This window comes from Mustela erminea, chromosome X (genome assembly GCF_009829155.1).
Source record: "Mustela erminea isolate mMusErm1 chromosome X, mMusErm1.Pri, whole genome shotgun sequence".
NCBI classification, from domain to species: Eukaryota; Metazoa; Chordata; class Mammalia; order Carnivora; family Mustelidae; genus Mustela; species Mustela erminea.
In genome coordinates, this window is record NC_045635.1 from 29764055 (window position 1) to 29836143 (window position 72089).

The 72089-nt window shown below is 35.6% G+C and overlaps 1 pseudogene; it reads left to right on the top strand.

Annotated features, from left to right (window-relative positions):
* The first annotated feature begins 26016 nt into the window (after positions 1–26016).
* On the top strand, positions 26017–26593 carry LOC116583341 (annotated as a pseudogene).
* Positions 26594–72089: the final 45496 nt, after the last annotated feature.

A 72089-nucleotide genomic window follows, 5' to 3' on the forward strand; every position in this document is an offset into this window, starting at 1 on the left:
ACATCCTCCTCTGCGAAGAATGTCAAAGAATTATTGGCCATTTTTTTTAAACCATGACAGTGAGCAATGGAGAAAGTGTTTTAAGATAAACTTAGGCCAGCAGAAAGGCAAGTGATGGGGAGAATACTGCAAATCTAAAATTATACTTTGTGATTGCTAGACTCAGATACACTGAAGTACTTAAATGGAGATATGAAGTATGCAGTTGGATATATGTGACTAGAGCTCAAAAGAAATGTTTAATCAAAAGAAAGCTCTAATCAGGAGATATGAGTGACTAGTTACAGAAAGATTATTAAAATGTAATTACTTGTTAAGAATACGTCACTATTTTTAGGGTCACTCAATGTATATTAATTTAGTTTCTTTCTAAAAATGTGATATAAATTTATATCTCACCAGAATAATGACAGAACACAAGATACAAATACCTTGATTTTAGTTCGGTCCAGGGTAAACATTCACAGTCCTTAAAATCAGCCATCTTGGGATTGTTGTTCAACAATCAGTCCCTTTTGTCAGTGTCCAAATTGAGCTTTCTAGTCCCTATATAAGGTTCAAAATTCCTTTTCCAATAATGTTCCCATAATACAGCAGCATATTTAATCATATCAAGTTTCATGTGTCCTTCATATCCTAGAGATTTCTAAACTTCATATATAGATTAAACCTTATTTTCATTGTATCTCAAATAGAAAGGATTAAATAGGACAACAGTTATTTAAGGAACCAGGGATGAAAGGTTATTGAAAAGCCATCGTGAGCCTCATCTAGTAGAAGGAGAATGTGTTAGAAGCAACACTAAATATTTAAAGACATCAAAATGTAGTTGTGAGCTCAAAAAATGTTCTCAATTTGAATTAATACAAATAGGTCTCCTAAGTGATCCTACAGATCCACAGTTCCCAAATGTGAGTGATTTGGCCCCACTGGTATATTGGCATTGTTTGGAGACATTTTTAGTTGTCACAAATGGGTGGGAAGAGGACTGTTAATGGCATTAATTGGGTAGTAGGAAGGAATGCTGCTAAATGTTCTACAGTGTACAAGACAGTCCCTAGCAACAAACAATTAACCAATTCAAAATATCAATAGTTTTGAGGTTTTAAGATCCAGCTAAATGTTAACTCTAGAGTCTAAACTTCTATGAATTATGCTCAGAACCCAGTGGGTCTCCCTTAACAAATGTTTAAGAGTGTTGATCTACAATGAGAAGGAAAACATAAAGGGAAATTTACAAAGTCATCAACTTCAAATTAGCAATGGAAGGTAACCAGAAACCCATAGAATTGATGAGGGAAAGCAGATTTAGAAATGTGAAATGAGACAGACTTATTAATGGCCAGGAAATAGAAGTGGTACTTGAAGAAAACTATTATAGGGATATATAATATATACAATAAAGAAAGCATCAGATCAGAGGAGACAGGAGGACAAGGATAATGAATGACTGTAATAGTGAATTAAAGAGGCCTCTGAAAGGGGAAGGACAGCACTGATGCATTAAGCATTAGACATAAATTGGGACAAATAAAAGAGAAGACTCCAGTTTGGTACTATAGCATGTCTTTGTACAAAACTACATCTTTGTTTTAGCATATGAAAAAGAAAATTATTTATTAATCTTTATTTTATATAGTATAAATAATTCTGTTCAAAGAATTGACAATGGACAGCATTATGGAGACAGCTGTAATTCACAAATTAAAAGAAGGGACCTTTGGCTTTCAATGCAATTTTTCAATTGTCTCAGTATACTTGCATTGATAAACACATACATGCATATTCCATATCGTCTTATTAACCAGGGAAATAGGAATAATACAAATGCCATAACTAGGGAAATAATTCTGAGATACATATCAACATGATTGAAACGTGCTGTACTATGTAAATGCTAAAGAATCATTTGTAATTTAAACTAGACATAATACTAGAAAGGAAATGGCACACTGGTAGATTCTCATCAAAGCAATGCTTTTGCTGCACTAAAAATACTGAGATTTGGTAAGAGGCAGGCATGAAATAACCAAAATACTAACAAAAATGAACCAGAAAGCTTGCTGGGTCATTACTTAAGCTTACCAACATATTTTGAAAAATCAAAAGGTGACTCAGACAATGACAAACTTTATAATTTTTGATAAAAGTCATAGTAAACCTCAAAATTTCATGAAGTTTTCATAATGAATTCTCTTCTTTAAACAAATACAGATTAATTTTAGTTTAAGATTTAGGCAGGAGTACTTTTTATTTTGTGAGTTTAGAAACCTGTGCTTTGTGTTAGCTACATACGTAGTCTCACTAAGCATAGGTAATTTTTCTATCATCAATATTCTTTTAAATGAAAATAATCAAGTGAGCTATAGTATACAGATAGTTATAAAAATGGGGAAATCATGGAAACTAAGGCCCCACCAAAACTACTTCTATACTATCTAGTTGAAGCAGCAATAACTATAACCAACTTCTACATTTTTACATGTTACACACAAAATTATAATTCCAGCTTTGTATACTTATGCCATTAGTCACATATATCATTTAGAGACACTAAATTGCTCAGCATAACTATCTTCCTATCACTTAAATTCAAATTATCTAAAATCTAGCCCTTAACTCTCATGGCAGGACATGGGTGGACAAAAGAGGGGGGAGACAGGAAGAAAAAGAGACAGAGATTCTATTATAGACTCCATCACTATTCTGTTTACTCAGAATTAAAACAAAATTCTTTTTTTTTCTTATATGTGGACATGTTTTATAAATTTGAAAGTCTCTAAATATCTTTTATATAGATATAATACACACTGACAAGGGCCTCATTAGTTTTCCTTTTAATATCTCTTGAATTTATTGTTCCATTATCTCTTTCTCTACCCAATTAGGGTATATAACATATCAGCCTAAATTAATACAACCTCCCAATTGGTTTTCCTGCCTCCAGGCTCCTCCCAGCCATTTCATCTTGCACACTGATTAAAAAGTAATCTTCATGAAAAACCTAAAAAACATAGTTGAAAATTCTTTACCTGATAGTCAAAAGCCCTCCTTAGTCTGGACTTAATCTAGATTTCCAGCCTCATCCTCCATTATAATCTTTCAAGATGCTTGCTGGCTAAGGGATCCCAAAAAATACCACTGCTCATTTTCAGCTTCCTCCTGAAATGATCCTTTTCCTCTTCATATAAACAAATCTTACTCATCATTGAAAGCCTTGCAAAAGTCTATTTCCTCTTTATGCCAACTCAAATAAAACACATTACCAGTCAGAGGTCATTTAATATTCACTTGGAGAAGTAATTTAGTCACCTTGACTAACTGAATTTATAATGTTGGCTTGAAAATTCACGAGAAATGTGTAACTGATGTGCTGGGATTAGAATTAATATTTTAAATGGATATGGTTAACCATTAAGTATTCTAGAACATTACAGTAAGTTCTATATATACATATTTAATAAAAAGTAACCAGAAAATGATATATTTCAAAGCAGATTACACATAGAATTCTATATTGATTATGGCAAATGTTAAACTTGCCATCAAAGACATTGAAAATTGCCAGGAACTTAGGAAGATGGTGGAATAGGAGGACCTTGAGTTCGCCCATCCCATGTTTAAACTAGGTATCAACCATACCCAAGTCAGTATCTCAGAGAACAATCCAAAGACTGGCAGAACAAACTCTACAACTAAATATAGAGAAGAAGCTGCATCTGGAAGTTTAGGAAGGTCAAAAAGGCAGAGGGAGGCTCCCCCAGGAGGGAGGGAGTTGTGTGCATGGAGAGGGCAGAGAAATGGGCCCTAGCACCACAGAGCACACATACGGAAGATTAATCCCCATAAAATTTCACTTTAAAACCAGATAGGCTAAATTCCATAAGTTTTTAAAAACCAGTGGTATTGGGGGCCTGGAGCTTCAAAAGTTGGCTGACTTAGCACTGGATGAACCTGAGAGCCATTGGAAGCTAGGTCACCTCCCCTTAAAAGACAGGAAACTATGTAGAGAGGCAACATAAAAAAGGCAGCTTGTACAATACTGGGGTAAATAGTAGACAGATTTTTTCATACTGATTTCAGAGGATGTTGAGGGACTCCTTTGAAAACAAGGCTAGCAGGCCACATTTTCCTCGCCACCTCTCAGCATAAACACAGAACTACCTGCTACAGGCAGGACTGCATAGACACTTGTAGCCTTGACTCAAGGCTACATGTGTCCCACCCAGCCACTCAGGGCAGAGCTGCTGCAGCACATAGGACACACCAACTCCCCTGGGCCCAAATGTGCACCTAGACCACCTTTGCATGCCAAGTCCAACACAATCCAGCCACACCAAAACATACATGGTGCCAAGCCTCACACCCCCAGCTACAGCACTGAAGGGGATCCAGCATAGGACTAATGTCCCAAAGCAAATTTTACTAATACTGCCAACCTGCTCCCAGTTCCCTAATGGGTACAACACCCCTAGAGCTGGCTTATCTGGGTCCCACTACCACCACAGAGGGCAATCATAGGCCCCCATCAAGTAAGAGAGTCACTGTAGATGACTGTACTGAAGGGAAAGGTGACTCAGACACAACAGCACAGCATAAAAAACACACACAGGGTATTCTCCTGAAGTGCCAGATTTTGGTGAACAGGGGACATTGTACTGCAGGGTTCTCCAGGACCTCTTTTTCATAAAGTCACTACTTTCAAGACCAGAAGACATAGCTGACTTTCTTAACACAGAGAAGAATATAACATGAAGAGACAGAAAAATTTATCCCAAATGAAAGAAGAGTACAAGGACATAGCCAAACATCTAAGCAAAAAAATATTAATAACATGCCTGATAGAGAATTCAAAGCAATGATCATAAGGATACTCACAGGGCTTGGGAAAAGAGAGGAAGACATGGGTGAGACCCTTAACACAGAGATAAGGAACAACATAGAGATTAAGGGCTCGGTAAACAAAATGAGAAACAAAACACACTTCCTGGAATGAATAGGAGGATGGAAGAGGCAGAGGAACAAATTAGTATCCTACAATGCAGAGTAATGGAAAGTAATCAAGCTTAACAAGAGAAAGAAAAATTAATGATTCAAACTGAGAATAAACCTAGGGATATCACTCACTCTATCAAAGGTTTTAACATTTGTATTACAGGAGTCCCAGAAGAAGAGAAAAGATGACAGAAAGTTTATTGAGGAAATCATAGCTGAAGACTTCCCTAATTTGGGGATGGAAACATATATCCAGATCTAGGAGGTCCAGAGAACGCCCATCAAAATCAAGAAAAGCTGATCCACAACAAGACATACTGTACTAAAACTTGCAAAAATATAGTGATTAAAAAAAAATCTTGAAAGAAGCAAGACAAAAGAGGGCAGTAACACACAAGGAAAACTCATAAGACTAGCAAAAATCTTTTTAAAAAAAGATTTTTCAGCATAAACTCAGCAAGCCAGAAGAGAGTGGCACGATATACTCAAAGTCCTGAGTGGGAAAAATCTATAGCCAAGAATACTCTATTCAGCAAGGCTATCATTCAGAATAGAACAGATAGTTTCCCAGACCAAAAAATAAATAAAGAAAGAAAGAAAGAAAAGAAAAGAAAAAAATTTTGAAGAAGTTCATGATCACTAAAACAGCTCTGCAAGAAATTTTAAAGGGGACTAATTGAGTGAAAAGGAGAAACCAAAACTAACAGTATAAAGGTAGTAAACACAAAAGCAATAAAAACAGTATTTCTGTAAAAAAAAAACAGTCATGAAACTCTCATAAAAGCATATAAAATATAATAAGATATGCCTAAATGTGGGAAAGGGAGGAAAGGATGGGTTCAAACTTAAAGATTATCAACTTAAAGTAGACTGCTAGTGCAAAAGAGGTTGTACATAAACCTAATGGTAACCATATATTAAAACCACTAATAAACATGCAAAGAGTAAAGGGAAAGAAATCTAAATATATCACTAAAGAAAATCAGCAAAACTTGAAAGACAAAAAGATCAGAGAAAATCTTCAGAAACAACCACAAAACAAGTAATAAAATGACAACAAATACATATTATCAATAATTACTCTGAATATAATAGAATAAATGAACCAAACAAAAGACAAAGGATGAAAGAATGGATAAAAAAAATACCAGACCCATATGCTGCCTAAAAGGGACTCATTTTAGACCTAAACACCCATGCAGATTGAAAGTGAGGGGATGGAGAAACATCATGACAATGGATTTGAAAAGAAAGCCACAGTATCAGTAATTGTTTTGGACAAGCTAGACCTTAAACCAAATGCTGAAAAAGAGACAAAGACATTATATCACAACAAAGGAGACAATCCAACAAGAAGATATAACAATTATAAATATTTATGCAGCCAACACAGAAATACCCCAAAACAATAAATGGTTAATAACAAATATAAACAGGGTGCCTGGGTGGCTCAGTTGGTTAAGCGACTGCCTTCGGCTCAGGTCATGATCCTGGAGTACCAGGATCAAGTCCCAGATTGGGCTCCCTGCTTGGCAGGGAGTCTGCTTCTCCCACTGACCTCTCTCCTCTCATCCTCTCTCTCTCATTCTCTCTCCCTCTTTCTCTCTCTCTCAAATAATAGATAAATAAAATCTTTTAAAAAAATAAGAAACATAAACAAACTAATTGAAAATAATACAATAATAATAGGGGACCTTAACACCCAATTGTATCAATGGAGAGATTTTCTAAACAGAAATTACAGGGAAAGAATGGCTTTGAATGACACATTAAACTGGAAGGATTTAACAGATATATTCAGAGCATTCCATCCTAAAACAGTATAATACACATTCTGTTCAAGTGCATGCAGAACATTCTCTAGAATAGGTCACATATTAGCCCACAAAACCAGCCACAACAAATTCAAGAAGACAGAAGTAAAACCATGCATCTTTTCCTGAACACAATGGTATGAAGCTAGAAGTCAACCACAAGAAAAAAATCAGGAAGGACTATAAACATATCAATGTTAAATAACATACTACTAAAGAATGCATGGGTCAAACTGGAAACCAAAAAATAAATTATAAAAAACATGGACACAAATGAAAATGAAAACACAATGGCCCAAAACCTTTGGGATGCAGCAAAAGCAGTTTGAAGAGGGGATTTTATGGAAATACAGGCCTAACTCAAGAAGCAAGAAAAATCTCAAATAAAGAACTTAACCTTACACCTAAAGGAGCCAGAAAAACAAAACCAAGCAAAACAAAACCCAAAGCCAGAAAAAGGAAGCAAATAAAAAATATTAGAGAAGTAAATAAAATAGAAACTAAAAACAAAACAAAACAAAAAACCAATAGAACAGATTGATGAAATCAGGAGCTGGTTCTTTGAAAAAAAAGAATCAATAAAATTGATAAACTGCTCACCACACTTAACAAAAAGAATAGAGAAAGAATGCAAATAAAATCGCAACCAAGAAAGGAGAAATCACAAACAATACCACAGAAATACAAATAATTGTAAGCGAATATTATGAAAAACTATATGCCAAAAAGTTGGACAACCTAAAAGTAATGGATAAGTTCCTAGAACCATATAAATTACCTGGATGAAATAGAAATTTTAGGCAGACTGATAATAAGCAAAAAACAATTTGAAATTTGAAACAGTAATCAAAAACAAAAGCCAAGGAGCAGAAGATATTACAGGTGAATTCTACCAAGCACTTAAACAAGACTTAATACCTATTATTCTATGCCAAAAAAAAAATAGAAAAGGAAGGAAAATTTCCAAATACATTCTACACACACAAGACATTAAAAAAAATCCTTCACAAGTATTGGGATTTACTCCTGGGCTACAAGGGTGCTTCAGTATTTGCAAATGAATCAATGTGATACATCATAACAATAAGAGTAAGGTAAGAACCTTATGATCATGTCAATAGATGCAGGAAAAATCATTTGACAAACCAAAACATCCTTTCATGATAAAAAGCCTCAACAAAGTAGGGTTAGAGTTAACATACTTCAAAATAATAAAGGCCATATATGAAAAATGCAAAGCTCACATCATCCTAAAGGGGAAAAACTGAGAGTCTTATCCCTAAGGTTAGGCACAAGACAATGCTGTCCACACACACCACTTTTAGTCAACACAGTACTAGAAATGTTAACCATAGTAATCAGACAACAAAAATAAATAAAAGGCATTCAAATTGGCAAGAAATAAGTCAAACTTACACTATTTACAGATGACATGGTATATATATAGAGAGAGAAAAGCCAAAGGTTTCTACCAAAAAAACTGCTAGAACTGAAAAACAAATTAGGTAATGAGTCAAAGTAGACATACACACATACATACATACATACATACAAAGTAAACATATATAAACCTGTTTGCCTTTCTATACACCAATAATAATGCATCAGAAAGAGAAATTAAGGAATGTATCTCATTTATAACTGCAGCAATAACAATAAGATACCTAAGAACAGACTTAACCAATGATGTGAAAGATCTGTACTCTGAAAGTTATAAAACACTAATGAAAGAAAGTGAACAGGAAAGAAATGGAAAGACATTCCATGCTCATGGATTAGAAGAAAAATTTTGTTAAAATGTCTATACTAATGAAGATGTGGTCCATATACACTATGGAGTACTATGCCTCCATCAGAAAGGATGAATAACCAACTTTTGTAGCAACATGGACGGGACTGGAAGAGATTATGCTGAATGAAATAAGTCAAGCAGAGACATTCAATTATCATATGGTTTCACTTATTTGTGGAGCATAACAAATAGCATGGAGGACATGGAGAGTTAGAGAGGAGAAGGGAGTTGAGGGAAATTGGAAGGGGAGGTGAACCATGAGAGACTATGGACTCTGAAAAACAATCTGTGGGGTTTGAAGTGGCGGGGGAGGGGTGGGAGGTTGGGGTACCAGGTGGTGGGTATTATAGAGGGCACAGATTGCATGGAGCACTGGGTGTGGTGCAAAAATAATGAATACTGTTATGCTAAAAATAAATAAATTTCTTAAAAGTCTATAATAATCAAAGCAATCTATACATTTAATGCAACCCCTACCAAAATATCAACAGTATTTTTCACAGAGCTAAAACAATCAATCCTAAAATCTGTATAGAACCAAAGAAGACCCCAAATAGCCAAAGCAACTTTGAAAAAGAAAAACAAAGCTGGAGACCTCAAAATTTTGGACTTCAAGGCATATTACAAAACTAGCAATCAAAAGAGTATGCTACTGGCACAGAAACAGACACTTAGAACAGAACAGAATAGAAAACCCAGAAAAGAATCCACAGCTATATGGCCAATTAATGTCTACAAAGCAGAGAATAATATCCAGTGGGGGAAAATGATAGTGGCATTGGGAAACTGGACAGCAACATTCAAAACAATAAAACTGAATCATTTTCTTATACCATACACAAAAGTAAATTCAAAATGGACCTAAATGGAAGACAAGAATCCATAAAACCCTAGAGGAGAACACAGGCGGTAACCTCTTTGACACTGTCTGTAGCAAGTACTTACTAGATACTTCTTCAGAGAACAGGTAGACAAAAGCAAAAATAAACTATTGGGACTTCAAAATAAAAATCTTCTGCACAGTGAAGGAGACAATTAACAAAACTAAATGGCACCCTACAGAATGGGAGAAGATATCTGCAAATGACATATATGATAGAGAGTCAATATTCAAAATATATCAAGAATTTACCAATCACCTTACACCAGTTAGAATGGCCAAAATTAACAAAACAAGAAACAACATATGTTGGAGAGGATGTGGAGAAAGTGGGAATCCCTCCTACTGTTGGTGGGAATGCAAGTTGGTGCAGCCACTTTGGAGAACAGTGTGGAGATTCCTCAAGACATTAAAAACAGAACTTCCCTATGACCGTGCAATTGCACTCCTGGGTATTTACCTCAAAGATACAGATGTCGTGAAAAGAAAGGCCATCTGTACCCCAATGTTTATAGCAGCAATGGCCACGGTCGCCAAACTATGGAAAGAACCAAGATGCCCTTCAACGGACGAATGGATAAGGAAGATGTGGTCCATATACACTATGGAGTATTATGCCTCCATCAGAAAGGATGAATACCCAACTTTTGTAGCAACATGGATGGGACTGGAAGAGATTATGCTGAGTGAAATAAGTCAAGCAGAGAGAGTCGATTATCATATGGTTTCACTTATTTGTGGAGCATAACAAATATCATGGAGGACAAGGGGTGTTAAAGAGGAGAAGGGAGTTGGGGGAAATTGGAAGGGGAGGTGAATCATGAGAGACTATGGACTCTGAAAAACAATCTGAGGGGTTTGAAGTGGCGGGGATGTGGGAGGTTGGGGTACCAGGTGGTGGGTATTATAGAGGGCATGGACTGCATGGAGCACTGGGTGTGGTGAAAAAAATAATGAATACTGTTTTTATGAAAATAAATAAATTGAAAATTAAAAAAAAAAGAACTTACCAAACTCAACACCCAAAAAGCAAATAATCTAATTTAAAAATGGGCAGAAGACATGGAAAAACATTTTTCCAAAGACATACAGATTGCAAACAGACACATGAAAAGATGCTCATCATTACTTAAACCAGGCACATGCAAATCAACACTACAATGAGGTATCACCTCACACCTGTCAGAATAGCTAAAATCAACAACACAAGAAGCAACAGTTGTTGGCAGAGGAGAGTTGGGTAAGGGAATTGATTAAGTAGGTGACAGCCATTAAGAATAAGAGTGCTGTGATGATCACTGGGTGTTGTATGTTAAGTGTGGAGTTACTAAATCCTACACTGAAACTAAAAAGAAAAAAAAATCTTCTGCAAAGTGAAGTAAACAATCAACAAAATGAAAAGGCAATCTACAGAATGGGAGAATGGTATTTGGAAATGGCCTATCTGATAAAAAAATTAGTATCCAAAATATATAGAAATTAAACATGTTAATAGCCAAAAACAAACAAACAAAGAACAAATAATCCAATTAAAACTGGGAAGAAGACATGAACAGACATTTCTCCAAAGAAGACATCCAGGTGGCTAACAGACACACAAAAATATGTTCATCATCCTTACCATCAGGGAAATACAAATCAAAACTACAAAGAAAAATCCCCTCACACCTCTCACAATGGCTAAAATCAACAATACAAGAAACAGCAGGTGTTCATAAGAATGTTGAAAAAAAGGAACACTAGTGCACTGTCAGTGGGAATGCAAACTGGTGGAATATAATATGGAGCCTCTTCAACAAGTTAAAAATAGAACTACCCTACAATCCAGTAATCACACTACTAGGCCTTAACCCAAATAATACAAAAACACTAATTCAAAGGGATACATACACCCCAATGTCTATAGAAGCATTATTTATAGTAGACAAGATATTGAAGCAGCAGCCCAAGTATCCATCAATTGATGAATGGATAAAAAAGTGGGATATTATTCAGCCATAAAAAGGAATGAAAATCTTGCCACTACAAAAACATGGATGGAGCAAGACAGCATGCTAAGCACAATGAATCAGTCAGAGAAAAATACCATATGATTTTACTCATAGTTGGAATTTAAGAAATAAAACAAATGATCAAAGGGAAAAGAGAGAAATCATGAAACATACTGTGAACTATAGAGAACAAACTGATGGTTAACAGAGAGGGGTGTGTGGAATTTGGGTTAAATAGGGGATTAAGGAGTTCACTTGCCATGGTTAGCACTAGGTGAGGTACAGAATAGTTGAATCACTATACTGTACACCTTAAACTAATAAAACACTGTAAAATATAAAGAAACTCTACAAAAGAAAAAGAAATTTGCCAAATGTATCAAAACTAAAATGTCAAGTTATTTAGTGAATAGAACAAAACTTACACATGACTGCTTTGTAAATACATTCATTTCATTATTCAGTTTCGAGTTTGATTTTTGTCTATAGCATCAGTTGTGAAACTAAATCCTGCTATATAAGTCCATCCTTCTTATAATTTTATACTATTTTCCATAGGTCAATGCTAACATAAATACCTTGAAGAACAAGAAGTAAGACATTTTTAGTTTTTGTGGGGCCAATATTTAGCTTGAATGAAGAAATAATAACAGGGTAGATTTAATATTCCTCAAAACTTTCCACTTATTAATGAAAAGATCTTTTATATGTTCAACATTAACCATGGTCCAAATTCCTTCTAGTAAGTACACAGGAAATATCCTGGATGTTAGAATTTGTGGATAAAAAGGGTAGCATAGTGTAATATCACTACAGAATAATTCTTTTTCTCAACAATATCCCTAAGTCACTATTTTGGGGAACATTATCCTGCCTACATCCTATCTTGCCATGAATAATAAACTTTCATTATGTTAAGCCATATAATATTGGTATTTTTTGATAACCTCCTGACTTATTATAGCAGGGATACAGACAGTGTCACGCAACCAGGACTTTATCTTACATCTCTAGAACCTCCTGATCACCACCTGGTCATCATGCATACAACCAGCAACTACTCTTTCCCTAGACCTAAATAATGTGATATTCCAGAAGAAAAGCACATGGTATCATGGTGAGGGGTGAAGAAGTCATACCTGAAAGAGAAGAGTTTAGGGAATTATGGAGTATCCTGAATGAATAATTTTATACTCATACTTTTATGCAGGAGAAATAGAATCATGGATACACTTCCATCTATAGCATAGCAGTGTTTCTTCATGTTACTCATTTGGGCCACTGCTTACAGTCCCTGGATGCCTTGGCTGATCATGCACAACTACATAACAACAATAGTTCACATTTATTGAAGTAGGCAGGGTTCCAAGCAATTTTTAAATTATCTAATCTCTACAAATACAACTACAATATATGTAAATTGTTTTTGTCTCATCCCAAAATTAAAAATGAAGCAACAAAGTAATTTTCCCAATGTCATAAAACTATAAAAAGATAGTGTTGACCACATCTTCCTTATCCATTAGTCCGTTGAAGGGCATCTTGGTTCTTTCCACAGTTTGGTGACCATGGCCATTGCTGCTATAAACATTGGGGTACAGATGGCCCTTCTTTTCACTACATCTGTATCTTTTTGATAAACACCCAGTAGTGCAATGGCAGGGTCATAGAGAAGCTCTATTTTTAATTTCTTGAGGAATCTCCACACTGTTCTCCAAAGAGGCTGCACCAACTTGCATTCCCACCAACAGAGGAAGAGGGTTCCCCTTTCTCCACATCCCCTCCAACACATGTTGTTTCCTGTCTTGCTAATTTTGGCCATTCTAACTGGTGTAAGGTCCATATACACTATGGAGTATTATGCCTCCATCAGAAAGGATGAATATCCAACTTTTGTAGCAACATGGACGGGACTGGAAGAGATTATGCTGAGTGAAATAAGTCAAGCAGAGAGAGTCAATTATCATATGGTTTCACTTATTTGTGGAGCATAACAAATAGCATGGAGGACATGGGAAGATAGAGAGGAGAAGGGAGTTGGGGGAAATTGGAAGGGGAGGTGAACCATGAGAGACTATGGACTCTGAAAAACAATCTAAGGGTTTTGAAGGGGCGGGGGGTGGGAGGTCGGGGTACCAGGTGGTGGGTATTATAGAGGGCACGGATTGCATGAAGCACTGGGTGTGGTGCAAAAACAATGAATACTGTTATGCTGAAAATAAAAAATAAATTTTAAAAAAGATAGTGCTGAAATTCAAATCTAGACCCTAGAATCTATGCCCATAACTATTCAAATATTTTCAGTAACGATTCTTGCTAGGGAATAACAGTCAAATGTCTATTTTACCAAGATACAAGTCTTGATAAAAACACTTACAGTGTTTATTGGAAGTTTGGAGGAGCAACCTGACTAAAAAATATATAGCAAAATATGACCTCTGTTTCATTTATAGAGATTAAAATCCAATTTTTAGAAAATGTTCCTTATTCCTCTTTAAAAAAAAATTTTTGACATAAAAAATCTGTACATAACATCTATACAACTTGACAAGTTTGGAGATTTCTCTCTCCTTTGGAAAAGCTTCTATATATATTAAATCAGAGTGTAGTACACTTATAAAGTCATCAAAATATTCATTTATGTGAATAAAGTATATGTTAATGCTAATAAGATTTAATATAAACATTTATTTTAAAAAAACCTATGTAGGACATCCCATCCAATAGTAGCAGACTACATATTCTTCTCAAGCATGCACAGAATAGTGTCCAGTACAAATCAGATGGTAGGCCACATAACAAGTGTTGGCAACTATCTTTTCTGACCACTGTGGTATGAAACTAGAAATCAACAAGAGGAAAGATGAAAAAAGTCACAAATATGTGGAAATTAAATAACATATTCCTGAAAACTCAATGGGTCAAAGAAACAAACAAAAGAGGAAAAAAAACTATCTTGAAACAAATGAAAAAAAAACAGCATCATGGCTGCATAAGTTACCATTTCAAATTAATTTCAAGAACACATTATAATGATTATACATTATGACAAAGTGGGATTTATCCTCAATATATGCAACTAAATAACATGGTACATTAATAGAATGAAAGCTAAAAATCACATGATCATCAGAAAAAGCATCTGACAAAATGCAACCACCATTCAAGATAAAAAACAAAATGCAACCACCATTCAAGATAAAAAACAAAATGCAACCACCATTCAAGATAAAAAACAAAACAAAACAAAACAAAAAGAATCCTCAACAGACTGAATATAAAAGGAGCATACCTCAATAAAGGTCATATCTGACAAACCCACAGCTAACATTGAATTTATTTTAATTAACATATAATGTATTATTTGTTTCAGGTGTACAAGTCTGTGAATCATCAGTCTTACACAATTCACAGTGTTCACCATAGCTCATACCCTCCCCAGTGTCCATCATCCAGCCCCCTCATCCTTCCCACCCCCACCCCTCCAGTAGCCCTGTTTCCTGAGATTAAAACTCTCTTCCGGCTTGTCTCCCTGACCAGTCCCATCTTATTTCATTTTTCCCTCCCTTCCCCTATGAACCGCCACCCTACCTTTCAAATTCCTCATATCAGGGAGATCATACGACAATTGTCTTTCTCTGATTGATTTATTTTGCTCAGAAAAATACCCTCTAGTTCCATCCATGTCATTGCAAATTACAAGATTTGGTGTATTTTGATGGCTGCACAGTATTCCATTGTATATATATACCACATCTTTTTAACCATTCATCTATTATGGACATCTAGGTTCTTCCATAGTTTGGCTATTGTGAACATTGCTGCTATAAACATTGGGGTGCACTTGGCCCTTTGGATCACTACATTTGTATCTTTAGGGTAAATACCCAGTAGAACAATGGCTAGGTCACAGGGTAGCTTTATTTTCAACTTTTTAAGCAACCTCCATACTGTTTTCCAGAGCCCACAGCTAAAATTATACCCAACAGTGAAAAGCTTTTCCTCTAAGGTCAGAAATAAGACAAGAATGCCCACTCTCACCCTCTAATTCAACATAGTACTAGAAGTCCTAACTAGAGCAATTAAGCAAGGCAAAGAAGTAAAGTCATCAAAATTAGAAAGGAAAAAGTAAAACTGTCATTATTTGCAGATGAAATGATTTTATATATAGGAAATCCCAAAAGCTCAACCAGAAACAACTAATCAACAAATTCAGAAAAGTTGCTGGGTATAAAATAAACATATGGAAATCAGTTGCATTTCTATACACTAATAATGAGGCATCTGAAATAGGAATAAAGAAAACTATCCCATTCCCATAGCATGAAAAATAATTTTGTGATGAGCACCAGGTGTTGTATGGAAGTGTTGAATCACTATATTGTACACCTGAAACTAGTATTACACTGTATGTTAGCTAAATGGAATTTAAATACAAACTTAAAAAAAAAACAATAAAATACATAGGGATACATTTAACCAGGAAGTGAAAGATCTACAATGAAAACTACCAGACTTTATTGAAAGAAATCAATCATAGTAGACAAAAACTAATGGAGACATCATATTCATGGATCAGAAAACAGTATTATTAAAATGTCCATACTGGGGATGCCCGGGTGGCTCAGTTGGTTAATCATTTGCCTTCATCTCAGGTTAGGACCCTAGAATCTTGGGATCGAGCCCCAGATCAGGTTCCTTGCTCAGTGGGGAGCCTGCTTCTCCCTCTCCCTCTGCCTCCCACTCTGTCTGCTCTCTCTTTGTCAAATAAATAAATAAATTTTTTTAAATGTCCAGACTAATCCTAGTCATCTACAGATTCAACCCAATCCCTACCAAAATTCCAGTGGCATTCTTCACAGAAATAGAAAAAAACAATCCTAAAATGTGTATGCAACCACAAAAAAATCCAAGATAGTTAAAGCAATGTTAATAAAGAAGAGTAAGGTTAGAGGCATCATACTTCCCAATTTCAAATTATACTATGAAGCCATAGTAATTAAAAGAGTATGGTACTAAAATAAAAATAGATATATCAATCAATTTACAGAATAGAGTCCAGAATTAAGTCTTTGCATATATGGCCAACCAATACTCAATAAAACATTCAATGGAGAAAGGATAGTCGCTTCAACAAATGGCGTTGGGAAAACCAGATAAGCACATGCATGAAAATGAAATTGAAATGATATCTTTCTCCACTCCTGAAAATTAACTCAAAGTGGATCAAAGACTTACACATAACACCTGATATCAGAAAACTCCCAGAAGAAGACATAGGGAGGAAGCTCCTCAACATTAATTTTGGCAATGACTTTTTGGATATGCCAAACAAAAGCATCACCAACAAAAATAAAAATCAAGAAGTAGGACTAGGTCAAGCTTAAAAGTGTCTTCTTAAAAAAAAGAAATAATTTAAATGAAAAGGCAACACATTTTGTAATCAGAGAAAATTTTTTCAAACTATATGTCAGGTAAAGGGTTAATATCCAAATAGATAACGAACCCATACAATTCAATAATTAAAAAAAAAATCTAGGGGCATCTGGTGGCTCAGGGGGTTAGGCCTCTGCCTTCGGGTCATGATCTCAGGGTCCTGGGATCGACCCCCGCATCAGGCTCTCTGCTCAGCAGGGAGTCTGCTTCCCCCTCTCTCTCTCTCTGCCTGCCTCTCTGCCTACTTGTGATCTCTCTGTCAAATAAATAAATAAATAAATAAATAAATCTTTTTAAAAAATTAAAAATAGAGGGGCACATGGGTGGCTCAGTGGTTAAAGCCTCTGCCATCAGCTCAGGTCATGATCCCAGGGTCCTGGGATCGAGCCCCACATCGGGCTCTCTGCAAAGCAGGGGGCCTGCTTCCTCCTCTCTCTCCGCCTACTTGTGATCTCTGTCTGTCAAATAAATAAATAAAAATCTTAAAATAAAAAAATTAAAAATAGAAATACCAGCAATCCCATTTCTGTGTATATATCCAAAGGAAGTAAAAACAGGATATCGAAGAGGTATCTGTACTCCCATGTTTATTGCAGCATGATTCACAATAGCCAAGATATTGAAACAAAATAAATGTCCATGAGTGGATGAATAAAGAAGACATGAATATATATGTATAATGGAATATTATTCAGCCATAAGAAAGAAAGAAATCCTGCCATTTATAAAAACATAGATGTACCTTGAAGGCATTATGCTAAGTGAAATAAGCCAGAGAGGGAAAAAATAATATTGTATGATATCACTTTTATTTGGAATCTTAAAAAGCTGAACTTACTAGAGTTGAATTTTGGTTACAAGGGCCTGGTGTTGGGGGAAATGGAGAGATGTTGGTCAAAAAGTATAAAATTCCTTTTAGAAGATTCATACTTTCTGAGAATATAATGCAGAGCACTGTGATTATAGTTAACAATATTGCATTATACACTTGAAAGTTGCTAAGAGAATATATATAAATGTTCTCACCACAATAAAGAAATGATAATTATACAGAGTGATAGAGGAGTTACATTTCCCTTCTGTGGCAATCTTTCTACTATATATGCGTATCAATAGAATAAGTGGAGGTCTGTTCTGAAGGAGTCTAAGACAAAAACATCTCAAATCTCCTGAGTGTACTGTCTTCCTAAAAGAAATAGCCTCACCCTGAAAGAAATCTGCCAACAGAAGGATCCAGTTCACCTCTTATACTGTTAGTAGGAAGGTAAACTGGGGCAGTGGCAGCCAGGTGATGGGTATTATGGAGGGCACATGTTGCATGGAGCACTGGGTATGGTGCATAAACAATGAATTCTGGAACACTGAAAAGAAATAAAAGAAAAAAAAACCTCTTTAGAGGAAAGGAATAGGAAAACTTCTAATAGTTTTTAATTAAGTGAGTAAATAAAAAATTGATAAAAATATAATTATACATAAATACAAATAAATATTTTGCTTATCAACATAAAAATAAAATATAATGGAAACGAATGCTAATGTATCACAAATAAATGCACTTATTTCAGGTTTGCAAGGATGGACATTGCAATTTTTTTATAATTTACTTTTATAATTAAATACATTAATCTCTTACCAAAGATTGTGAAAAGGCATTTTACAAAATTCCCACCATTATCTTACTACTTGGCAGAAACAGAGGTCTTACATCTTGTAATTAAATAAGAAAAACAAATTAAAATTTTAAGAATTAGAAAGACAAAGGTGAAATAATCTTTACATATATTATTATATATGTAGAACACAAAACAACACAATGAAAACTGCTATAAACAACAAAAATCAGTAAAATTTAAGGTATATACAAAACAGCCATTTATAAATTATAATAGCAATAAAATATAAAATATAACTTTAGACAGAGTAATAATAAAATTCTTTGTAATTAACATGGAATGTGTTAAACTTATATGAAAAAATCTTTAAAACACTCTTGAAGGACATAAAATTTAGACTGTAACAAATTGAAATACCAATCATGTTCTTGGACAGAAATATGAAGCATAATACAGTCATCCATTCCCCCTAAGTTATAAATCCTACTCAATTACAATAAAAATATTTCTATGAAAGTAAACATGTTCCTTTGAAAATACATATAGAAAAATGAAGAATTTGGAATAATAAGAAAATTCTGAAAGAATATTACAATGTGGAGGAGGGGGCTAAACTTATCAAATCCCAAAACCAATTGTAATGCCTCATAATCAAATTATAATTACATCACTAAGATTTTGGTATATGTAATTGGGTCCATTTATAGTTAAATGTAGATAGTTTTCAGGCCCCACCCTTCCCCTTTCAACTTTTGTTGCACGTTTGTACTGATTTTTTTTTTTTAATTCCATCTACTCCCTTCCCAAACACCTGCAGAAAGTTCAAAAAATGCAAACCTCAGGAATCTTCACCCTGGTACCACCCTCTAATCACAAAAACAGAACTAAACAAAAAACAGCAACAAAAATAAAACAGGCTCACTCACCCCTCCCTTTCAGAATACCTCCATATGCAAGTAATAAACTTTTTCAAATTCTTTTGGGGTCTAGGTGACATCATCAGTCTTACTATCCAAACCAATTTGGAACAGGTGGGGGTCCCATCCTACTTCCTTAAGGCAAGCAAGCATAGTAAGTATATGTAGATAAACAAACAATTTTAAAAAATGGAACAGCTTTATTGAGATATAATTCATATACTGCATAATTCACCTATCAAAAGAGTACAATTTTATAATTTTAGTATATTCACCAAGTTGTGTAACCATCATCACACCAATTTAATAATACTTCAAAAAGAAATCTCATACCACCTATTAGCAATGACTCTTCATTCTCCTCTAACCCCCCTAGCCTTAGAAATCCAGTAATCCACTTTCTGTCCCTATAGATTTATCTATTCTGGATATTTCATATAAATAGAATCATATAATAGGTAGTCTTTTGTGACTATCTTGTTTCATTTAGCATAATATTTTCAAGGCTCATCCTTGTTGTAGTATATACCAGTAGTTCATTCTTTTTATCTCCAAATAAGATTCTATTTTATGGATATACCAACATTTGTTTATCCATTCATCAGTTGATATACATTTGGGTTGTTTATGCCTTTTGGCTATTTTAAGTATTGCTGATATGAACATGTGGGTACAAGGTCTTTTTGTGAACCTATGTTTCCAAATCTCTATAAATGGAATTGCTAGGTTATATAGTAACTCCACGTTTAACCTTTTAAGGTTTTGCCAGCTTGTTCCAGGGTTTGTACCATTTTATTTTCCTAACAGCACTGTATGAGCTCCAACTCTTCCATATCCTTGCCAATACTTGTCGTTTAGATTATATCTGTCCTAGTTAGAAATGAAATGGTATCTCACTGGGGAGGGGGGTTGGGAGAAGGGGGTGGGGTTATGGACACTGGGGAGGGTATGTACTTTGGTGAGTGCTGTGAAGTGTGTAAACCTGGTGATTCACAGACCTGTACCCCTGGGGATAAAAAAATATATATATATGTTTATTTTAAAAAAAGAAAAAGAAATGAAATGGTATCTCACTGTATATTTGATTTCCATTTCTCTGATGGCTAATGATATTCAGCACCTTTTCATGAGCTAATTGGATATTAGTAGATCTTCTCTGAAGAAATGTCTATTGAAGCCTTTAGCTTTCTTTTTAAAGCAGATTGTTTGTCGTTTTTATTATCGGGTTGTAACAGTTCTTCATATAATCTAGATGTAAGTCCATTATCAGATATATGATTTGCAGATATTTTCCCCATTCTGTGAGTTGTCTTTTCACTTTATCGATGGTATCTTTTAAACCAGAGAAGTCTAAGTTTCATGAAATCCAATTTATCCATTTCTTTCTTTTATCCATTTCTTTATGGTTTTGATATCACACCTGAGAAGGTTTTACCTAAGATTTATTTCTCTGATTTCTTCTAATATTTCTATACCTTTAACTCTTGCATATAGACTTGTAACCCATCTTGAGTTAATTTTTGTGTGTGTTATGAGGGAGCAGTCCAAATTCATTCCTTGACATGTGTATATCCAATTATTGCAGTAATATTTGTTGAAAAGACTACTTTGTTTCATTGAACTGCCTTGGCACTCTTGTTGAAAATCAACTGGCTATACATACAAGTGTCTATTCTGCAATCTTATTCAATTTCTTTGATCTATAGGTCCATCTTTATGATAGTACCACACTAACTTGAATATGGTAGCTTTGTATTTCAGTTTGAAATATGGAAGTATGAGTCTTCCAACTTAATCTTCTTTGGCTACTCTTAGTCACTTGAATCTTATAAATTTTAGGATAAGTGTCAATTTCTGCAAAGCCTTTTGGTTCAATAAGGATCACATTCAGTTGATGGATCGATTTTTTTAAAGATTTTATTTATTTATTTGACACAGAGAGAGAGACAGAGAGTGATGGGCAGAGGAAGAGAGAGAGAAGCAGGCTCCCTGAGGAGCAGGGAGCCAGATGCAGGGCTCCATCCCAGGACCCTGGGATCATGACCTGAGCCAAAGGCAGATGCTTAACTAACTGAGCCACTGAAGTGCTACTTAATGGATCAATTTGAAGGAGTACTGCTGTTTTAACAATATTAAGTCATCTGATTAACTAACATAGGATGTCTTACTATTTGGGTTTTTTTATATCTTTCGAAAATTTCTGTAGTTTTTAGAGGACAAATTTTGCACTTTCTTTATTAAACTTATTCCTAAGTATTTTATTATTTCTAATGCCATTTTAAATGGAATTATTTTCTTAATTTCACTGTTCATTGTTAGTATTTATAAATACAACTAGTGCTTTTATAACTGCTCTCATATCCTTCAGCCTTACTGAACTAGTGTATTAGTTCCCAAAGTTTTTGAGTGGATTCTTTAGAATTTTGTATGTACAAGATCAAGTGATCTGCAACTAGAAATAATTTCACTTATTCTTTCCTAATCTGGATGCCTATTTTTTTTCCTTACCTAATTTCCCTGCAATGTTAATGCAAGCAGCAAGGATAGAGTGCATGTTTTATTGTTGATTTTAGGTGGAAAATATTCAGTATTTCACCACTGTATGTTCTAACTAATCACCACGAACTTCATGGCTTAAAACAACAGAAATTTATTGCGTTGCCTTTCTGGAGGTCACAAGTTTTAAATGTTTCTCACTGGGCTGAAATCAGAATGCTGCAGAGCTGCATTCCCTTCAGGAAGCTCTAGGTGAAAATCAATGTTCTTTTCTTTTTCAGATTCTGGAGTCCCCTATTATTGCTTGGCCCATGTCCTCTTCCATTTTCAAAGCCAGTAATGGCCAGTCAAGCAATTCTCATACCATGTATAACTGACACAGACTCTGCCTCCCTGCTCGACATTTAAAGATCCTGTGATTATATTGGGTCCATAGAGATAAGCCAGGATATCTATTTTAAGGTTAAGATTTTTAGCAACTTTTACTCCAACTGCAAATTTAATTATTTGTTGCCATGTAATGTAATCAGGATGCAGGCATCTTTAGGAGGCCATCATTCTGTCCATCATAGTCTGTTTTCTGGCCTTTATAGAACCATGTCTGTCCTACATGCAAAATATCTTTCCCTTATCCCAACATGATCCCAAATATCAATATATGGCAGCATCAATGCAAAGTCTAAAATGTCATCTAAATCTTGTCACCTCAAAATTCTCAAATCTGATAATCTAACCCATTTAAATCAGGTATGGGTAAGTCTGTGGGTATAATCTATCTTGAAGCAAAATTCTCCAAATGTAATCCTGTGAACTTAAAAATCAAGTTATCTGCTCACAAAATACTCTTGTGGGAAGGTATAGAATAATAACTATAGGCATACACATTAAAAAAAGGGAGAAAAGGGAAAGTATTAAAGGAGTTACCCATCTCAGCAAATTGAAAATCTAGCAGGGTAAATTCCATCGGTTTCAAGGCCTGGGAATAATTCTCTGCCATTTTTGAGTCTGCAATCTGTCCTTAAGGCTCCTCTCTCTGAGTTATTCTTCCTTTTTCCATAAAGGGTAACTCATGTTTGAGCTAGGTAATTTTTATCAGTCTGTTTACCATCTGTAGTATTTTCTGAGTACAACGACCATCTTTTATTTTGGCTCTGTCACACTTTTAATCCTAGCTGGCAGTGTTTCTGCTAGTATAAAATTCTCAAGAACCTTATGGGTTAACCAGATATGTCACAAGAATTCATTCCTTTTGACAAGAGACTCCTTCAAAGGAGTCTCAATATTTCCATCTCTATTTTTGTCTTCTACTAAGATGGCCGAGGGACTGTATGTGTCACAAACTTAGTATCTTAAAACACAACTCAATACTCTGTCATTTTGGTCTTTCAAAGGTATTAGCAAAAAGTCTCCAGCCATACACTGTTTTTTCACTAAAGCACTTTTTTTTTAAATTTTTTATTTTTTATAAACATATATTTTTATCCCCAGGGGTACAGGTCTGTGAATCACCAGGTTTACACACTTCACAGCACTCACCAAAGCACACACCCTCCCCAATGTCCATAATCCCACCCCCTTCTCCCAACCCCCCTCCCCCCAGCAACCCGCAGTTTGTTTTGTGAGATTAAGAGTCACTTATGGTTTGTCTCCCTCCCAATTCCATCTTGTTTCATTGATTCTTGCCATTTGCGACAACATGGATGTAACTAGAGCGTATCATGCTTAGCGAAATAAGTCAAGCAGAGAAAGACAACTATCATATGATCTCCCTGATATGAGGAAGTGGTGATGCAACATGGGGGCTTAAGTGGGTAAAGCACTTTTTTTAACAGTGACTCTTAATTTTAACATCTTTTGCAACCAGGACAAGCTAAGAATTTCCCAAATCATGAAGTCTTGGTTCCTTTTTGTTTAATAGTTCTTCCCCCAAGTCAATTTTTTCCTCTTATATTTTGCTATAAGCAAAAAGGAGATACTAGACTTTGCCTTTTAAACTTTATTAGGAAATCTCAGCTAAGTAGCCAACTTCAGCACTTCAACTTCTGCTTTCCTCATAACTAAAGGGCACAATTCTTGCTAAATTTTCCATCACTATATAATAAAGATTCCCTTTCCTCCATTTTCCAATACCACGTCCTTCATTCTCTTCTATGCCTCCAACAGCAGAACTTTTAACATTCATGTTTCTGTTATCAATTTGTTTTTGAGTAAATCGACTCTAATAAGTTTTCTCTACAAAACTCCTCATTTCCTTCTAAGTTCTCAATAGGAAAAACATTAACATCTACATTTCTGCTAACAATCTGTTCAAGGCAATGTAGGCATTTTCTATCATGCTTCTCAAAATTTTCCATCCTCTGCCCACTGCACAACTGCAAAGCTATATAAACGATGTTAGGTATCTGTTATACTAGCACCCCACTTCCAGATACCAAAATCTGTATTAGTTTCCATTAACCCAGTAATTAGGACTCACCAAGTTAATTAAACAGTTACATGAAGCAGTGTCTTTACATAACAATGTCTAACCAAAAAAGTAGAGTTACCCTAAGAGTAGTCTTTAAATCTAAGGCCAACACAGCCAGATATATATCACAGAAGGAGATGTCATCCCTCAAACAATGCTCCCATTCCATGCTGCAGTCCAGAGGGACTTCATAATCTAATTCTAAAAAACACATTTACCAATCCCATGGTATCCAGGTCCATCAATGTACCTCCTTGCATTATGTCATACTAATAACCTAACTTACCATTGAAGGCAACGACTCCATTATCATGCTATCCCTGTAAAATTCATGCATAAAAAATTGCTACTTGTTTCCATCCAAAATCCACAATTTCCTATGACTTATGGCTTTTACTCTTACCACTTTGTGTAACATCAAAACCTGTACTATTTCTCCAAACCCGCCAGAAACTGGAGAAGCAACAGGACATTTACTGATTTCTGTAAGACATATTTTAATATACAAAGTACCAAAACAAACTTTGTCCCAATACATACCAGTCACAAGAAGAAATTTCTGACTTAGAAAATACTTACACCATCCAAATTTTCAAACCCTGAAAACCAATTTATCAGATTGCCCAAGTTTATAAAAGTAGTCAGCTACATTACAGTTTTCAAAAATATCTTACAACTATTCCTATCCATAGCATTTAACCACCCTCCATCATACCTCAGCATTCAGCACCAGCATTCATAACCCAAGACAATATATTATGAAGGACAAGAAGTCATAATATAAGAAAAATATGACATGATATTACACTGAATTCACAACCATTTCAACCTATGTAACAATGGAAAATATACAAATGAACAGTCTGGTCAAGATATTCAACCAGTGGACTCTCCGTGCCACTTTGACTAGACTGAAGGAATTTGAGAGAGTCAAGTTTTCAACTCTACTTTAAGCTTCTTTAAGCCATAAAACCCCCTTCCTATATCAAGTTTCTGACAACCATGATTCCAACAGACTCTGCCCTACCTACATTTTTGCTCAATCTTTATTCAAATATAAAATCCTGCCCCAGTGATCTTGAATCATTGTTCATTTATGGCTCCTCATTATCTCTGAATGGACATAACACAACCTTAGAGAAGAATGCACAGCAAAGAAAGAAATAGAAGGCTACATTTCAATTTTTCCCCTAGGAAAGATCTCTGTGAGTGTGTTCCTGAATGTAGAGATAAATGCTGAGCAACGTGAATTTTTTTAATCTGATATATTATTTTTTCTGTATATCATATTCCAACTGGTATGAAAATAGAAATAAGAATATGAAATCTAGATGTAGTCTTCAGGACCAGATCCAAATATAAATCAAAGTACAAGTTTGCTATTCAATAACAAATATTTGTTTCATTAAAATCCTCAAATGTAAAAAAAAAAAAATCCTCAAATGTATGGACTGAAAGTTCAGCTTTAGTTAGTTTACCAAAGGTTTTATGAAATACTCAAATAGTAAATTTAAAATTTAAACCATCTTTGGCAGTGCTGCTAATGCCCCAGCAGAGAAGCTGAGGCCACCATCCAATTTGAAATATTTAAAGTAGATACAGAACTCTTTCAGCAATGCAGACAATTAAGTGCATTTTTGTGGGTGAACAGTGCTGTTGGTAAAACATGTCTCCTGATATCCTACACAATAAACAAATTTCCAACTGAGTATGTATGGACTGCTTTTGACAACTATGCAGTTACAGTTATGATTGGTGGAGAGCCATATACTCTTGGTCTTTTTGATACAGCAGGGCAAGAGGATTATAACAGATTACGACCACCAAGTTATCCACAAACAGATGTATTTCTAGTCTGTTTTTCAGTGGTTTCTCCATCCTCATTTGAAAATGTGAAGGAAAAGCAGGTGCCTGAAGTAACTCACCACTGTCCAAAGACTCCTTTCTTTCTTGTTGGGACTCAAACTGGTCTCCGAGATGACCCCTCTTCAACTGAGAAACTTGCCAAGAACAAACAGAAGCCTATTATTCCAGAGACTGCTGAAAAGTTGGCCCAGGATCTGAAGGCAGTCAAGTATGTGGAGTGTTCTGCACTCACACAGAAAGGCCTAAAGAATGTATTTGACGAAGCAATGTGGGCTGCCCTGGAGCCTGCCGGACCAGAGAAGAGCCGCAGGTGTGTGCTGCTGTGAACGTCTCTCTAGAGCCCTTTCCACACAGCTGGTGTCAGCATCATACTAAAAGCAATGTTAAATCAAACTAAAGATTAAATTTAAAATTCATTTCTGTAATAGTGACAAATCCCCTGCACCTATCCACATACACTCGTGTGAGACAAGGCCCATAGGTGTGGTCCCCTGCCCCCCACCTCAGTACTAGTGAATTTGAGTAATTGTGTATTGTCAGAAAAGTGATTAGTACTAGATTTTGTGGGGGGGGGGTTTGTTTCAAAAACAAATTTTTTTTGTTTTGTTTAAAAGCAAGGCTAGCTTGTGATGACTCTGTAACAAACTAATTTGGGTTGTTGAAACTGCCCCTGGGCTCTATCCACTCTGGAAAACGATCTGGGACATTTGGGTGTTTTTTTGTTATTGCTGTTCTGTTTTGTTTTTTGTTTTTTCTGGAGGTTGGGTACGGGGAGTATGTGTGGGTTTTGTTTTTATTTAGTCATGTATTTTAAATTCATTAACCACTGGACAGGCCTTTAGGGGAGGAGGATGGATTGATTTCACATTCTACTTCCTAGATCTAGTTTAGAAAACTTGTTCTCCACCTGGTACTCTTAGGAAGGAGTATATTAAATGCCTCATTTAATGTATATTAATGTATATTAATGCCTCATTTAATAACATACTCCTTTTTGAAAGCTGCCTTTTCTCTCCACCCTTTATTAGGTCCAGTATCTGATGAAACTCATGAGATACGGTGGAACCCATCATGCCCCTCCTCTTTTCTACAGTGCGCTATATATGTGACCATGACTTTGAAGGAAATTTGTTTATTATTTGTTGGTTTTTTAAAATTAATTTCTTTTTTAAAAATATTTTATTTATTTATTTATTTAACAGAGAGAGACACAGTGAGAGAGTGAACAGAAGCAGGGGGAGTGGGAGAAGGAGAAGCAGGCTTCCTCCCAAGCCCCATGTGGGGCTTGATCCCAGGACCCTGGGATCATGACCTAAGCCAAAGGCAGACTTTTAACAACTGAGTCACCCAGGTTCCCCTTTAAGTTAATTTCTAACTTCTTTCACTGATAAATGAAAAAAGTATTGCACATTTTGAAATATACCAATCGAGTACAGAATTAAAAACATTTTCCCTGTCAAATAAATAAATATAAAAAAATAAAATTTAAACTATCTTCAACACAATACACACATGCACACTTAAAATAAACAAATAAAATTTCTAGTAATGATTATATAAAGTCCACATCTGCAACAGACTGTGTGTTAAGTTGCAAGATAAATCATGATATTACTATACAAACATGAATTTCAAATTCAATATTAAGAAGAAAAATGTTCACAAATATATCCTAAGTTCTTTCATCATTTTATCTGAAATGAGTATGTAAAAGAACCATACAGAAATTCCAACATTAATATGCACTGGGATGTTTTGCTCCTACTTGGTTTCTCTGAGTGTTATAAGTTAATCAGTTTCTTAAAATTATTTTATTTTGATATACACATATTATCAATAACATTAAAGCAAGTGAAATAGTAGGAATATCAGTTAAAATTCTATGTTCTTGGTAATTCTCTTCTGTTCTTCTAAAATGAGAATTATGTAAGTCTACCAGTACTGAGATTCTAACAAGTGGATACCAGTTTTAAGAGTAAAGCTTTCTGGGTAACTGGGTGGCTCAGTCAGTTAAGCACCTGCCTTCAGCTCAGTTCAGGTCCTGGGATGGAGTCCCACATTGGACTCTCTGCTCCACAGGGAGTATGCTTCTTCCTGTGCCCCTCCTTCCACTCATTCTCTCAATATCGTGTTCTCTCTCAAATTAATAAATAAAATATTTTTTTAAAAAGAGTAAAGCTTTCTTTTTTCCAGGTGTGTGGGTGGGGTCCATAATTTCTTCACTCGAAATATTTTTTCTTTTCAGTTTTATTTTAGCATATATTATTTGAAAACATAGCACATATATTTCATAAGATAGTTTAACAAATAATTAAACAAAGTGACCCGAAGGGGCACGTGCACTCGAATGTTTATAGCAGCAATGTCTACAATAGCCAAACTATGGAAAGAACCTGGATGTCCATCAACAGATGAATGGATCCAGAAGATGTGATATATATACACAATGGAATACTATGCAGCCATCAAAAGAAATGAAATCTTGCCATTTGTGACGACGTGGATGGAACTAGTGGGTATCATGCTTAGCAAAATAAGTCAATCGGAGAAAGACAACTGTCATATGATCTCCCTGATATGAGGAAGTGGAGATGCAACATGGGGGGTTAAGGGGGTAGGAGAAGAATAAATGAAACAAGATGGGATTGGGAGGGAGACAAACCATAAGTGACTCTTAATCTCACAAAACAAACTGAGGGTTGCTGGGGGGAGGGGGTTTGGGAGAGGGTGGTGGGGTTATGGGCACTGGGTAGGGTATGTGCTATAGTGAGTGCTTTGAAGTGTGAAAACCTGGCGATTTACAGACCTGTGCCCCTGTGGATAAAAATACATTATATGTTTATAAAAAATAAAATTAAAAAAAATAATTAAACAATCATGAAACTACTGTCCAAGTAAAAAACAGTATCACCAATCAGCCCAAAAGTACCCATTTATCCCTTCCCGATGTGAAGAACTTCCTCAACTTATCCTATTATTTTGGTAGAAATTTCTTTATTATCATTATCATTTTGTAACCAGTGATGCAGCACTAACTAATATTTTATTTCTATGGTAATAAAATAAAAATATCTGTTGTTTCGTGTCTTTTTTTTTCAATAATATGCTGCTAAGATTCAACAAGTGGTGTGTATCTATAGTTCCTTCATTTTTATCAATAAATATATTTCAATTTCTCTCTGTTTATCCAATGTGTTTATCCATTCTACAAAGAGTGGGATGTTTCCAGTTTTTGGCCATTAAATTTAATGTTGGGACTACTCTATGAATGTGTATCTAGTATATATGTGTACTTAGGTCTCTAGGGTAGCACTATCTAATGTAACCCCTGCATTGACTGAAATGTTCTACTTCCACTGTCCAATAAAGTAACCAACAGCCATTTGTGGGTTTTGAGCACTTCAAATGTGGTTAGTGACAATGTGGTATTGAATTGTTTATTTTATCTTATTTCATTAAATTTACATTTAAATAGACACATGTGAATAGTAGCTACCACTGGACAACATAGATAAACTTAACTGTTATGTTAGCATTAATGACCACAAGGGTCAAGAGGTGGAAAAACTACTTCTGATTGATGTCAAGTCACAGTCAGATGAAGAGAGAACTTATATGGCAGTCTGCATTATATGTAAAATTATAATGAGAATGCAATTTACAGATTGTCCAGTTTCTAATGTGAAATTGATAGCATCAAGTGAAAATGAGAAAGACTTTAAGAATTGGAATGTGGATCTCTAGAGAAATAAAATGAAAAATATATGAAACAAACTCCAAGTCTATCTGATGTTCCCTTGCTGTAGGAAGCTGACCCTCCTTCTGTGAATAAAGAGACGAGGCTTCACTTATGATAAGGTAATATAATAACATCAACTGAGGCAACTGTCTTGCAGGAGGAAGCATATTCTGCTCAAGCTCCCTCAAAACCACTCTTTATTAATTCTAGAACTATAAATACAGTTAGACATTGGCCTATTCTGGAGAATAAGTGCTAAGTCAGTCCCAGGAAGAAATAATTTGTACTCCAAAAATACTTCAATAATGTGTGGGAAATACTTGCAAAAATAGATTCTAAGGGAAGCTTTGGTCTAAGCCAAGTAAAATATTTTAAATTATTGGACCAGGCTGAATTTATTGATACAGATAAACCTACCAAAATTTGGGGATTAAATATATTAAGGTTAACTGGAAGTGGCTTTAAGAAATTACTTGATTGGTTAAGTGAAACATGGATTTGCAATGGCTTACATTCAATGAAGCTGAGATACTAGAACTTTCACAGCATATTGTAGAAGAAATACAAGAAGTTATGGAGTTTGCTAAGACATTGTGAAGTACCTTCAGATGGGTGTATCAACTTCTTGGAAATATTCTATACAGCTTTCTTCTAGGTAATGCAGACAGTAGAAGATGCCACCATTGAAAAAGTTTCCCTATTTCAGTGGGGATGATGGTTTTCCAGAATGACAAAGACCAAATATTTAACTATCAGAGACAAGGTTGGTACACTTTTCAAAACAGGCAACAGGAACAAACCTGTAATCACAATATTTTGACCTATTGGATCTTTGGCAGTAACTTATTAATCATATGAATTTTATAGATGGAAGTCTATGAACATATTGTTTCAGCTCCAAAACAGAGAAATATCTACATCTTACAACCAGAATTCTGACCTGACTTGCCAAAATGAAAGTCACTCAGTTTCTAGACTTAAGTTCACAGATGTAAAGACTTTTGACTGATGAAGAGGCTAGGACTCCCGAGAAAGAACACTGAAGGACTGTGACACTTCAACCCTTCCTGAACGTGATCTATAGCCATTTGCAAAAGTTATCTTATAGTAGGAAATGGAGAATATCCATATATTTCATGGATTACTAGGTATTGATCTAAATTGGCAATAATTTCTGGACACAAAAAATAAATGTCACTCTGGTCTATTAGCAAAGTGCATATATGGAAGTCAAGTGATAAGAGCAGAATTGGCCCAAATCAGCCTATTATAGAGCTAGCAGAAGAAAAACTCTGGCTACTTTTTCCAGTTCCTGAATATGTACTATCTCCATGAACGACAGGTGACAGACTAGGAAGGGCTAAATTCAGGCCTCCTGACTTCTTTTCTCTTCCAGGAAAATAAACCAAAAGCAATTCTGATTCCCAGAGGAAAGAAACTCCATTAGTCTTATTATCCAAGACTTGAAAAATACACACTCAATTTAATTCACTTACTTGGCCAATGCATATCTCAGAGATTGACTTGAGTTATTATTAATATAAATTTTTTTAATTATAGTTGCTATTATAACTGTGGCATCTTAACTGGAACAACTGAACACAGCCCTGGCAAGGGTACATGACTATTAATTTGGCAAGTTCTTTTATTTATATACCAATCTGCAAGGAGCAGCAGCAGAAGTTAATTTTCACTACACTGTTTCAGAGCTATGTCAGTATGTCCACTTTCTGCCACAGGAAGGTTGAAAGAGATGTTATATTTGGGTATATGCCTCAGAAAATCAAAGTAGTCCTCTATATTGATAACATTAGGCTGATTGGATCAGATGAACAGGAATTAGCGAGAAACTTTATGGTAAAGAACCTAAACAGTCAGGACACACCTCTCGGCCAATGAGCAAATAACAGGATTACTGTACCAGATGAGGTGGTTGCTGCAGATTACGAGAGAAAAATGGGGTATATAATGGGGAATGATATGTCATGCTAGCAATTCAAGGTATTCTTTATATTCTTTACTTTCTTGTGCAATAATAAATTTTAACAGAAAATCACAGCAGCAGCAACAAAATCCTGCAGAACAAATGAGGAATAAGATCTTTTAGTTATGAAATTTTGGTTCATCCTGCCAGCTTAAAAGAATCAGGACTAATTAAAGTGCTTGTTGAGGACAGAGATGATATGGAATGGTGGGAAAGAATGGAATTATAATGATCAACTCTGGCTTTTTGACCACTTATAAAAATGACAAGGACATTAGACACACATATTTCCTTTCTTGATTGTGATATATGTTTTCATTCCTTGTCCTTTTAAACTACTATCTTACATGAGAATTTTGTGGGTAGCTAACTTTAAATTTTATTCTTTAGGTTACAGAGCATTCAGATTAGATTGTGACTGAACTGGCAATGAATTTAACATTGCTAAGGGATAGATACATTATCTGCTGGGACTCAGTATCTCCTCTATTAGGGAAGAGGATATGAATGTCTTTGTACAAAGGACTGATGTCTTGTTAGCAAAAGCATAAAGAAGTTAATATTTCTGTTTCATGTTAGTTCAAATATGTGGTGTGGTTTGTAAGTTAATGCTGCACAGGCAAACAGGAGGACTGTGTGATTATTTATACGACAGATCCCAAAACAAATCAACCATTTAATAATGTCATACATGATGCTAGAGAAAGGACTGTGTAAAAAGACCTTACCTTTGCCAGGAAGGTCTGAAAAGGTTGGAAGATGAGAGGAGGAGACAAGGGCTATCCTTACTGTTTGCTTGCTGTACCCATCAATGTAATCCCAACATGATCACTTTGCCATGAAAGCTGCAGTAGCTTCCAGGCAACACATACTTTGTGGGTTCCCAGAACACACAAAGCATCTTACTTTGTATGTACAATGGCATTGTATTTTACCAGTGGTGTTCAATAAATGTTGATGAAGGAAAAGAGTGTATAAATAAATGAATATCAGAGTTGAAAGTGACTCAATATACTGTTTAGCTCAACCCACTTTTTACAAAGAAATTCTTAAAGAAATTTATTTGGTTGCATCAAGTAACCATGAGAGGAAACAAACACAATGAAGAATAACAAAAGTGAAGCATAATAAATATTAAGTTCTATGAAATCTTGCCATTTGCAATGATGTGGATAGAACTAGAGTGTATTATGGTAAGCAAAATAAGTCAGAGAAAGACAAATACCATATGATTTCACACATGTGTGGAATTTAAGAAACAAAACAGATGAACATGGCAGAAGGGATGGAAAAATAAAATAAGGTGAAATCAGAGAGGGAGACAAACTATAAGCGATCTTAACTCTAGGAAACAAATTAAGGGTTGCTGGAGGGGAGAGGGTGGGGGTTGGGGCATTTGGATGATGGGCATTAAGGAGGGCATGTGATGTAATGAGCACTGGGTGGTATATGCAAATGATGAATCAAAATCAATCAATCAATATAAAGGTCTAGAATTCTCCCATTTTTCTTTAAAATTCACATTAAATTACATCTGTGTAATGTACATGTACAACCAGGAAAAAGATAAACAACTATGTGTAGCAAGCAGACAGGAAACACAGATATATATCTTCACTTATAATAAAAATCATCAAAAATCATCAAAATATTATTAAGAAAGTAATAGTTGAATTTTGAGAAAAAGATTTCTAGGAAACATTTTGAAATATATTTTCCCTCTACCTGAAAACACAGAACTTTTATAACACTTCTTGTAAGATAGTTAAAGGAATTACATAGGATAACTACAAGTCTAGACCTTATTGTACCGCACAGACTTTTACCAGAACAAGACTTCTAAGAATGAGACATTTCAGGGGTGCCTGGATGGCTCAGTGAGTTAAAGCCTCTGCCTTTGGTTCAGGTCATGATCCCAGGGTCCTGGGATTGAGCCCTGCATCAGGCTCTCTGCTCAGCAGGAAGCCTGTTCACACCCCCAACCACTCTCTGCCTACTTGTAATCTCTCTCTGTCAAATAAATAAGTAAAATCTTAAAAAAAAAGAATGAGACATTTCAATAGGAAGACATTATGCAAAATACAACTGATGAATTGTACCTAATCAATACAGAAGCCTATACTTTAAGTACATAGAAGAAAATTATTTCATGGTCTAGCAACACTTAGCACAACCAGCTCAGTACTGACTGAAAAGAGACAAAGAACTGCATGAATTTGGTTAGAGACAGACCTAGGAATTAAAAACCTCACGTATCTTTATTTTGGGGGCAATGATACATAAACTAGTCCTACTACCTACTGTACTTACCAGAGAACCTGACAAAATACTAGTTTCTTTTTCAGGACATTTCACATTTCTAACAAGCTCTCAAGTTAAACAGATGAAGAGGTAAAGGACTCTGTTTTATCATTCTTTGTTTTCACAATATGTAGTACTATGTCTAGTAAACAAGAGATAGCAAAAGATTACTGATGGTTAAAATATATAATACGGATAATTTCTTTTAAAGATTTTGTTTATCCATTTGACAGACAGAGATCACAAGTAGTCAGAGAGGCAGGCAGAGAGAGAGGGGGAAGCAGGCTCCCCACTGAGCAGAGAGCCTGATGTGGGGCCCAATCCCAGGACCCCAGGATCACGACCCAAGCCGAAGGCAGAGGCTTTAACCCACTGAGCCACCCAGGCGCCCCTAATATGGATAATGTTGATAAATGATACTGATGAATAAAAAAATGAACTTATCACTTTACCGGATATGAAGTGCTTTCTAAAGCTATACATATTTTGGGACACCTGCAAGCCTGGGTAGCTTTCTCAGATTACATCCAGCTTTGGCACACGAACAGGAGTAGGACTATGAAATGTTTAAATATCATACAATGACTTCCTCTGGTTGTGGTTGAAAAGATAGCTGATCCACCCCTGAGTACATAGTTAGTATCCTCTGTTGATTTGTAGACAGAATCTCTTGTAAGGTATATGTGAGCATTAGGCATAAAAGGTGATATAACCTCAGGGGCTAAGAGTGACCTTGTTTGCATTTCACCCTGATGGTCTGGTCAAGAAAACGAAACAAAACAAAACAAAAGCAGGGTTCAGAGAGATGGGACTAATAACAAAAACAAACACATACAAATAGAAAAAGGAAAGGAAAAGCCATAAAGAAAATGAACACGCAATGGTGAGATGAAGGGACCCTGGTCCAGAAGACTTTTAACATTCTGGTTTGAGTTACAGGTTAGATTGTTTTTGCTACTGTGATTTTCTTAAAATCTCTTTTATTTTTCAGTTCACTTTAACTCAATTTTTTAAATCAAATAATCCTATCACAAGAAAGCTCAAATTCTGTCATTCCTTTTTCCAATAGATGAGAAAACTGAAGCTAAAATACCTCATGAGTAATTCTTACCAAAGATTATGTGTCTAAGAAGTTTAGTCACTCCTCAGATCCCTAATCAGAAAAAAAATAAGGTCATTTCAAAAAAAATGTGCATCCAGGAATTCCCACAGAGTAAATTCATATCAAGCACATCATCCTAGAGAAAATCATAAATAAAACATGTTCACTGGAGTGTTGGTAAAGGTAACAAAAAATGGGGAGGGGACCTTCAATGTACAACAGCAGAATTGCTATTTAAATCATACAACCAGAACAGATTTACATTTTCTATTCTTTAATAAAAGAATATTACTTAATATATATTTTGGGGGTTTTTATTTAAATTCCAGTTAGTTAACATACAGTGTAGTGTCAGTTTCAGGTGTACAATATAGTGATTCAACACTTCCATATATCTGGGGCACCTGGATGGCTCAGTGGGTTAAAGCCTCTGCCTTCGGCTTGGGTCGTGATCCTGGGGTCCTGGGATTGGGCCCCACATCGGGCTCTCTGCTCAGCAGGGAGCCCACTTCCTCCTATCTCTCTCCTGCCTCTCTGCCTACCTGTGATCTCTGTCAAATAAATAAATAAAATCTTAAAAAAAAAACATTCCGATACATCACCCAGTGCTCAAGAACACTCCTTAATCCCCCATCCCCACTACCCAGAAAATATTTTGGGGTGTCAATCTTATGATAGTAAATAGAATTATCAGGAAAATATTCATGTTACTCATTGCCAGTGGTTAAACTTCTTGACAAAAAAATTAAAAACAAAGTGAAATCTATGTAATTTACTATACAGTTTATAAAAGTAAATTATTTCATTTAACTTAATGTAACAAACAGTTGTGTGATAGACAATGTACTTAAAACAAGGGAAAGAGATAAACATGATATTTATACCCAAGAAATTCACAGATGAGTAGGTAAACAAATATAAAATAACTTAATATACTGGGTAAAATAAGATTAATGTATGAAGTGCAGAATTCCATTTCTTGGATTTTTTAATAAATTTTCTTAACAGAAACCCCACTGTTTAATAATTAAATTGTCTTTTCTCTTTTAAAACATAGTGTTCCTTTCATATTTTCACAATACTTATGTATTCATTGGTGATTTCCTTCTACAAATGTGCCCCATTTGTCCATCGAGGTATCCTACTAATTCTCATTCTAGCAACCATGCTGTTCAAATGACTGTGACTGATTATGAGGCTTAATTAACTTGTCAAGGAATAGATAGTAATTTTCAGTCCATTTTCACTTTTCCATATGGCCAAAAAGGAAAAGCCCATATTCAGCATACACTCATACATATATGTGCTACATCTCAAAATGATGGAAAAATTACCAACCCTTCTTCCCTAGAACATAGAAAGAGGTCTACAAATTAATAATAATAGATATCAGAGTTTTATTTTGTAGGGATTTGCATCATGCCAGTATTTGGTAGCAAGAATATGTAGAAAGAAATGTTATTAGTTGCTTATCCAATAAATGGATGCCTATATAGCATACATTCCCCCCTCTGTTACTAAAATCTCCAATTCTGTTTAGGTATCAAAGGGATAACATGTATCTCATTTGCCACAAGGAGCTACGATGCCAGGATTACAGGGTTCAGAGTAACCCTATTTTTCTTGGCCAGTGTTTCAGAAATGGGCATTTAGTGTCATTTATAAAACTGACACACAAAAGGGAGTTTTGCTGAGTAGTTCTGTGAAAGCTTTTCTATAATCTTTAAAAATTTTTTTTCCAAGAGCAGCTCTCCCCTTTCTTTTATCCTGGTCACTTTCAGATATGAGGCCTGGGTTTCAGTAAGCAATTTTGTTCCTACTCTGCAAATGAAGCCAACCATTCATTAGTAGAGAATAAAGCCAGAATCTCTTAGAAAGGTAACACAACTAATTGTCAACCTTAAAAAGACTGCTTGTGTGTTATGAAGCAACACATTTAATCATATTTTAGATTGGCTTAGGATTTTGTTGTTTGATACAACTGCATTTGTACATTCACTCCCAAATATTTATTGGGGTAATTACTATGAATTGGGGAATGTTCTAAGTGTTGGGTGATAAAAGTAGTGAAAAACAAAAACAAGTATTTCTGCCTTCATAGATACCACATTCCCTTGAGAGATAATGGAATCATTCTACCTGATGGAAATGTCTAAGACTGATTTAAAACAACAACTGGGGTGCCTGGGTGGCTCAGTGGGTTAAAGCCTCTGTTTTCAGCTCAGGTCATGATCCCAGGCACTGGGATCTAGCGCCGCATCGGGCTCTCTGCTCAGCAGGAAGCCTGCTTCCTCCTCTCTGCCTACTTGTGATCTCTGTCTGTCAAATAAATTAAAAAAATAAAAATAAATAAAACAACAACAACATGATTTGAAATAAGTCCCACAGTATAGATAACCTCCAAAGCACAAGCTTTTTTATTTTATGTGTGACCATAAAAAAATGTTATATAGTTATAACAGAAGCTATTGTGTTCTCCTCAAGTTCCCATGTATATCTATGCATTCCGGAATCAATTCTCTGGATGTAGGAATCCAGAAATGGCATGGAGGAGACTGAGTGCTCCTAGATGTAATCTTCAGCCAAAGAGGGATGAAAGTTGAATATGCCTCAGTGGAAAATCCCACAGTTTATTCTCCCACAGTTTTAAACTGCTCATGTACGCACCATTTAGAGCCCTTTCTCCTTTCTTGGTTTTGCTTCCTCATTCCATCACCATACTTCCTGAGATCATATTCCAAATAAACCACTCAGCTCAAATCCTTATCAAAGATTCCATATTTGGGGGACCCCAAACTAAGACAATGATAAATATAGCTATCAGTTACTTAATCATTACTCTTTATGAGCTTCTTGAAGTTCAGGTTTAAGCTGTCTCCACTAAATACCAAAATAACAGCATAAACACAATAAAAGACAATCCTGATGCCTATCTTTCCAGCACCAAAGATCATGAGTGACTAAAGAGAACTAATGGGTAGTTTATTTAGATAAATCACTGATTTTTAAGCAATTGTATACTATATTCTTTGCACATCCTTCTCTTAACTTTTTCTTGTAAGCACCTTCTACCTTCGCATGCATTTCTGAATTTCTTTTTATGAACTGAATTTTTTTTTGAAGGATTTCTTGAAGTCTACTGTTTTTTTTTAATTTTTTATTTTTTATAAACATATATTTTTATCCCCAGGGGTACAGGTGTGTGAATCACCAGGTTTACACACTTCACAGCATTCACCAAAGCACTATGAACTGAATTTTTTTTAAAGACTTTTTTAATGGATAAGGAAGATGTGGTCCATATACACTATGGAGCATTATGCCTCCATCAGAAAGGACGAATACCCAACTTTTGTAGCAACAAGGACGGGACTGGAAGAGATTATGCTGAGTGAAATAAGTCAAGCAGAGAGAGCGAATTATCATATGGTTTCACTTATTTGTGGAGCATAACAAATAGCATGGAGGACAAGGGGTGTTAGAGAGGAGAAGGGAGTTGGGGGAAATTGAAAAGGGGGGTGAACCATGAGAGACTATGGACTCTGAAAAACAATCTGAGGGGTTTGAAGTGGCGGGGATGTGGGAGGTTGGGGTACCAGGTGGTGGGTATTATAGAGGGCACAGATTGCATGGAGCACTGGGTGTGGTGAAAAAATAATGAATACTGTTTTTCTGAAAATAAATTAATTAATTAAAAAAGAGTTTTTATTTATTTATTTGACAGACAAAGATCACAAGTAGGCAGAGAAAGAGAGAAAGGAGGAAGCAGGCTCCCTGCTAAGTAGAGAGCCCGGTGCAGGACTCAATCCCAGGACCCTGGGATCACGACATGAGCCAAAGGCAGAGGCAACCCACTGAGCCAAGCGCCCCTTATGAACTGAATTTATCTTACTCCATTTAGCTTGTCCTACTCATAAATATTCAATAAAGCTTTTAATATCCCGGGCCTCAAAAATATGGTTATGAATCTATTTCTTCTCCTAATTTTCTCTATCCTTCACATTGCTTTTTGTAAGATTGAATCTACATTTCATTTGGCTTCTTCTCCTGCCCTTCTTCATTCCCTCTTTCTCTCTTTCCTTTCCTTTTCTTTCCTTCTCTTCTCTTTTCTTTCTTTCTTTCTTTCTTTCTGTCTCTGATCTGCCTTTCTTTTTTTCCTTTGTTCATTTGTTCTTTCATATTTTCTTTTTTTTTTCCCATTTCCAGCCAATATCCTGGACCTTATCCGGATACCCATTAGGCCTACTATTTCCTGTGACCAATTATTCTGATTTGTCTCTCTATCCAGGATTATATAGCACAGCCTGGGGACCATGGAGAAGTCTGCAAGTCACAGGGAGCAGAGAGGGTAATATGTTTCAGTGATTACATGACTATCATTTCTATTATGTATATATGTATCTGCACTAATTCCAACAAAAGTAGCAGCTCAAAGCCAGAAAAAATTTTGAAATCAAACTTCCTGCAGTGATAAAGTTTTCTTTGGCATTTGTTTTCTTTTGTTTTTAATCAGAAGACAGAAATCAAAGCTATCTCTATATCTATTTGAGATTCTTTGTTGGTTTTTCTTCTTTTGCAGTTTTATTCAAATCCAGGTTATAAAAACTGATGTATTTTCCTTCCCTGTATTGTAAAAGCTATGGAATTTTTTTTTTTAAGATTTTTTTTTAATTTATTTATTTGACAGTAGATGGAGAGGCAGGCAGAGAGAGAGAGAGAGAGGGAAGCAGGCTCCCTGCTGAGCAGAGAGCCCGATGCGGGACTCGATCCCAGGACCCTGAGATCATGACCTGAGCCGAAGGCAGCGGCTTAAACCACTGAGCCACCCAGGCGCCCAAAGCTATGGAATTTTTAATGTATGCCAATTACTTTTCATTTTCCATATTTCATTCTTCCTCTCTTTTTTTTTCAATCTAGGATAGAGCTGACATGATTCACTGAAAATACTTACTGTATTTAGGTTATTTTAAAAATCCGAAATACTGATATCCTTTCCAGCTCTTTGAGCAAACTGTACACTATACAAAACTAACAACAGTGAAATTGAACTGAATATACACAGGGTAGGTTCTATGTTAAATTAAGAGTAATTTTAGGATGTAGATCTGTGTGTGTTTGTCCACATTTCTGTGTGTATATGAATCAGTGAATGATCCCAAGCATGTGTGCTGAGAAGAGAACATGTGGTGAAGAAGGGCATTACAGCTAACATTCTATAGTGTTTGGATTAAATTAGGTATATATTAAGAGGCAGAAGTGTTCCACTAAGATGGCAGAGAAGTGGGGGGATACCACTTCAACCAGTCCCCTGAACCAAGCCCCTCTGAACACCCATGAAATCACCCTGAGATTTAAATTATACAAGGTCTGGATCTCTACAGGAGTAGAGGATCATCAGTGAAGAGGTACAAAAGATGGAATTGAGATTACACAGACAAATATTGGAGGATAAACAAAAGGGGTAGGGAGCCACCAGAAGCAAGCCATTGGAAAGTACTACCCCAGTGCAAAAGTGCCCTGTGCTTAGGGACCAGTGATAGCCTGGAGACCAGTGGCTGCAAGACAGGAAGGGACTGGTAATAGCACTCAACAGAGCAAAGAGGTTTAATGGACAATTTAATGGACAATTGTTGGGACTCGGCAGCTGCAGGCACAACCTAAGCCCAAGGTCCCAGGACCAGCCACAGCCACCACTGGCCCATGCCTGAGAGGATCTGGTGGGGACTTGAGTCAGTGGGCTCTGGGGCTGGCAGCTACCACCACCACTACAGCCGCCACCACCACCTCCACCACCTCCACAGCTGAGAGGACCCAGCTTTGACTAGAGCCCATGGTCCCAGGAATGGCAGCCACTTGGGCCAGGCTCATCCAGACCAGTATCACTCACGGTTTGGGTGGTACACTGATGCAGAGACAAGCAGGGGCCTCAGTCAACAAATAGAAGGGTCGCTGGGGGTGCACACTGCCTATGGGAGGCTGCTGTATTCAATGGCATTTGCAGAAGGGGTTTCTGTGTTTTCTGGAGGATTCAGAGAGGAGTAGACTGTGGCTTCTCTCTGAGGCAGAGGTCCAGGTGCAGGCAGTTTACTTTGCTCTGACCCTCTGAAAAGGTGTAAAAAACCACCATAGAACAAAAGCCTTCATAGAAAAAAAGCCCAAAAATTGATTTCACAGAGCCCAGCCCCTTGATAGTGGGCAGGGCAACTCCATCCAAGCAGGACTGACTGAAAAGCAATGGGCAGGCCCCTCTCCCAGAAGATAAGCTGAAAGAAAAAGAGGACAACCACCACAGGGTCCCCATAAAAATATAAAACCCCAATTTGAGGGGGAAACAGTATACTAAGATTCTGATATTGCCTCACAGCCTGTATATTTCTTAGATACAGCTTTTCTCTCTCTCTTTTTTAAAATACTTTTTCATGATTCTTGTTTATTTTCCCTACTTGTCATTTCAACTAGATGTTTAATACAACATATTCCATAGTAACTTTTTAACTTGAACTTATTCATACTTATAGATAGATAGATAGATAGATAGATTATAGATATAGATATAGATAAAAGCTTCAATGTGGTCCTTTTTTTCCTATTAAATACAGCCTTTATATTTATACCAGTTTTAATTTCCCTGTATCTCTGGGAAGTAGGGTTCTCTAACAAAGATAACAAAATACACCCAGGAAGAACTGAAATACCCTTCCTTGCCCATATCAAGGGATTATAACCACCTTCCTGTCACTACCCTCCCCCCTTTTTTTTTATTTTGGTTCCCTTTTTTTGTTGGTCTTTTTGTTTGTTTTTGTACTTTATAAATCTTGCTTTTGGGGCTCATTTTGGGTTTTTTGTTTGTTTGTTTGTTTGTCTTCATTTTGGTGGTGATTTACAATTGCTCTGACCCTTCCCAGGGTGCACCTTTCCTGGATAGTGGTTGATGTTTTTGGCTATAAATGAGGCAGAAGAATGGATTAGTGATATTGAACACAAACTGACAGAAAATAAGGAACAGGAGGAGGCCTCAAAAAAAACAGCTTAAAATCCATAAAAACAGAATTAGAGAAATAAACGACTATATGAAATGTTCCAATGTCAGAATTATTGAGATCCCCAAGGGGGTGGAGAGAGAGAGAGAACTGGAAGATATGTTGGACCAAACTGTAGCTGATAACTTCCCTAAACTGGGGACTGAAACAAGCAGGCATTTCCTAGAGGCAGAGAGACCACCACCCAATGACAGCAGACAAAGGCCCAGGCATGTAATAGTAAAACTCACAAATCTTAGAACTAAGTAAACCATTTTAGGGCACTTAGGGGGAAGAGATTCCTTACATACAGAGGGAGGGACATCAGAGTAATGTCAGACCTGTCCACAGAGACCTAGCAAGCCAGAAAGGGCTGGCGAGACATATTCAGGGTACTAAATGAGAAGAATATGCAGCCAAGATTTCTTTATCTGGCAAGGCTGTTATTAAGAATGGATGGAGAGGTAAGGAGCTTCCAGGATGGGCAGAGACTGAAAGAATATATGACCACTAAGCCAGTCCTTCAAGAAATATTAAGGGGGGGTCTATAAAAGGAGAAAGACCCCAAGAGTGATATAGAACAGAAATATACAGAGATAATCTATAGCAACAAGGACTTCACAGGCAACATGATCACAGTAAGATCTTATCTGTCAATAATCACTCTAAATGTGAATGGCCTAAAGCTCCTATAAAATGGCACAGGGTTGCAGACTGGATAAAACAATAGGACTAATCCATAGGCTGTCTACAAGACACTCATTTTGAACCTAAAGATATATCCAGACTGAAGGTAAAGGGATGGAGAACTATATTTGATGTAAATAGACCTTAAAAGAAAGCTGGGGTAGCAATTCCCATATCAGACATATTAAATTTTAAGCTAAAGACTGTACTCAGAGATACAGAAGGACACTATATCACCCTTAAAGGGTCTATGCAACAAGAAGATCTAACAATTGTAAATATCTATGCCCCCAACATGGGAGCAGCCAATGACATAAGCCAACTGTTAACCAAAATAAAGAGACATATTGATAATAATACATTAATTGTAGGAGACCTTACCACTCCACTCTCAGTAATAGATCAACTAATCAGATAATCAAAGAAACAAGAGCTTTGAATGGCACACTGGACCAGATGGACCTCATAGATATATCCAGAACATTCCACCCTAAAACAATAGCATACTCATTCTTCTCAAGCATGCATGGAATTTTCTCCAGAACAGACCACATACTGAGTCACAACTCAGGTCTCAACGGATACCAAAAGACTGAGATTATTCCTTGCATATTCTCAGACCACAATGTTTTAAAACTGGAACTCAATCACAAGAAAAAATTTGGAAGAAATTCAAACATCTGGAAGCTGAAGACCATCTTGCTCAATAATGTCTGGGTCAATCAGGAAATCAGAGAAAAACTTAATTCATGGAAAGCAATGAGGATGAAGACCATCTATCCAAAACCTATGGGCTTCTGCAAAGGGGTCCTAGGGGAAAAATACATAGCCATCCAAACTTCACTCAAAAAAAAGGGAAAAATCCTAAACACATAAACTATCTTTACACCTTAAAGATCTAAAGAATCAAAACAAATTAAACCCATGCACAAGAAGAGAAATACTTAAGATTACAGCAGAGATCAATGAATTAGAAACCAGAAATACATTTAGAACACATTAATGAAACTGGAAGCTTGTTCTATGAAAGAATTAAGAAGATCGATAATCCACTGGCCAGACTTAAAGAGAAAGGACCCAAATTAATAAAATTATGAATGAAAGGGGAGAAATCACAACTAACACCAAGGAAATAAAAACAATTATCAGAAATTATTATCAACAGCTATATAACAATAAATTAAGCAACATGGAAGAAATGGATGCATTCCTGGAAACCTATAAACTACCAAGACTGAAACAAGAAGATACTGACAACATGAATAGACCCCAAACCAGTAACGAGATTGAAGCAGGGAGCAAAAACCTCCTAAAAAACAGGAGTCTAGGGCCTGATGGGTTCCCTAGGGAATTCTACCAAATATTCAAAGAAGAAATAATACCAATTGTTCTGAAAAATAAAAACAGAAGGAAAATTTCCAGACTCTTTTTATGAGACCAGCATTACCTTGATCCCCAAACCAGGCAAACACCCCATCAAAAAAGGGGAATTTCAGACCAATATCCCTGAGGAATATGGATATCAAAATTCTCAAAAATATGCTAGCAGACAGGATCCTATAGTATATTAAAAGGATTAACCATCACAACCTGCTGGGATTTATCCCTGGGATACAAGGGTGGTTCAACACTCGCAAATTAACCATCATGATAAAACACATAAATAAGAGAAAAGACAAGAACCACATATCCTCTCAATTGATACAGAAAAAGCACTTGACAAAATACAGCATCTTTTCCTGACTAAAACTCTTCAGAATATAAGGATAGAGGGAACATTCCTCAACTTCATAAAATCCATCTATGAAAAACCCACAGTGAATATCATTCTCAATGGGGAAAAGCTGAGACATTTCCACTGAGATCAGGAACATGACAAGGATGTCTACTCTCCCCACTATTGTTCAGCATAGTACTAGAAGTCCTAGCAAAAGCAGTCAGACAACAAAAAGAAATAAAAAGTATTCAAATGGGCAAAGAATAAGTCAAACTCTCTCTCTTTGCAGATGACATGATACTCTAGGTGGAAAACCCAAAAGACTCCATCCCCAAATTACTAACACTCATACACCAATTCAGTAACATGGCAGGATACAAAATCAATGCAGAGATCAGTTGCGTTTTTATACACTAGCAATGTAACTATAGAAAGATAAATTAGAGAATCAATTCCATTTACAATAGTACCAAAAACCATATGATACCTGGGAATAAACCTAACCAAATAGGTAAAGGATCTATACTCTAGGAACTAAAAAACACTCATGAAAGAAATTGAAGAAGACACAAAAAGATGGAAAAACATTTCATGCTCATGGATTGGAAGAATAAACATTGTTAAAATGTCTATGCTGCCCAGAGCAATCTATACTTTCAATGCCATCCTGATATAAATACCAATGGCATTTTTCAAGGTGTTAGAACAAACAATCCTAAAATTTGTATGGAATCAGAAAAGACCCCAAATCACCAAGGAAATGCAGAAAAAGAAAAAAAAAAGCTAGGGGCATCACTTGCCTGATTTCAAGCTATATTACAAAGCTTTGATCATCAAGACAGCATGGTACAGTCAAAAAAAATAGACACACAGACCTATGGAACAGAATGGAGAGCCCAGATATTGACTCTCAACTCTGATCAAGGAATCTTCTACAAAGCAGGAAAAACATATCCAGTGGGAAAATGACTTTCTGGAGGAAATGGACAGCTATCTACAGAAGGATGAAACTCAGCCATTCTCTTACACCATACACAAAGATAAACTTAAAATGGATGAAAGAATTCAATGTGAGACAGGAATCCATTAAAATCCCAGAGCAGAACATAGGCAGTAACCTCGTTGGCATCAGTCACAGCAACTTCTTTCAAGACACAACTCCAAAGGTAAGGAAAACAAAAGATAAAATGAATTTCTGGGACTTCATCAAGATAAAAAGCTTCTGCACAGCAAGGCAAACAGTCAACAAAACAAAAAGGCAACCCACGGAATGGGAGAAGATATTCACAAATGACACTACAGGAAAAAGACTAACAAAAAGAACTTTTCAAACTCAACACCCAAAAAACAGACAATCAAACCAAAAAAATGAGAAGACATGAGCAGACACTTCTCCAAAGAAGACAGACAAATAGCCAACAGACATATGAAATCATCATCATCATCATCATCATCATCAGCCACCAGGGAAATTAAAATCAAAACCACATTGAGAGACCAACTTACACCAGTTAGAATGTCCAAAATCAACAACACAAGATAAATACAAAAAATACTGGAGAAGATGTGGAGAAAGGGGCACCCTCTTACACTGTTGGTGGGAATGCAAGTTGGTGCAGCCACATTGGAAAATAGTGTGGAGGTTCCTCAAAAAATTAAAAATAAAACTACCCTTTGACCCAGCAATTACACTACTGAGTATTTACCCCAAAGATAGAAATGTAGTGAAAAGAAGGGCCATATGCACCCCTATGTTCATAGCAGCAATGTCCACAATAGCCAAACTGTGGAAAGAGCTAAGATACCCTTCAAAAGACAAATGGATAAAGAAGATGTGGTCCATATACACAACAGAATATTACTCACCCACCAGAGAGGATGAATACCCAACTTTTGCATCAACATGGATGGGACTGGAGGAGATTATGCTAACTGAAATAATTCAAAAAGAGAAAGTCAATTATCATATGGTTCTACTTATATTTGAAACATAAGGAATAGCATGGAGGACAGTAGGAGAAGGAAGGGAAAACTGAAGGAGGAGATAAGTGGGAGATGAATGATGAGAGACTATGGACTCCAGGAAACAAACAACTGATGAACCATGAGAGACTATGGACTCCAGGAAACAAACTGAGGGTTTTAGAAGGGAGAAGGTTGGGGGGATGTGTAACCCTGGTGATGGGTATTAAGGAGGGCATGGGTTTCATGGAACACTGGGTATTATATGCAAACAATGAATCATGGAACACTACATCAGAAACTAATCATGTGCTATATGGTGACTAACCTAACATAATAAAATAATAATAAAATAAGAGTCAGTACTTCTCCCAATTAATCAAGCCAATCCTGGATAAACTGTATATATTATTGACTTGGCCAAATGAGGAAACAGCATCCTTACTTTTGTTAACTATTAATCTCTGCTGTTTCTATTGAAGGGGCAAAGATGAAGGGCTTGAAGAGCTTCCATTGTCAAATTAATCATTTTAAATAAGTTATTGGAAGGGTCCACAGAATCAAAGTACCATTTGTGGAAGCCATACAAATATCTATGTCTCGTAGATGGGCTTTATCTCCACACAAATAAAATCCAAGAGCCCAGGCCATAACAACTTGGGAAGGTGGTGATAATACTAGCTGGTATTTTAATAAAGTACATGGCCTAACCTAAGAAGAAATCAACCTTATTATTGAAGGAAATGTTAATGGTTGGGGTCTCAAAATTTATGATTCATAAGGGCCAGGGCCTCCAGATAGTATCTGGAATTTAACAAGTGATACTCATTTGCATGTGACTGAGCCTTTAACTATATTCCTCAGAAACTGTGGAGTAAATAGGCACATTGCCTACAGCTCTTTAAGTTCATAGACATGTATAAACCTGGATAACTTCAATCAGTTCTGATTACTCTCATTGTTTGCACTATTAATTTGGATCCCACATGAAGAAGACACTAGCTGCATTTACATATATTACTCTGAAGCATAAATACTTCCCAAACAACTCGAATTAATCCTACTTCTGTCTTTGCCTATCCAAACAAGGTTCTTTGATCCAGACTCTTGACTCTAACTTGACTTAGAAACAATCAGGCTGGGTGCCTGGGTGGCTCAGTTGGTTAAGCCACTGCTTTCGGCTCAGGTCATGATCCCAGGGTCCTGGGATCAAGTCCCATATCCAGCTTCCCCTGCTCGTGGGGAGCCTGCTTCTCCCTCTCCCTCCGCCTGCTCTCCCTGCTTGTGCTCTCTCTCTCTGTCAAATAAATAAATAAAGTCTTAAAAAAAAAAAAAAGAAACAATCAGGCTCACTTAGCCAGGTATTATGAAGTAAACTATCCAGTTGAGTTTTGTTTACTCCAGTTTAACTTGCAGGAAACTGTCTTTGTATCTTCTAGTTGTTTCTGCCCTGATCTTTGTTTCTTCTTACTGTGTTCTGGCCTTCAAAGTAATTACATTACTTTGGAAAACAGTATTTTCTCCTTGAAATCCCATATTTTATGATGGGATAGCTGGCTGAGATGTGGGGTGGCTTAACATACCACTGATCAGGGATATCAGAGATACTATATAATACCAGATGGAAGTATCCAAAAGTAACAGTCTAGTTCTGTGCTGGAAATAGAAAGCCCTCTCCCCTTAGTAATGCATGCCCCAAACCTCAAAGAATAATGGAGATATCCCTGTATAAATGGATGCTGTTTAATGTCCAGTGCTCAGTTCTTATATATTTTATCAATGAAGAAAAATGACAGCAGAGAAACCACCAAAGAAAAATTTAATTTGCTTGAACATCAGAGCAGGCTTTAAAAAACAGGATGAAAGTTTTCAAAGCTATTGCTATTTCTCAGCTTCCCATATTACTGTGGAAGAATAGCTGGCAAATACCATGTCAAAAGGTCATTCAAATTTTTAGAAGATGCTTGTTTTAAATTCTTATTTCTTTCCATCTCTATGGATTACTTAATCTTAAATCTTTTTGGGTCTGCAATAACTTTAGTATAAAGAAATGACTTTCTAGATGAAATAAGTCAAATATATAGAAGAGGACACTGAAATACTGAAAATTTTTCTTATTTTTCCTACTGTTGATAATATGAGAACAAATAATGTTAATAGTAAGTTCAGATACTTTCAATTGTTAACCAATAGCCCACTGAAAATATAAATGTTCTATTATGAAATACAGACATCCAAATACCTGATACACACTTAATGAAAATTACTTTTTTGCATGTCAAAGAATTTTTTTATTTCCCTCAAAACCATTTGTTCATGTTACTACCTCACAAACTTACTACATTTCATTCTGTTCCATTGAGACTCTATCAATTCTGGACCAATACACACTGGAAATTTTGTAGCTTCATGATTTTATCTCATATGTTATATAATTAATTAAGTACAAAGTAATTTTAAAGTGAATCATACCACTGATCTTCATGAAAATAATCAAACTAGTCTGATAAGCATCTGGAATTTTGATTCATAATGTGCTGCTAGCACAGAAATATGTTTTTCTGAAATGCAATTCTCAGCTAATTGATGTAGTCAAATATTAGGTGTTTAATTCAATAAAATGACCAGTATCTTTCTTCTTACATGATGCTGCATAATCAGCTGTTCAGTGTTTTAGATATATATATATAGCTAGAGACTTTATTTTGAATACACTATCAACTTGATAATTTTTTTATTTCTTTTCAGTGTAACAGAATTCATTGTTTATGCACCATACCCAGTGCTCCATGCAATATATGCCCTCCCTAATACCCACCACCTGGCTCCCCCGACCTCCCACCCCCCGCCCCTTCAAAACCCTCAGGTTGTTTTTCAGAGTCCATAGTCTCTCATAGTTCATCTCCCCTTCCAATTTCCCTCAACTCTCTTCTCCTCTCCATCTCCCTATGTCCTCCATGTTATTTGTTATGCTCCACAAATAAGTGAAACCATATGATAATTGACTCTCTCTGATTGACTTATTTCACTCAGCATAATCTCTTCCAGTCCCATCCATGTTGATAAAAAAGTTAGGTATTCATCCTTTCTGATGGAGGCATAATACTCCATAGTATAGATGGACAATATCTTCCTTATCCATTTGTCTGTTGAAGGGCATCTTGGTTCTTTCCACAGTTTGGTGACCGTGGCCATTGCTGCTATAGACATTGGGGTACAGATGACCCTTCTTTTCACTACATCTGTATCTTTGGGGTAAATACCCAGGAGTGCAATTGCAGGGTCATGGGGAAGCTCTATTTTTAATTTCTTGAGGAATCTCTACGCTGTTCTCCAAAGTGGCTGCACCAACTTGCATTCCCACCAACAGTGTAAGAGGGTTCCTCTTTCTCCACATCCTCTCCAACACATGTTGTTTCATGTCTTGCTAATTTTTGCCATTCTAACTGGTGTAAGGTGGTATCTCAATATGGTTTTAATTTGAATTTCCTTGATGGATAGTGATGATGAACATTTTTTCATGTGTGTGATAGCCACTTGTATGTATTCATTGGAGAAGTGTCTGTTCATGTCTTCTGCCCAATTTTTGACATTATTATCTGTTTTGTGTGTGTTGAGTTTAGGAAGTTCTTTGTGGATCCTGGATATCAACCTTTTGTCTGTACTGTCATTTGTGAATATCTTCTCCCATTCTGTGGGTTGCCTCTTTGTTTTGTTGACTGTTTCCTTTGCTGTGCAGAAGCTTTTGATCTTGATGAAGTCCCAAAAGTTCATTTTTGCTTTTTTTCGTTTGCCTTTGGAGACATATCTTGAAAGAAGTTGCTGTGGTTGATATCGAAAAGGTTACTACCCATGTTCTTCTCTAGGATTCTGATGTATTCCCATCTCATGTTGAGGTCTTTTATCCATTTTGTGTTTATCTTTGTGTACGGTGTAAGAGAATGGTTGAGTTTCATTCTTCTACATATAGCTGTCCAATTTTCCCAGCACCATTTATTGAAGAGACTGTCTTTTTTCCACTGGATATTTTTTCCTGCTTTTCTAAAGATTATTTGATAATATTTTGCTGTAATAATCATTATTACCTCATTTATCTCACATGAATAATCCTTTAAAATTGCAGATCTGTTATGTAATAAAAATATAACTTTTGAGATGGTTTTGAATAATGATTTAAAATTAGCTGGAACTATATTATTTGAATGCAACTGACCTGAAATTAATCACCAGCAATTTTAGCTATAAATAAGGTCAAGGGCTGAAAAAGGTTATAAAAATCATCATTTGACTTGGGTTTTAGCTCTATTTCTACTTTCTGACTTCCAATATACTCTCATCAAGTTTCTTCCCAAACCACATTAATGATATTTTTTCTTGGTAATGTTCATATTTTTTATTAGTACATCTTACCATTCTTCATATCATATAGGTTTATCCTACTTGGACTCTGTGTGTGATATTTGACATAGTGTAAAATTATTCCATCCTTAAAATCCTCTCCTCCCTTGACATCTGGAATGCCACACTTATTTCCAATTTATCTCAGGGCATTACTTTTCATTCTTCTTTATTGCTGTTATATTAGTTATCTATTTTTTGCATAACAATACTACCACAAGCTCAGTGACTTAAAAAGAACATAGTTATTATCTCACAGTTTCTGTGTGTCAGGAGTCTGAGCACAGTTTAGCTGGGTCTCCTACTTCAAAGTATCAAAATGCTCCTGTTATCTTATGAGACTTGACTGAAGAAAAATTTGCATCCAAGTTCATGTGGTTGTTGGCAGAATTCAGTTCCTAACACTGTAAGGGACTGATGGTCTGTTTTTTGTTGGCTGAAGGCTACCCTCAATTTCTGGCCATGCGGTCTTCCTCAACATGAACATTTCTTTCAAATAAGGCAGAGAGAGCATCTCTTAGCAAATGAGATGTTCCAATGTTATGTAACAATCTTAAGGTAATCGCATATAGTCAGTCACTTTTGGTTAGATGTAAGGCATAGGTCCTACCCATATTCAAGGGGAGAATGGTACACAAGTGGATGACCACCACGAGGCAGCCACATAAAAGTCTGTCTACCACAGTATCCACTTCTTCTACCATCTCCTGCTCCCCAGGACTTTGTTTTGATCTTCTTTTTACAGCCAACATTAGACTAAAAAGTCAGTTGCCTACTAGACAGCCACAAACACTTCAAACCAAAGACATCTACAAACAACTCCAACATTATTTGAACTTTTTGTCTTTCTGTAGGCTGAGCTTTATTTTCTTAATTTATTTATTTTCTTAATTAGCTCAGAAAATGACATTACCAGCTACTCGGTTAAATGAAACTGGAGTCATCTTTGTCTTTTTTCTCTGTATCTGACATCTTTTATTCTATGCCCATTGATGCTGTCTTCCAAAGATTTCTTTAATATCTCCCCAATGTGTAATCATTAACAACACATGCAGATGGTATGACTGTACATTTAGAATATCCAAGATAACCAACTGAAAAATACTACAAAAAATAAGTGAATTCAGTAATGTGGATGCTTAATATATTTACATGCAGACATCAGCATATTTTCTATACACCAACAAGAAATAGTTGGGAGATATAATGGAAGAATAAACCCCAAATACAATGGCAACAGAAATTAAAACTAAGGGTAGCTACAATGTAAGACTTGAATAAATAAAAATATAAAACTCTATTGGAGGACAAAATAAACCCTAACAAAGGAAAGCCTCTGTTTTTAGATAAGAAAGATCTACCTAAAAAGGTATCAATTTTTCTCTAGGTAATTTAAAACTTTTACATAAGCCAAATTAAGCATATTAAAAGTTTTCTTTTAGAAAGTTGTTCTATAAGTAAATTTGTTAAAATAAATTTTTTAAAAGCCAGGCAATTTATATTAAAACAACTAAGTAATTACAGTGATATGGTACTGATACAGGTAATTTCATTTAATATGTGATATAGTTTGAATTTTTGATAAGTGAGGAAATTATTGACTAGTCAATAAATGGAGACTATTCAACTAGATCCATAAATGAAAAAAAAACTAAAATATTCATATCCCTTGTCATGCATAAGGATAATTTTCAAATGGATCAAAGGCTTTGATATAAAGAATAAAGCTATAACAGTACTAGAATAAGCATTGGAGAATCTCTGTACAGTCTGCAAAGTGAGAAGGCATTCCTAACTATGACCATGCTTTATAGAAATGAATGTTTTAAAGGAAAGACTGATAATTGAGGTAAAAATTGTTTTTAAAAAATAAACATTATACAGATGCCATAAGGCAAAGTCAAAATACAACTGACACTGAAAAGATATGCATTCCTATGTTCACTACAGCATTATTTACAATATCTAAGATGAAGAAACAACCTAAATATCCATCAATAGATGAATGGATAAAAAAGATGTGGGAGATATGTGTGTGTGTGTGTGTGTATACTATACATATATATAGTATATGTATAAACATATGATTATTACTGAGCCATAGAAAAGAATGCGACCTTGTCACTTGCAACTGCATGGATGAACCTAGAGGATATTATGCTAGGTGAAGTAAGTTAGAGAAAGACAAAAACCACATGATTTCTTTTATATGTAGAATCTAAAAAACAAAACAAACAAATAAAAGATAACCCAGACACATAGATACTGAGAACAGATCAGTGGTCACTGCAGTAGGGTGGAGGAGGGGTGAAATAAGTGAAGAGGACCAAAAAGTAAAAATTTCCAGTTATAAAACAAATAAGTTGGGCGCCTGGGTGGCTCAGTGGGTTAAGCCGCTGCCTTCAGCTCAGGTCATGATCTCAGGGTCCTGGGATCGAGTCCCACATCGGGCTCTCTGCTCAGCAGGGAGCCTGCTTCCCTCTCTCACTCTCTATCTGCCTGCCTCTGTGCCTACTTGTGATCTCTGTCTGTCAAATAAATAAAATCTTAAAAAAAAAAATCTTGTGTTTAAAAAAATAATAAAATAAATAAATAAAAATAAAACAAATAAGTTATGGGAATATAATGTATAGCATGGTGATTAGTCAATAATATTATATTAACTTTGTACAGTGACAGATGATAACTAGACTTACTGAGGTGACCATTTTGCAATGTATACAAAGGTCAAGTCACTATTTTGTACACCTGAAGCTAATAATATTGTACATTAATTGGACTTAAATTAAAAAAAAACAATTGACAAGTATGTGTATATGATATACCATTTTTCACCTAAACATATTGGGAAAAATCTAATATTTGGTACCAAACTCTGTTAACAAGACTGGCTATGTAAAACACATCCTCATACATTGTGGGTAGAGTGTGTACTGGAAAAGACCTAATGTGGGGTACCTGGCAATGTTTATAATAGTCCCAAATAGTTTTCATAATAATGTCCTGACCCCTTAGATTAGTGCACAAAGCATGGCATGATGTGGGCTTAGTTTCCCACAGCTATATCAGGTTCCTTTACTAGAAATTCTCCCTTTATCCTTCCATGCCTTTGTGGACATTACTACATCTAAAGGGAAATTCCTTCTCAAGTCTCATACTTTTCCTTTTATCTAAATCCTATTCATCCTTCAAATCTCTAGTCACGAGATATCATCTCCAGAATCATGCCTTGATGCCTTCTCCAAGATCCCCTCTCTGGTTCCCTCTCCAATTATTCTCTTTCTGCATTCTTCTACAACACATTATGTATACTTCCATCAAAAAACTTTACTAGACTCTTCCGTAAATACTGAGTTCTGTATCCCCAACTCCTAGCACACAATATGACACAGAGGAGAAGGGCAGTGCAAGCATAATTCATGAACTAATGAACATTGGTCTTTTTGCTCCAAATTGCCCAAATCACCACGCAATAATTTAAAACATCCAGCAAGGGAAACAAAACCGAAAATGAATTTTGGGGATTTCATCAAGATGAAAAGATGCTGTTACAGTAAAACAGTCAACAAAACAAAGAGGCAACCCACAGAATGGGAGAAGTTATTTGCAAATGACACTACAGACAAAGGGCTGATATCCAAGATCTATAAAGAACTTCTAAATCTCAACACCCAAGAAATAGACAATCAGGTCAAAAAAACTGGCAGAAGACATGAGCAGACACTTCTCCAAAGACATACAAATGGCCAACAGACATATGAAAAAGTGTTCATCATCAATAGCCATCAGGGAAATTAAAATCAAAACCATACTTAGATACAACCTCACACCTGTAAGGTGTAAACAAGAAACAACAAATGTTGGAGAAGTTGTGGAGAAAGAGGTTGGTGGGAATGCAAGTTGGTGCAGCCACATTGGAAAATAGTGTGGAGGTTCCTCAAAAATTAAAAAATAAAACTACCCTATGATCCATCAATTTCATTACTGGGTATTTACCCCAAAGATAGAGATGTAGTGAAAAGAAGGGCCATATGCACCCCTGTGTTCATAGCAGCAATGTCCACAATAGCCAAACTGTGGAAAGAGCTAAGAAACCCTTCAACAGACAAATGGATAAAGAAGATGTGGTCCATATACACAATGGAATATTACTCACCCACCAGAGAGGATGAATACCCAACTTTTGCATCAACATGGATGGGACTGGAGGAGATAATGCTAACTGAAATAAGTCAAAAAGAGAAAGTCAATTATCATATGGTTTCACTTATTTGTGGAACATAAGGAATAGCATGGAGGACAGTAGGAGAAGGAAGGGAAAACTGAAGGGGGAGAAGTAAGAGTGAGAGATGAACCATGAGACACTATGGACTCCAGGAAACAAACGGAGAGTTTTAAAAGGGAGGAGACTGGGGGGATGGGTGATCCTCATGATGGGTATTAAGGAGGGCCCGGACTGCATGGAGCACTGGGTGTTATACGCAATGAATCATGGAACACTAAATCAAAAACTAATGATGTATTGTATGATGACTAACATAACACAATAACAAAATGCAAACTTATAAAAAAGGATCAAGAGCTTTGAAATTTTAAATTAATGAGATTATAACTTTAAATATAATGCTTTTACAAGCAGGCTTTATTTTGAACAAAGGTCAAAAAATAATTCATTTTAAAAGGGGGCTTCTATACAACTAGAGAATTATTTTTAAATTTCATTCACATTTCTTTAAATTTGGAAAGAAAATATCTTTAGTATAAAAACACAAGATAAATGATTCCAGTTTGCAAATAAAAAAATAAAACATCCATATTATCAATACAAACTTAATAGCATTAGAGAAAACAATATAGCTTCTTCTCTTTTGGCAATAGCTATGCAGTCACATTATAGGCACAATTTTCTACTACCTAAAGGAACAGCCCTATAAATATCTGAGACCAACACTTGAATTTAATTAAATTAAAAATTTTATCAACCAAAGACCCCATGAACAAGACTATAGTCAAACAAAATCAGATTTATTGATTCATGCAGTTAAGGAAGGACACATTAGAGAAATATTCCTCCAGAGGATGGGCTGCATCATTTTTAAGGGTTGGGTTCCTGCTGAAGGATTATGAGGGGATCAATTCTAGATTGGATACTATTTCTGATGCAGGATTAGGAGAAGAGGCAATTAACAAGGGATTCTATGCTATCATAAAGAAATAAAATCTTAGCAATGGGGGATTCCCAGTATAGATGAAAACAGCAGAGCAAATCTGAGCCATGATTGATAAGGAATCTCTCAAAGTGGGAGTCATTACATTTTACACCTACTCCATGATCTTGGGAGAAATCATGATTTAAATAAACTCTGTACCTGGCTTTGCCTAAATCTATCCTCCTGAGACTGATTTAGTATAGTACTTTTTTTTTCTTTTTCAGTCTGATATGGTTTTTACTCTTTCAGTCTTGAACACGTTTTTGCTCTTTCAAGAATCTTGTCAGATTAAAATTACAGGAATATCATATAGGCCTTTAAACATAGGTCTTCCATTTCCTATTTTGGGGACTTAAAAAAGTCAATTAAATTTTCCATATCCCAATTACCACATATGCAAAACTTGAAAAAATTTTCTTCAAAGAGTTAATATGTAGGATTAAAAAATCTAAAACATTTCCATATATTATAGTGTCTTAATGTAACAGTTATTAACATACCACAGCCACTACTTTATTTTTATTATTATTATAAAGTTTCACAATAGCTTACAGTGAACATCAGATTATAATTGGACTTCCTATTGCTTTCCAAAGACAGCTTTTTTTTTTTTATTAAAGTCAAAGAAATTCTATCACAGAATTTGAAGGGGTAAAAGATTTCTTGGGATCAGCAACCAAGTAGAATATAACTTTGAAGGTCAGAACAAAAAGTTCAAATTCAGTCTATGATATTGTTGGAAGATATGGAGCAATGTGCACTTGGAGAAGTTTCAAATGGCATCCCAGCTTGCCTGAGAGATATGACTATTACATTTTTTTCAAATTTGGCACCATCCACCTGTCTCATATCAGAGCAATACCTGGAAAGAATAGGCTTTCCAAAGTGCCAATTTGTCAAAATGTTTCAATTGCTTAACAAAATTGTTGTGTTTAGTTCCACAGTACCTGTACCTTTGAAATAAGTATTTTTACTGTTTAAAAATATATATGTGTGTGTGTGTATACACACATATATACATATATATAATATATATATAATTATGCACACATATACCCACACATAGACATACATATATATAGTGAAAGGAGGAAAAAGATAATGTGCCCAAAGAAACTCATAATCCTAATCATAACTTCAACTATCTGTAAACTTAACTACATGTTGTAGCTTTCAACTATCTGCAAACTTGATTACACTTTGTAGCTTTCTCTCTGAATATGCCACATTTTCATGTCTTAAGTTGATGAAATGAAATAACCCCTTCCCCATTCAGAAGCTTAGGCTTCAGCCATTCCACAGTTCTCGTTCATTGTTAGCTCTCTTTAACATACTTCATCCTTTTTTGAGAAATAAGACTCACAATAGGACCATATAAAGTTCCCTAGAAAAAGTTAATGACCTTTTGTCTCCAAGCCAACTATAAAGATGTACTAAGTCCTGGTTCTTTAAATTGATGAAATCTGTGGTGCAGTGTGACTGATGCACTCTAACCAAAACGGAGTTTGTTTCCTAGGTACTGACTTTATTTCATCTAGCTTGAAACTTCCACTGAAACTTTTTTCCATTTTGTTATAGTCAAACAACTACTTCACCTATTTACTAGTAATGATAAGTGAATTATAGACTTACTTTATCAGTTAAAAATATTGATCAGTGACCTGTGAAATATGATCAGAATTTATAGTATAAATTCAATTTGTAATGATGTGGATGCATTCAGAGGGTATTATGCTAAGCAAAGCAAGTCAGTTAGAGAAAGACAAATACCATATAATTTCACTCATATGTGGAATTTAAGAAACAAAATAGATCAACAGGGGAAGGAAAGGAAAAATAAAGTAAGATAAAATCAGAGATGAAGGCAAACCAGAAGAGACTCTTAACTATAGGAAACAAACTAAGGGGTGCTGGAGGGGAGGTGGGTGAGGGGATGGGGTAGTTGAGTAATGAGCATTAAGTAGGGCACTTGATGTAATGAGCACTGAGTATTACATGCAACTGATGAATCATTAAATTCTGTCCCTGAAACTAAAAATATACTATATGTTAACTGAATTGAATTTAAACTCATAAAAAAGAATTTATGGTTTAAATTCAAACGCTTTAAAAATCCTACTGTAGAAGAGATTTAAAGTTTATCAGGTATAAAAGAATTTAAATAGCTATTTTGTAGACTAATTAAGACTTTATATAATATGACAAGTCAATCATTCAAGGTTATGTTAGCAGACAATCAGAAAAATTGTGTCTGAATTCTACTCTGATTCCAGTGGAATTTGGCCAACCTCTCTCTCTATATATAGCTCATACAGTAGTGGGATAGAAAAAGTTAAATAGAAAAAAATCCTTATCTAGCAGGGAAAACCTGAGAATGGGGAGCTATTTAATGCTGTAATGCAAGATATTTCTAAGAGTCCTTGCTTTTACTCAAAGAGGAACCTGTTTTCAATTCAGACCCAAATCAGGAAGAGACTATATTTTCTGTCAAAAGGAGATTAAAGAGACCTTCTCAACCCAGATCAGAACATAGCACAAAGATAGGAGGTGCTTAAGTAGCAAGTGGCTGAGCTTCAATGAATTCAGGATTTGTAGGAAAAGCAGTCAGGAAGCAATTTTGAGCAAACTGTTAATAGTACCTAAAGCCTCGTTAGTAATATCACAGACAAAGAATACACCTAAAGGAAAATTTGAGCAAGTATTAAAGAAAGTGCAGAGGATAAGACTAAAATGTTTCTGTAAATAAAACCCAAGAAATGAGAAAGTGGTGGTGCAGAGAAGACAGATGTAGGGCAAAACAAATAGAATAAGGGAGAAGGTCATTTTAGTCTGGCATAGGAAAGACACTAGTGCTTTAGTTGCATTAGTTAGAGATCTCTATCATTTATTTCAAGAGGCAAAAATAGAAAAATAGAAAAATATATGAGTATACAAAAACTCAGATATACACACACAAGACAAATATGTATGTGTGTGTGTGTGTGTATGTGTATAAAATTCCATAGTATGGTATACACACAAAGACACACCTGAAAATAATATATTATATATAGATAAAAATACCTAGATATCTATATCTATCTATATATATATATCATATATATATTACTTTATGTAACATAAAAGATATATTTACTACATAGACTGTAGAATTGTATATAATATTAAAATATAGATACACTATGAGATTACATATATTATATATGTGGAGTGGAATTATTAAAATTAACTATGAAATTTTAATTTTATATATATATATATATATATATATATATACACACACATATACATAAAACTATTATTGAGGAGTTAAGATGGCAGAGGAATAGGGAACCCTAATCTTTCATCCCTTGAACACAGCCAGATAGTGATCAAATCATTCTGAAGACCTAAGATATCAATCTGAGGACTGAGAGAACAAAACTCAAGTCTACAAGTAGAAAAGCAACGACCTTCTGGAAGGTAGGAGGTGTGGAAAGTTAATTTGAGGGAGATAAAACCTGTGAGTAAGGCAGCAGGGAGGAAGCCGGGCTTATGGAGATGAGCACAAGGTATTATAAGCAGAGCACAAAATCTGAAGTTTTGGAAGTCCACTACCACCAGGTCATGCCTGGCTTAAAGGTGTTCCAGTGGGGACCATGGATGGAGACCCAAGAGTGGACTGCATAGTCTGATGATACCCTAGGTCTGAAGAAGAATTGGTGGTGCCAACATGTGCACTCTTCCCTAGCATAGGAGTGGGGGCTCCTGTTGAGGGCAACTAGTCTGGATACCAGCTCTCTGCTCCACCTTGCTATAAACTCTGAAACACTGCAATCGTGTGGCTGCTTTCCTCGCATGTGCTGGCAAATAGCAGAAGTGTGGCAGGACCCTCCCACAGAGGATCAGCATGGGTCTGGCCACTGGAGCCTCTAAAATTGAGTGTTTTGAAACCCAGTGGGGAGCTTGAGATAAAAAAGCCTGGGAACAGGCAGGGTGAAGGCAGATGAAAGCCAGGAACACAAAAGGGTGATTGTTTACTCTTCTTAAAGCATGGTGGGTGTGAACTCTTAGGTCCAGGAATAGAGAGTGTGGTACCAACATATTCACCCTACTCCCCAGTGCTGAAAGTCTTCAGGGAGCAAAATAGCACAACCTAGTGGAGGCTAGAGCTGCTTACACCAAGCCTCGACTCCCTGTACCCTGTAAGCACATCTCAACTAGGGCAAGTCCACCAGAGAATCAGTGTATCAGGCCTCTCCCCAGAAGACCAGCACAAATCCCTCATATGCTCCAAGTCTATTGATCACCGAATGTTGCAAAGCTTCAGGTGTAGAGGAAACAGGATCTAGCTCCCTTTTTTATTTTTTATTTAATGTTTTTAAGTCCTATTAAAATTATTTATAATTTTTAAATCTTTATCTTTATATTTTTCATTTACTTTATTTTGTATTTGGATCTAGCTTCTTTTAATGAGCAGGTCAAAATACACTCAGGATCTACTTTTCTTTTTTTTTTTTTCCAGAAAAATGACAAGTTGGAGGAGTTCACCCTTAAAAAAAAAAACAACAACAAAAAAACAAGAAGTAGGCTAAAGACCAGGGATTTAATCAATACAGACATAAGTAAGATGTTTGAAATAGAATTTGAAACAACAATTATAAGGCTTGGGCTTGAAAAAAGCATAGAAGAAACTAGAGAATCTCTTACTACAGAGATTAAAAAAAAGCTTAACTAAAATCTAGTCAGGCTGAAATTAAAAATGCTGTAACTGAGATGTGACCTAAATGAATGCCATAACAATGAGTATGGATGAAGCAACGGAAATAATCACTGTTACACAAGATAAAACTATGCAAAATAATGAAGCTGAAAAGAAGAGGAAAAGAAAGTTAATGGATCACAAAGGTGGACTTAGAGAACTTAGCAATTTATTAAAATGTAATAACGTTCATATTATAGGAGTCCCAGAAGATGAAGCGAGAGATAAAGGGGCAGAAGTTTTACTTGAGCAAATTCCAGCTGAAAGCTTTCCTAATCTGGCGAAAGACAAAGACAACAAAATCCAAGAAGCACAGAGAACTCCCATTAAATTCAAGAAAAGCTGACCATTGCCAAGGTATATTATAGACAAATTCAAAAATACAAAGACAAGGAAAGAATCCTGAAATCAGCAAGGGGAAAAAAAATAGTTCCCAATCTATAAGGAAAGACAGATCAAGTGCTCAGCAGCAGATCTGTTCACAGAGACTTGGCAAGCCAGAAGTTACTGGAAGGAAACAGTCAACGTGTTAAATGGGAAAAACACACAGCCAAGAATCCTTTATCCAGCAAGGCTGTCACAGAATAAAAGAAGAGATAAAGAGTTTACCAGACAAACAAAAACTAAAGGAGTTCATGACCGCTAAACAAGCCCTGCAAGAAATATTAAAAGTCCTCTTTGAGTGGGGAGAAAAAGACTAAAAGCAACAAAGACTAGAAAGGGACAGAAAACATCAACAGAAATACCAACTCTACAAGTAACACAATGGCACTAAATTCATGTCTTTCAATAATCACTCTGAATATAAACAGACTACATGCTCCAATCAAAAGACACAGGGTATTAGAATGGATTTTAAAAAAAGATCATCTATATGCTGCCTATATGACACTCATTTTAGACCTAAAAACCCTGTAGATTGAAAGTGAGGGGATGGAGAACCATCTATCATGCTAATGGATGTCAAAAGAAAGCCAGAATAGCCATTGTTATATCAGATGAAGTAGACTATAAACCAAAGACTGTAACAAGAGATGATGAAGGGCATTATGTCATAACTAATGGGTCTATACAACAAGAAGATCTAACGTTTATAAATATTTATGCCCCCAACTTGGGAGCATCCAAATATTGAAATCAAATAATAATAAACATAAAGAAATTCATTGATAACAATACAATAAAAGTAGGGAAATTTAACACCCCACTTACAACAATGGAGAGATCATCTAAGAGAAAATCAACAGAAAACAATGGCTTTGAATGACACAGTGGACCAGATGGACTTAACAGATATATTCAGAACTTTTCATCCTTAAAGAGCAGAATACACATTCTTTTTGAGTGTGTATGAACATTCTCCACAATAGATCACATACTGGGTCACAAATCAGCTCTCAACAAATACAAAAGACCACATACGATGCATGTTTTCAGACCACAACACTATGAAACTAGAAGTCAACTACAAGAAAAAAAAATTGAAAAGATCACAAACAGATGGAGGGTAAAGAACACCCACTCTAAGAATGAATGTGTTAACCAGGAAATTAGAGAGTACATGGAAACAAATGAAAAGGAAAACATGACAGTCCAAACCTTTGGGATACAACAAAGGCAATATGAGAGTTAAGTATATAGCAATACAGACATACCTCAAAAAGCAAGAAAAGGCTCAAATATACAACATATCTTTACACCTAAAGGAATTAGAAAAGAACGGCAAATAAACCCTATGGCCAAAAGAAGAAGGGAACTAATGAAGATTAGAGCAGAAATAAATGCTATAGAAACAAACAAACAAACAAACAAACAAAAAACCAGTAGAACAGGTCAATGTAACTAAAAGCTGGTTCTTTGAAAGAATTAATAAAATTGATAAACCCCTAGTCAGGCTTATCAAAAGGAAAAGAGAACGGACCCAAAGAAAAACAAAATCACAAGTGAAAGAGGATGGATCATAACCAACACCAGAGAAATGCAAATAATCATAAGATACTATTATGAAAAATTATATGCCAACTGGGCAATCTGGAAGAAATGGACAAATTTTGAGAAACTTGTATTTAGATTTGTATCCATTGTATCTAGAAAGATGCAAACTACCAAAATTGAAACAGGAAGAAAGAAAAAATATGAACAGACCCATAACCAGCAAAGAATTTGACAGTAATAAAAAAATCTCCCAAAAACAAAAGTCCAGGGTCTGATGGCTTTTTTACCCAATACTTCAAGAAGAGTTAAAACATACTCTTCTCAAATTATTTCAAAAAACTGAAAAGGAGGGAAAACTTCTAAACTCATTCTACGAGGCCAGCATTCCCTTGATTGCAAAACCAGACAAAGACCTCACTAAAAAGGAGAATTACAGGCCAATATTTCCACTGAACATGGATGCAGAAAATTTCAACAAGATACTAGCAAATCAAATCCATCTGTACATTAAAAAAATTATTCACTACAATCAAGTGGGATTTATTCCTGGCTTCAGGGGTGGTTCAATAATCAAAAGTATATCAACATGATATACAACATTAATGAAAGAAAGAATAAGGACCATATCATTCTCTAAACAGATGCAGAAAAAGCATTTGAAAAAATACAGCATCCATTACTGATAAAAACCCTCAACAAAGTAGGGCTAGAGAGAACATATCTCAACATCATAAAGGCCATCTATGAAAGATCCACAGCTAATATCATCCTCAATGGGGGAAAACTGAGAGCTCTTCCTCTACAGTCAGGAACACGACAGGGAGGTCCACTCAAACCACTGCTATTTAACATAGTACTGCAAGTCCTTGCCATAGGAATCAGAGAAAGAAAAAAAAGAGAGAGAGAGAGAGAAATCGAAGTCATATAAATCAGCAAGGAAGAAGTCAAACTTTAACTATTTGCAGAAGACATGATACTCTATGTTGAAAACCCAAAAGACTCCACCAAAAACTACTAGAACTGATACACAAATTCAGAAAAGTCACAGGATACAAAATTGATGTACAGAAATCTGTTGCATTTCTATACACCACTAATGAAGCAGCAGAAGGAGAAATCAAGTAATCAATCCCATTTACAACTATGCCCAAAACAGTAAGATACGTGGGAATAGACCCAACCAAAGACAATATCTATACTCTAAAAAGTATAGGACACTTATAAAAGAAACTGAAGGGGATACAAAGAAATGGAAAAATATTCCATACTCATGGATTGGAAGGTCAAACATTGTTACCAAGTCTATACTACCCAAAGCAGTCTACACATTTAAGGCAACCCCTATCAAAATACCAGCAGCATTTTTCACAGAGCTGGAAAAAACAAATCCTAAAATTTGTATGGAACCTCAAAAGACCCCAAATAGTCAAAGCAGTTCTGAAGAAGGCAGACAAAACTGGAGGCATTGGAATTCCAGATGTCAAGCTCTGTTACAAAGCTGTTGTCATCAAGACAGTATGCTACTGACACAAAAACAGACACATAGGCCAGTGGAACAGAGTAGAGAACCCAGAAATGGACCCACAACTCTATGGTCAACTAATCTTCAACAAAGCAGGAAAGAATATCCAATGGGAAAAAGACCATCTCTTCAACCAGTGTTGTTGGGGAAACTGCACAGCAACATGCAGAAGAGTGAAATTGGACCAGTTCCTTATGCCATACACAAAAATGAATTCAAAGTGGATGAAAGACCTTAATGTGAGAGAAGAATCCATCAAAATCCTAGAGGAGAACACAGGCAACAACCTCTTTGACCTTGTCTCTAGCAACTTCTTACTAGACATGTCTTCAGAGGCAAGGGAAATAAAAGCAAAAATGAACTACTGGGACTTCCTCTATGTAAGAGGTTCTGCACAGCTAAGGAAACAATCAACAAAACTAAAAGACAGCCTATGGAATGGGAGAAGATATTTGCAAGTGATGTACCTGATAAAGGGTTAGAATCCAAATCTATAAAGAACTTATCAAACTCAACACCCAAAAACAAATAATCCAGTTAAGAAATGGGCAGAAGACATGAACACACATTTCTCCAAAGAAAGCTTCCAAATGGCTGACAGACACATGAAAAGATGCTCAACATTACTAATCCTCAGGGTAATGCAAATCAAAATGACAATGAGGTACCACCTCACCCCTATCAGAAAGGCTAAAAGGAACAACCCAGGAAACAACAGATGTTGGTGAGGATGCAGGGAAAGGGGAACCCTCTTACACTGTTGCTGGGAATGCAACCTGGTACAGTCACTCTGGGAAACAGTATTTTTGAGGTTCCTCAAAAAGTTAAAATAGAACTACCCTATGACCCAGCAATTGTACTAGTAGGTATTTACCCAAAAGATACAACAAATACTGATTCAAAAGGACACATGTGTCCTGATACTTACAGCAGTATTAATGATAGCCAACTTATGGGAAGAGCCCAAATGTCCATCAACTGACAAATTGATAAAGAAGTGGTATATATATATATATATATATATATATATATATATAATATTACTCAACCATCAAAAAGAATGAAATCTTAAAAAAAAAAAGAAAGAAAGAAATCTTGCCCTTTACAACAATGTGAATGGAGCTAGAGTATATTATGATAAGTGAGCTAAGTAAGTCAGAGAAAGACAAATGCCATATGATTCCACTTACTTGTAGAATTGAAGAAACTAAACAGGTGAACATAGGGGGAGATGGAGAAAGAAGGGGCAACGAACCATAATAGACTCTTAATGAAAGAATAAACTGAGGGTTGATGGAGTGCGGTGGGCTGGGGATGGTTTAAATGGGTAGTGGTATTAAGAAGGGTACTTGTTATATAGATCACTGGTTGTTGTATGTAAGAGATGAATCAATGGGGTCCACTTTGAAACCAATATTGTACTGTATGTTAAGTAACTAGAATTTAAATAAAAATAAAAATATATATAAACAACATTTTTCACAGAACTAGTACAATCCTAAAATTTGTATGGAACCAGTAGAGACCCACAAATAGTCACAGCAAAGAATTTTTGACCAAGAAAATCTTCATTATTTGTACCTGAATCAATGCTTTCAAAAGTCAAGAGAAAACATACTTCAAATTACAGGTATAAAAAAATAGATGATAATTCCAGAAGAAAGAATAATAAGAGCAGCAGAGACAAGATTTGGAAACCCAAGAAATGAATACAAAGTGTACCAGAATGAAAAGACAGAAATGTTGGAAAATATGTAGCAAAATATTTTCCTTAGGGAAAGGAAGACTTGGATCTGATTATTAACAGACTCAACTGATTTCCAGTTAGGTTTAATGAGAAAAGATGTTCACTTAAGCATATACTGGTAAATTTCCTGAACCTGAAGAATAAAGAGAAGTACCTTACAAAATCTGGCAGAAAGTAAGAAATTAAAAGTATTTACAAAAGAAAAGTATGAGACAGGCATTTGATACTTGAAACTGGAAAAGCCATCTACAAGCTACAGAGAGAAAAGGTAACAATTCCCAAATGCTATACCTAAATATTTGGCTCATCTGTCAAAATATTTTTTTTTAAATTCCATGTATTATCCACAAACACTCTATATAAGGAAAATGCTTTGCTAACCAAACAATTACTGAATCAAAACAGAATTTAAGATGGGAAAGATGAATAGAAAAGGAAATAATGGATGAGAGAAAACATTTCATCCATTTCCAGTCTATACATATATGTATATATACACCCATATATTATATGTACACATAAATAATGCATAATAATACAGTGGTTGAAATATAAATGAAAATATGTAATATTTAAGTCAAATAGTCATACTATTAAAAAGATAAATATAGTTAGAACATAAAATGTTTAATCAATTAATGAAAACCTAGGAGTTGAAGGGGAAGGTAATAAAGGTGGAAACTTTTAAGGGACATTTGGTACAAAGATGTTTATTTCAGCACATTTATAAAGTCAAGAAGATAGAAAGAGTGAATTTTTTTTAGGATTTCATTTATTTTTTTGAGAGAGAGAGAGACTGAGAGAGAGAGAGAGCAGGAGCAAGACAGGAAGAGGGAGAAGACTTCCTGCTGAGCAGAAGTCTTCCACAGGGCTGGATCCCAAGACGCTGAGGTCATGACCTGAGCCAAAGGAAGATAAACAACTGAGCCACCCAGGTGCCTGAAGAATGAATATTTTAATAAATACTATAAACACACCATGAACATTATGTGGCCTTTAAAAATAATGAGTCTTGGATAGATTTCCAAAATTTGTTTGTCAAAAGACAAAATGCAGGGTGCCTGGGTGGCTCAGTGGGTTAAGCCTCTGCCTTCGGCTCAGGTCATGATCTCAGAGTTCTGGGATCGAGTTCTGCATCAGGCTCAGCTCAACAGGGAGCCTGCTTCCTCCTCTCTCTCTCTCTACTCTCTCTCTCTGTACCTACTTGTGATCTCTCTCTGTCAAATAAATAAAATCATTTAAAAAAAGACAAAATGCAGAGCTGTGTATATAGAATTAATCTTGATGTGTCTGAGTGTTGTGTGTATGCATGCACATGCCCTTATGTATATGTTATATGAGCACTGAGAAGGATGTGAAAGGATAAAATCCTGGATGTTACTATTGGTTACTTTCTTGGGGGAGGGTAGGGAGTTAGAGAGGAAGAAAGAACACACACACAAAATATTTTTTTTAATATTTTTAAAAAGTGATGTATAATGGGACCTCACTTTTATAAAAGGATATATAGAGATATTATGCTATGCACAGAGACACACATGAAAAGATACTTATTAAAACTTTAATTAAAAAAAAACCTTAATGGAAGCCTTCTTGATGTAGTAAGTTTCAGAGTATGTGCTTTCTTCTATATTTACAATATATAAAGATTTATATATATATCATATAGCTATCTTCATAGTGAAAAATTCACAAAGAAATATTAATGTTATAATTATTCTTTATTGAGCACAAATATGGTGTCACTAACTAGACTAACAGCCTTACATATATCATAGTTAATTTGCACAGAACTCCTATAATGTAAGCATTATTACCACATGACAGTTGAGGAATCTGAGTTTAATGAAAGTGATATTTCTCACAAAGATGATGGAGCTAGTGGGGGAAATCCAAGTCTGTCTCTCTCAAAAGATTTACTTTTGAATACTACTCAGTACTTAACTTATTTCTGCCCCTCCCATTGTCCTCCTTCCCCTCTTAGGCATACTTTTTTCCTCTCTCTGACCATTTCCTGTAAAGTGGCTTTATGCCAAGAGATTTTCTTCGCAGAATTTGTGCACCAACACCTTTCATCTCTATTTCTGGTACATTACTGTTTGCTAATTATGACACACTATGACTAAACTATCACCTTCACATGTTGTTTACATTTTGGGGGCATTTCATTATGTTTTTACTTTGCATAATATAGATTTTTTTATTTATTAGTATAGAAAGTGTCAATATGTATGAGCATAATTAATAAAATCAAATGCCAACATAAATTTTCTCACTTTTAATATCGTTTCCTCAGAAAGTTAAAAACAGAACTATCCTACAATCCAGCAACTGAACTGCTAGTATTTATGCAAAGGATACAAAAATACAGATTTGAAGGGGCATATGAACCCTGATGTTTATAGCAGCATTATCAACAATAGCCAAACTATGGAAAGAGCCTGTGCCCATCAACTGATGAATAGATAAATATGGATATGGAATAGATATATAACAGGGCATTACTCAACCATCAAAAAAAAAAAGTGAAATCTTGCCATTTGCAATAAGGTGTATATAGCTACAGTGTATTAGGCTGAGCAAAGTAAGTCAGAGAAAGACAAATACCATATGATTTCACTCATGTGTGGAATTTAGGAAACAAAATAGATGAACATATGGGAAGGAGAAAAAAAAGAGAGGGAAGCAAAACATAAGAGACTTATTTATTTATTTATTTGACAGAGAAAGAGATCACAAGTAGGCAGAGAGGCAAGCAGAGAGAGAGGAGGAAGCAGGCTCCCCGCTGAGCAGAGAGCCTGATGGAGGGCTAGTTCCCAGGACCCTGGGATCATGACCAGAGCCGAAGGCAGAGGCCTTAACCCACTGAGTCACCCAGGTGCCCCAAGGAACTCTTAATAATAGAGAACAAACAGGTTTGATGGAGGGAGGTATAGGGGGAGAGATAGACTACATGGGTGATGGGTATTAAAGAGGACACTTGTCATGTAGAGCACTGGGTGTTATATGTAAGTAATGAATCACTAAATTCTACTCCTAAAACCAATATTACCTTAATATAATTAAATAAATATTTGGAAGAAAACAATTTTCTCACTTTTAATACAAACTTTGAGATGTTTTAAGAGGCTTGAAAGTGACCTCAGAATCCTTAACATTTATTGCATCTACTTCTCATATCTAAGCTAATTGAATTATTGCATCTACTTCTCATATCTAAGCTAATTTACTGGGTGGGAGGTGATTCCAAGAGTCATTTCTTAAGATATTAATCTTCCAATTTTAACTCTGATTATCAACCAGCATTTTCAAAAACTATTTTCTTCCTGAAACATTAACTGAAATCAGGACAATGAACAAGAAGCTATTAAGCTCTTTCCCAGATAATCATTGAATAATCATTAATAGTTACTGATGGAATTGGGAGGGAGACAAACCATAAGTGACTCTTAATCTCACAAAACAAACTGAGGGTTGCTGGGGGAGGGGGGTTGGGAGAAGGGGGTGGGATTATGGACATTGGGGAGGGTATGTGCTTTGGTGAGTGCTGTGAAGTGTGTAAACCTGGTGATTCACAGACCTGTACCCCTGGGGATAAAAATATATGTTTATAAAAAATAAAAAATTAAAAAAAAATAGTTACTGATTGCTCTTCAGTTTTGATGTTACATGAAGATAAAATCTCATGATTTCAGCTTAAACTGAAGCAGTAAGACCTTTACAAAAACCTGGTAAGAGCCATTATTTTCTTCTCTAAACAAGATAAGACACGAATTGCTTTAACTTATTTTGATTTGTCACCAATGAAATCCATGATCAGATAACAAATATTACATGTATGAGATAATAGAAGTTATTTGTTTGTTTTGTAATAAAATCGATGCATACAGAAATTATTACCTTTCAGAATTGATGCCATTGGCAGTCAAATGCCCTACCCCATTAAATACTGTCCTCATCGAACAATTATTACAGCTAGAAGTGCAAGTATCCCTTATATCAACTCTTACTTCCTAATGAGTTATACATTTTTAAATATCCAGAATTCAGTGTTTGAATCCTAAAGTATGTGCATCCTTATTTTATGAGGAATCCAAGAGATACAAAGTGTGCTGGTGCTATCTCAGCTCCTCTCCTAATATGCTCAAGTCTGATATTCAAGTTGCTTAGACTTACTGGGTATTACTATTTTCATCTTCATCACCCTTTCCCTATACACTTAGTTTTTCAGGGGTCCCAGTATTTACCTGCGGCAAAAGTCTCAGTACAATACTAACCAAGTGTAAATTAGATAATGAGAAAGTAAACCAATGGATTTTTGGGTCATTATGTTCCTAAATAAATATATACAATGCTTAAAGAACCTGAAACAGTACTAAAGTAAGACCACTCAGTAGCCATATCTGGAAGAAAATAGAGGCAAGGCCATTCTGCAAACATGAATGAAAAGAGAAATTAAATACCTCCTTTTTCTGATGAACATGAGTGACTACCTCTTCTTTACCAATGTCAACTAGAGTCCTGATTTAATCTTCCCATTTTCCTAGATAAATATGTAAAAATAATATGATATATTTTTTTCCTGGGGTGCAGTCTCCTTTTCTGTAGCAACCATAAACCTAACTTTATTTGTATGAAGATGTGTTCCTAATGATAGGTGATGTTTGGTCAGTTAATATCTTTTATATATTATTTTACTGTTCCTTTATCTTATTGTAAATATTTATTGAACTATAGAAGAAAAAAATAATTTATACCCACTACTGTGAAGTATTGAGCCAAACTATACCTAAGTGTGTCTACTAATGAATACATTAAGTACTTAAATAGTAGGTTTGATAAGAGATTCCTATTATGAAAAAATCCTTGATAGACTGCATTATTAGAGAAATTGTCTGCACTGGCTGGGAACACAATATGCTTCCCAATTAAAATGCTTAAATACAAACTTATGCTGGGCGCCTGGGTGGCTCAGTGGGTTAAGCCGCTGCCTTCGGCTCGGGTCATGATCTCAGCGTCCTGGGATCGAGTCCCACATCGGGCTCTCTGCTCAGCAGGGAGCCTGCTTGCCTCTCTCTCTCTCTCTCTCCCTCTCTCTCTGCCTGCCTCTCTGTCTACTTGTAATCTCTCTCTGTCAAATAAATAAATAAAATCTTTAGAAAAAAAATACAAACTTATGCTGTCCAAACTTAAACTATTCAGATATCTACAGGACCAGATTAAGATCAGATACTGTATTGACTGGGACACTAGAGGAAAGAAATGACATAACAAGACACATTATTTCCATTTTCTTCACTTTGAGTATCTGCAGTTGAATCACATGTGTTACAAACACAAATATTCTACTTTATCAACAACCATGATGTTCTGAAAGAGCAACTATTTAGATGGATCATGAGCGAAAGGAGGATTGTAGTAGAAAAGCAACATGTTCATTTTGCATTTTTGTATCAGACATGATAAAAGCACCACCTCAATCAGGTCATATAATAATCTGAGAAAGTAGGAATCATTGCCCCATTTCACAGTAAGAATTAGTAAGAAGCTCTTCAGATTCAGAAGCTTTTATATCTGTCACTGTACCCTGTTTTAATCACATTTGAGGGCTTGTGACCTGCCTCTCCACTGGTTTAGATTGTCGGTGGAATGTAAACCAAAGGTGATCAAAGTGTTAATACTTTCAATATTATATCTTAATCCTTAAAGCCTAAATATAATGTTCCTAATACAATGTGAATATAAAAGAAAATGTAGT